At 37.9% G+C, this 72089-nt stretch overlaps 2 protein-coding genes across 12 annotated transcripts; both read right to left on the bottom strand.

The window, feature by feature from the left end:
- Positions 1 to 2526: 2526 nt before the first annotated feature.
- Positions 2527 to 29637, bottom strand: LOC110618716 (ubiquitin C-terminal hydrolase 12). 10 transcript variants are annotated; one of them, XM_043958571.1, is made up of 32 exons: positions 29326 to 29637; positions 29051 to 29117; positions 28396 to 28540; positions 28142 to 28299; positions 22666 to 22931; positions 22374 to 22592; positions 22184 to 22292; positions 21988 to 22103; positions 21527 to 21625; positions 17117 to 17226; positions 16076 to 16150; positions 15564 to 15642; positions 15345 to 15491; positions 15172 to 15252; positions 14845 to 14964; positions 13510 to 13632; positions 12623 to 12700; positions 12427 to 12515; positions 12248 to 12356; positions 12069 to 12137; positions 11835 to 11945; positions 6570 to 6625; positions 6304 to 6481; positions 6108 to 6209; positions 5950 to 6021; positions 5603 to 5668; positions 5354 to 5419; positions 4568 to 4651; positions 4217 to 4330; positions 3841 to 3915; positions 3661 to 3747; positions 2527 to 3070 (listed from the first exon to the last, which is right to left on the bottom strand). In XM_043958571.1, exons 1-32 carry the CDS (start codon positions 29608 to 29610, stop codon positions 3029 to 3031), a joined length of 3597 nt encoding a protein of 1198 aa, XP_043814506.1. In that variant the 5' UTR covers positions 29611 to 29637; the 3' UTR covers positions 2527 to 3028. The 10 variants fall into 10 exon arrangements, with proteins under 10 accessions (XP_043814506.1, XP_021617625.1, XP_021617624.1 ...); XM_021761933.2 differs by having other exon boundaries at positions 4217 to 4333; XM_021761932.2 differs by having other exon boundaries at positions 15345 to 15494.
- A 4365-nt stretch (positions 29638 to 34002) lies between these two features.
- LOC110619264 lies at positions 34003 to 43483 on the bottom strand. Of its 2 annotated transcripts, XM_021762578.2 has the most exons (10): positions 43162 to 43483; positions 42444 to 42490; positions 41918 to 42015; positions 41259 to 41822; positions 40305 to 40411; positions 40141 to 40217; positions 39371 to 39440; positions 37496 to 37586; positions 37353 to 37415; positions 34003 to 34711 (listed from the first exon to the last, which is right to left on the bottom strand). In XM_021762578.2, exons 3-10 carry the CDS (start codon positions 41993 to 41995, stop codon positions 34136 to 34138), a joined length of 1626 nt encoding a protein of 541 aa, XP_021618270.1. In that variant the 5' UTR covers positions 41996 to 42015; positions 42444 to 42490; positions 43162 to 43483; the 3' UTR covers positions 34003 to 34135. The 2 variants fall into 2 exon arrangements, with proteins under 2 accessions (XP_021618270.1, XP_021618271.1); XM_021762579.2 differs by lacking the exon at positions 42444 to 42490.
- Positions 43484 to 72089: the final 28606 nt, after the last annotated feature.

Genomic DNA, 72089 nt, shown 5'->3' on the forward strand with positions numbered 1-72089 from the left:
TTGAAAAATTGGATGATTTACCACATTAAAAGTTGTTGTACAATAGATCCACGAATGATATCTTTGCATGCTTTATTTCATAATTCCTTTTTACATACATCATTAATAGTGATTTATTTCAACTTTAAATTCTTCCTATCACACACCACTTTTTCAACATCTTAGAAAAAAAATATACATCTAAAGAACCTTTTGTCCTTAGCTTCTTTAACAAATTTAAAACTTTACTACTTGCTTCTTTTGATTTTAAGCCTCCAACTCCTCCACTTGCACGAACATGAACTTCATCTTCATCTTTGTCCACCTAGACATGCATGCAACATGAAAATAGTAACTTAGAAAATTCACTTTGTAATTCCAAATTCTATTTGTATGATAAAAATATAGTTTGACATGTTTAAGAGTTCTTTATCACTTTGACATGAAAATAACTAAATAGTAAAGACCTTAGGGCAAGTTGATCATAAAATGAGTTTAAGATGTATACTTAGAAACCTAGTGAATATCTTATTGGTTATGTGCCAAATAAACTTAAAAACTATACATGTTTAGGCACCTCACTTTGGTGCAAATTGAACCCTGACATAAAACCAATCTATAAACATGTCTAATAGGGCAACTTGGTTATCATCGCATTTAAAGGTCAAGTAGAAACTTTAGATACTTAGGCTTAATGGATGTGTATGAGTTAAGTTATTGTTTGCTAAAATACCTGTGTAAACAAATCTGAATTTGTATGAAAAGGATTTCCCTACTAAATATATTAAAAAAATATATAAGAAACATATAAAGGAGGATAATGTTAGTTCTCAATAGTAAATTCAAAACAAGGATGCCTAACACTTTTCTCCTCTCATACCCACAATCCCGGACCTAGATTATTGGGATTATAATATGTGAAAGATAGTGGACCTAAGCCAGGGGTAGGTCGCCTAAACATATCCTTTAATTTGTCTCTTCTTTTATTGTTGACTCATTTCCTTCTATCTTCATAAAGTAATAAAATATTTGGGTTCCATAATAGTGTTATGGAAAGACGAGACCTTAACCAGTCTGGAGACTTCGTGCGCCCACAACTATAAAAGTCCTATCTAGAAAACACCCAAACTAATAACTCATCATGTTTAGGAAGAATACCCGAATGAGAGGCAAATTTTTGGGATCCACCTATCCACTTTGGAAAGTAGTCCTTTTGAAAGAATTTATCGCCCCCACAATATATTTTGCCATCTCTCAGATGGTACCATTTGAGGCATTCAAAAAGGAGATTGAAGGAAAATATTTTCTTTTAAGAACTTGACCCAGTGAGGAATTTAAACTTTGAAGAATCCTCTAACACTGTTTTGCAGAAAGTGCCATATGAAAGCTCTTAAGATCTTTAAAGCCTTTATCACTTTTTTACTTTTGGATAACACATACCGGCCAAGCCCCCCAATGCATTTTATGTTTAGTTTTCATTTTTCATAGTTGAATTACGAGTCTAGCATAAGGTAGATGGGAGTTTAAAGTTAGCTATGTAATTTTAAAAGAATAATTATTTAATACCTGCAATCTTAAAAATAATAACTACTTAAAATCTATAATTAATAACATGGACTAAATAAGTAACGATCTAAAAAGACGAGGACTATTTAGTGTATTTTTAAAAGTAGTTAGACTAAGTAATTAATTTCGCCAAGCCATAGAAGCTTATAGTAAATCTCCAGCATGTAGAAAATATAACTAATTCACATATGCGAATGGAAACATCTTAAATATCCACTGATGTGCTGCTTGGTGTGTATCTCATGGGGTAATATTTATTTGTGATCCCTCAACTTTATCATGCTTTCAATTTGATTGTTCAACTTCAATTTCTTTCTTATAACTCTTTCAACTTTAATTTAAGTATTATTAAACTCCCTCCTACTCCTACTGCTATTTCAAGTTTCTAGGTTAATTCAATTAAAATATTAAGTAATTTTCACTTGTCATCCCTTTAACTTTAAGGGTATTTTCAAAATATCATTAAACTTTAATTTCTGTCTTAAAACTCATTGAATTTCTATTTTTACATTAAAAAATTCAAACAAAGCTAAAATTCAGAGACCGGATGACAATCACTCATCTCGTGTATCCATGACATTGAAGTCTGCATCATGTCCTGTTAAATGGGAAGCGCAGCCCTTTTTCCCATAAAAAGCAACGTTGATGCTGCGATTCACCAGGGAGGTATGGCTATTGGTTTGGGATGGGCTGTGAAAGCATGTAAGACCATAATGTTTTTGTGAAAATGTTAAAATATAAAGAAAATGAATTAAGCTTCTCAAAAAATATCGATCTGATTTACTATAAATTCTAAATCACCCAAGGAATGGGTCTTGGAAAAATTAATCAGCTTTAACAGCTCCCATATCTCCGGTGTTTGACAATATCCATCACTTCAACTGCCTCTAGGAGCTTACTTAGGGCAGCGAAAGCAGAAATAATCAGCGGCTATGCTGACAAATCCCAAAAACGTCGCATAAAGAGAGAAGAGAACAAACGAAAAGAAACATCAAATTGGCTTTTGTATTTGCACAAACCCAGGAAGCCACAGAAAGAAGTAACCAAGTAAGACATTATACAGACAACCTCTAGCCATTCTCTACTACAACTCAACCAAAATCTGGAAATGGTAATGATTAATTTTTTGTTTAAAAAAAACTACAGTAAAAATAATAATTAAAAAAAAAAGAAAAGGAAAAACTCAAGTACACACACCTATACCCTCCCTTCTATACATTCCCCACAACAAAATCTTATGTACTAAATTACAATCGAATTTTTGGATCGAATGCCATATCTATTTCACCTGAGACAGACAAGATAAGTCAAAACTATAGAGGTCTTTTGCCCAAGTCCTCTCTGACCAACAGAAAAAAAAAAATACACATCTAACACAACTAATAATTTGCTCTTGAATGCAAGCTTCTCTCATTTTGCAACAGTGCAAATGCCATTGAGATACTGGATAAAGTTGGACTAGTTTCAACTCATCAATTCTTTCCTAATTGTAGATTTTCACTGGCTTCTCAAATGCGTGGCGATTCTGCAGAATTAAGAAAATGTCAGGAAACAGCTTCCTAATTGAACAATAAAATCTTTTCCCTTCGTCATTACTCTAAATCAGTGTCTTCTACCTATAATCTTGCTCATATGGTATTCTTAGGCTGCATTTGGAATAAAGGTTAAAGAACTGGGGATGACAGTTGCAGATGATGGTTAAGGCTGTAACAATTAAGGGGGTAAAAATTGTTAATGGAATAACAGTTAAATGTACATGTTATAAGTTGAAAAAAAAAATTATCTATTTATTTATTTTTATTTAATTATGATTAATATTTAATTGATTATTTATTTTTATTTTTAATAAGGATTTGTTATTTTATTATTTTAATATTAAAATAAATATGATAAATTTCTAATACAAATGAAAAATTAAAAATAAATAACCTAGTTTAATTTGCCTCCCACTCTTTCCTAAGTTTCAACTCTTTCCCTCTTTGTTCCATTTTTATTTACTGTTACCCGCTTAAAAGACCAGACCAACCCAACAAGGTTAAAGGGGATTAACTTTTTAACCCCCTTCCATCTCAATCCAAACGCACCCTTATTTGCAAGTCCAAGAAAACTAAATACCTGATTAGCTGCATATGACCTTTTAGGAGCATTGTCAGAATGCTCCAGTCCAAGATACTGCTCCCAAGCACCATAGACATCCCTTCTCTGAAACAAAAAGAAAATCAAGAGTCAGTTGGAGAAAAGCTCATTTCCGTAGTAGAACAGCTGCTTTCAAACGTATGTAAGTGAGAAAGAGACCTGAAATCGACTGGATACAATATCAGTGTCTTGAAGGTATTCGGGACGACCCAGTGACAAAAATGCAAACTTCCACTGTATCAGAAAAGATACACATAAATAAATTGGTACAAGTAAAGAGGTATGCATTTCGCATTCAACACACGTGCAGACACGGTACTTATATATATATGATCCAAATGAATGACGGTCACAAGCTGGCAAGCTGACCAAGGCCGACTAGCAAAGTAGTAGATAAACAAAGGACTTAACTAGAACTATCAAACGCAACTAGCCTTTCCACAATATGCAGCTTTTTTCTTTTCCTCCATCAATTAAGCTTACCCAAAAATATCATGATTTGTCTTATATATACACACAGTAAATAAATAAATACCTTAGCAAACTCCTCATCAGGAACCTGCAATTTCTTCTGTATCCTCACTTTAACTTCAGCTAATGTCTCACCCTCATGAATGACCAGGAAAAAGGGCTCACCAAAATTCTGAACCTGCTATTAAATTTTACAAGAAATTAACAGCAAGTAGTTGAAAAGTTTAAGGATTAATAGTTCATGTCAATGGCCCAACATCTAAACACCAAGTAAACATGAGAAACAGGCACAAGGGAATTATTGAAATGCTAAACAAACTCAACTAAGCCTGAATCCAGAACTGATTAGAGTTGGCTACGTAGATCCATTTCTTTCATATAAAATCAGAAGGAAAACTGAATTGAATCACAATACCTGATTTTGAGCTGGGTCTTTCATAAAATGGTAAACATGAATCAGGCGATCATTAGGAGAAAGGTTTTTCTCCTCCTCTGGAATCTGAGGCAACAAGAAATAGGACAGAAGTCACACAAGCAGGATTAAATAAACAGGACATAACATGGAGAAACTTAGCTAATAAGAATTTATTCACATATTAATCTCAATAATGGGTAACTAGGTATCCATGTCTTGCACATCTCTCTTCCTACTTCCTGGCAACTGGAAGGTTTCCTTCAACGAAATTTAATGAAAAAACTACTGTATTTCTATACAAATTTATGAGATAAAAGCAGCAACGCTAGCTATTTTCAGATGCTTGATAGAATCTTTAAACAGGACGAACAAGTGATGGACCAAAAAGAACATGTTTCTGTGATCACTTGAAGCTCAAACAATAGGTACGCTGGAAGTTTAATATGGAAACATTTTCCTTTTAAAATTTATGGACCAATCCAGAGATAATTTAATATGATGTGAGAATCAGAGCAGACAGTTTTGCACACTAATGTGTATTAAAAAGAAAAGCTAGATATGGGCTTGGGTAATTTAATCATAAACCTCTCTGTTCAACATTTATTCAGACATATTTTATAATGGATTCAGTCCACTAAAATATACAACTAAGCCTTAAAATACATTTCAAATTGCAGAATTGAAATTCAGCTCCAGACTGCATGGTGCAAACATATATATATATATATATATATATATATAGATAGATAGATAGATAGAGAGAGAGAGAGAGAGAGAGAGATTCACCTCCTCTGCACGTAATGTCCAGTACTGATCATTAATATTCTCAATTTTTTCATTGTGTGGAAAAATCTGAAAAATAAACTGCAGCTTAGATACAATATACAGAAGCACAAAACAAGAGATTGCAAGTTTTTTTTTTTTTTTTTTATCTCCACTGTGAATCTAAATGGGCTCAGCTAATGACTAGTTAGAAATCTTGCAAGAGGATATTATTTACAAATAGAAGATTATTATTGGAGAAATACTTGATACCTTGTAAATCTTGTGATAGAAAACTTCAAGCAATCTAAGCTCTGCACTGGGATGAGATAACTCAACCTGTTCCAAATTAAGACAAAATTGGCAACAAGACAAAAGATAATAAAAAAGCAATTAGGCATTTCATACAAAGTACATTCTAACAATGATTTCTATACTGAAGTTCCCAAATTAAAAATAAGACTCCCTTAATAGGAAGCATGTCATTGGCTATTCACACCAATCAAGGCAACTTACACTTCAATTGCCAAATATATTCAGACTTCAGAGAGTTTTTTTTTTTTAAGAAATAAAAGAATAAAAGAAAAAAATGAAGCCAGCTGCAAAGTTACAACAGCTACCTTTGTCTTAAGGTCATTAATAACATCACCAACAGTGCTCTGTTTTGGCAATCTAATGGTATGAATTACCACCTGAAAATGTCAGTGGTGCAATGTATCAAAAGACTTGAAACACACACAATATGCTATTTAATAAATTTGTTTTAAAGATCAACAACCTCATCCTTGGTTGAATGATGGAAAGCAACTTTCAATGTTTTCAAGCCTTGCAGTTCTGGCAGAGGGATATCCAGTACTTCATAGTACAGAATATCAGACGTCTAGCAAGCAACAAAAGAACCAGTTTATTCCAGTGAGTAGCCAGAAATCAAGAAACAAAGATGATCTAAATCTATAATTTGGTGACTGGTTTACCTGATTGTAGTGGACTAGCATGTCAGACAAATGATCCACTCCTCGGTACTTGATAGGCTGGGGTTTCGGTTGCTGGGAATAACAGTTATGCGATGTAAGCCTAATTTTGGATGGATCATCCAAGCCAAGATGGCGAGCTACTCTTTCCACAACATCATCATAATTGTGAAGCTTTGACCTGAATTTTATTGGACAAAGCAGTTTAAAAAAGAAGTACAATCAACCAACTGTGAGCCAAAGAGTGTGTCCTTGTAAGTTTAACTTACAGCTCAAGACAAAATTCATCTTCCTTTGGCTTCTCCAGCGATCGAAAGCGAACAACCTGCAAAGCATCAGGAAAGTAAAGCAAATGCTAAATACACAAACCATCTAGCAGAATGTCAAATATGAGATGTAATGGAATATCTCTACACAATAACACCATAATACCATTATTCTTAATAATACCATCATTCTGTCTCCAATTAAAAAGATAACTTAAAAAAAATTACATGCCCATTCTAGTCCAATTTATTTCTGATTTTAAGACATTGACCGGCCACATCTACTGAGTAGGACTAGATGCTCAAACCAAAAAAGAACCAATACAACCACTTAACTTATGAAAAGGAGGTTTTTTTTCCCTTTTTCAGGTAGCAGGCTATAGGCAGGACCTTTATTCCCCAGGACAGACTCTCATACTCATTGTAACCCATCAATAGCTCTTGATTCTGCAGAGGAAGAGGTTGAGGAGGAGGAGGAGGGGAAAATGAAAAGAAAAGAAGGGGGATCTCAATAGAAGAGTGGGCAATGCCATTTGAATTTCCAGAAATAATGGGAAGGAATGTCTGTATATAAGATGTTGTTTTTCTTCTTTCTCACCTTTATTTTTTTTCCTTAATTTTTCAATTTGAGCTCTAATGTCCATCTAGTGTTTCTATCTTCTTGGCTTTTCTTTTATTTTTAGTTTTAATTCCAATTATGAGCCCTAATGTCCCGAGTTCAAACAGGGCTTTTATATTTTTAGCCCTCAAAACTATGCAAGGATTGAGGGGGGAGGGAGGAGAATGGAGGTGAAACCTTTAATTATTATGCTTTGTAAATATCTTTCTAAAGAAGGCGAACCGTAGGAAAGAATAAGTCTTTCACCTGTGGTTTTAAATAATGAAGGGGGGGGGGGGGGTACTGTGTGCAACCCCCATTTTAAATAAATGAGGAAAAAAAGTTGTAATGGGTAAGAGGCACTACCAACCATTACGTAAACAGGTAATGATCATTAAGTTCTATTTTATTTGTGGTGCAGTGGCAAAGAGCTTATTTTGTTTCTAGTTTCTACACATACCCATTTGTTTCTCTCAATTTTTCTTCTTCATAATACATTTCTTGCTAAGAACATCAAATAGTGATCGTTATTTGAAGTGAAAGAGAGCAATTATCTACACTTCTAATATCCATATTTTTCCAGGCCATCAAATCAAGAGAATCCACAGCTGAGTTTCAATGTCTAAGAATCATGGTTTTAAATAACTTAGGTAAAGGCCATCATTTACAGGTTTTGGAGAAGGTCATGGCCCTTAAGGCCATTATTCAACGGCAATAAAATTTTGTTAGAGTAATGGCTGTTAGGCCGTAACGGTTACTTTCTTTTCTCTGCAGGAATTTGTTAGATAATGTCGTTTTCTTGCTAGGGACAGCCATCTTTACGTGATGTTTGAATAATTGAAGGCTTGAAAACCCTCTTTTCAGCCTTGTCACTTAATTTACCCAAGCCAAATTTCCAAAACTGAAAAAAAAAAAACATTAGATTTCTCTCAATTCTCAAGCTCTCTTCTCAACTTTCTCCAAAATTTCTGCAAGTTTGACTACTAAGGATTGCAAATTCCTGTGTTCACTTTTTCAAGAATCAAGAACTCTATATTTTAGAGTGGTTTCAAAAGCTACTGTGCAAAAAAGTTAGTTTTTATTAGTTTTTTCAACAAATGTTAGATAACTTTTGAATCATTGTAGTTAATGCAAAAATAAAAACAATTAGAAGTTAGAATGTTAGGCAATTTTTATTACAAACTTAGAACTTAAGTTTTTATTATTTTTCAATAAATTTTAGATTTTTTTTTGAATCCCTTTAGTTTTTATTAGTTTTTATTTTGTAGTGAATGTATAAATAAAAATGATTAGAAGTTAAAATGTTAAATAACTTTTATTAGAAGATCAAAGTAGATCTACTCAAGAACCTGCTAGACGCTTATTCTGATGGTAATTGAGGTTAATTATTATGCATGAAATGTACTTATTATTAAGTTGTATAACTTAGTTTTGATTGCACCTTTAAATACTTGCTAATTTCATGAACTTCGCAAATTTTTCAAAAAAATTTGCGTAATGACATGCCATTACCATTACATTATGACCATTACAGGCTTGTCCCCGACCGCAATTTAAAACCATGCTAAGAATGAGGTACTAGTGTCTTTATTTTAATGTGTTTATGCTTATTAGTACATGCTATTTTTAAATATATCTTTATATAAACATTAATTCCATAAATTTAGCAAATAATAGGTTGTTAACATTACATTACAGCACAGGCCAATTTCTATAACTTGCGAATGAAGCCATGACAGCAATTAAAACCATGATTTCCCCTTATCTCCCTTCGAAGAGGTGAAATTTATCTCACATACAAAGCTAAATAAGTTATTCACCCTCCCTCTCCTCCCCATCTTCACCTTGTCACATTCACCATATTGATAAAGTCATGTCAAAGGCTATGGCAAATCGGTTAAAAACTGGTGTTGCCAGATGTAAAGTCATATGTCTAGAGTGCTTTTGTGCCCAATCAATTAAATCACAAACAACAAATTGGTTGCGTTTGAAGTCATGCATGGTTTGTAAAGAAAAAAACAAAGTAAAACAGGTTTGGATGATATGAGTAACACATACCATATGGAATGGTGCTATGTTGAGACAATCCTGTTGCGAATGAGTTTTGCTGATGATTAGGTTGGAATGATTATGCAATACTTTACTTATGTTCAATATGTATTTCTCATGGAGGCAACAATTATGTGCCTATTATCTTCAATTGTGGCTTACAACAAGGAGTCCCGTTGTCACCATATTGTTCATTCTTTAAGCTGAGGACTTGACCTCTTCAATCCGAAAGTACTAACTGCAGGGGTTAATGCACGGGGTAAGGTGGCTAGAGGAGCCCCGTCAATGTCTGATTTGTTGTTTGCTGATGATGGATAATTTTTCTTTTGAGCTACCTCTGCTAAGGACAGTGTCTTAAGGATTGCTTTGATTTTTATGGTGCAGCTTCTGAGCAACTTGTTAATTATGAGAAATCAATTATTTCTTTCAATCCAAATACCTCTATTGTGCTTCATCAAGGCTATTAGCACTATTTTTCGAGTTAGAGTTGCCTCTCATTTGACCTCCTATATGGGCTTATCATCTTTGGTTGGTAGGTATACGAAGAAAGTGTTTTAGTTTGTATATGATAAGGTGTGGTAAGGTCTGCAAGGATGGACACACAGAATTTTGTCAAAAGTTGGTAAAGAGGTTTTGCTTAAGTCATCTGCACAGGCAGTTCCCAATTATGTGATGAGCATTTTCCTTCGGCTAGAGGATCTGTGTTTCTCACTAGAAAAATTAGTGGACAGTGTTTGGTGGGTTTCGGGAGGTGGACAATCGAACATTAGGTGGTTACGTTGGGACCCTTTGTGTAATCATAAGGAGAATGGTGAGTTGAACTTCATGCATCTCCATGATTTTAATATTGCTATATTAGCCAAGCAAGGTTGGAGATTGTGTATTAGTTCTCAATTGTTGGTTGCTAAGGTGTACAAGGCTTTTCCCTCTTCTCTCTTCCTTGAAGTGTCCCTTGGGGCTAGTTCCAATTACACCTCGCAGAGCATTTGGGAAGCAAGGCCTCTTTTGCTAGGAGGGTGTCACGTAGGATTTCTATGGGATGTTAAGCTAGAGAATGGTCTCATCCACAGCTGCCTGATTCAGCTTCCTTACGTGACTACTCCACCACCTGTTGGTGTTAAGGACATGTTGGTTAAAGACCTTCTAGCAGCTAGATCCTCAAGTTTGGATGTTGAAAAGGTTGAAAGTGGACTTGGGATAAGAGCAGATTGTTTCCGATCAAGAATGGACATAAAACGAGTATTAGTGCTACTTCCCTCCCGCCTATGCGGGTGACTTTGTCATCTAATTTGTGGGCCAAATTGTGGAAAGTTAATGCCCCTCCAAAAGTTCTAAATTTGGTTTGATGTATTGTGGTTAGTATCCTACCCACTTAGGAATTACTATTGTCTCGAAGGATTGATGTTCCATCTCATTGTCCATTTTGCCATACATACCAAGAATCAGATTTGCATATTCTCTTTACTTGCACTCTTGCAAGGGAATGTTGCATATTCTCTATTAATGATTGGTTTTGTCATTCCATTTATGCTCTTTCTTTTGAAATGTCCAGTGTTTTTACAGTAATTTGGGCAATATGGAAAGTCACAATCTAGTTGTATGGCAAAAGGATAAAAGTCCAACAGTAGTGCAGGTGGTACAGATGGCTAACACTAAACTTCACGCTTGTCTCCCTGCATGGAGAATGTCATACTTCCTCCTGTTGGTCCAAGTGCAGCATTTCCTAGTAAGTGGAATCCGCCTGCTGCTCATTTGCTAAAATGCAACATCGATGTGTCAAGGTTAATCATGTTGGACAGGTTGGTTTTGGATGGGCTCCACATGATGGGTTAGAACGTTTTATTGGGGTAGTACAGCTCTTAGGACAATGGATAATGGATGTGGATGTTGAGGCTCTCGACTTTAAAGTGGCTAAGGCAACATAATTTCAATTGTCATTATTAAGATGGATTCTCAAAACTTGTTTTATGCTATGTATGGAATTATCATTCGGGTCCTTATTTTTGTGTGATTGTGAGTGTAAAGCTCTTTTAAATAAGCTTGTTGGGTCTTATTGTGCGTCTGTGAAAAAGGTCAGCGAATCAGGTGCTCATTTGTTGGCTAGAGTAGCTGTTTCTGAGTCTAATCTGTGGATTGGGGGGTGGGGGTCTTCTCCTTTCTGTCTTTATAATGTACTTCTCGACGATGTTAATGTTTAACAGTAGTTTGGGTGTTTTTTATTTCAAAAAAACTAAGTTGTGCTTTTTGTCTAACCTTTGGGACTTTTTTATAAATTATTTGAAATTTTTCTCTAATATTTAATTATATTAATTTATGTTAAATAACTTAGTATCATTAACTATTCTGTAAAACAATCAATTATAGCATCATCCCACTATGTTATTTAAACTTAGTCCGAAAAAGCTTCAAAAGCCAGCAAATGAATTCATTTTTTATTTGTTGATATGAACAGAGAAAGCTATTAATATGCCTCCATTGAAGTTCAAAACATTGTAAATTTATAGTGGATGAAAGTTTCTAAAAATTACGGAACTATTATAGAATGATAAAATTTTGGATAGCAGCAAGCAAGGAAATAATATGGGAAACTACAATAATTATCAGAGTACTCCATCATCTACCTGGCGGTTATGCACATATTCAAGAAATGAAGGTACATCAGGGTAGCGGCATTGTTCACCACTTCCAACTTGAGGAGATTTCTGAAAGCAAATTATATCTCCATCTTCAAGCTGCATAAAGAACCCACGAGGATGAACCAAAGATGAAAGAAAAAAAAAAGAAAAGAAATTAATTGCAATCCAGCAATTTGCAAGGAAAAAACAAATCTACACTTATAGGTTGACCTTAAATACCTGACTAGCACGAAAAGTGAGCTTCTTGTCAATGTGTTCACACATGACATTAGGTTCAAATTTTATTTCCTGGATATACATGAGGATGGTAAGATATTTGTGGGACATATAATCAATGTTGTAACTAGTTAATTCATCTATAACGTAGCTGCAATTCAAACTAAATCTAGCAGAAAGACCTCATAAAGTTCAATCTCTTGATCAGAACTAAAGCCAGCCATTTTGTTTAGCTTTGTCAATATCTCCAATGGCTTGCCACTGCCCTTCACAAACAGCCTCCCAACATACCTGTCATTGCAGAATGTCAGCTAACTAACAGCATTCCCATAAAGCAAGAGAACCTGGAAATTGAGATTACCGGAGCTCCTCTTTCAAAGGGTCATAAAGTTTAAAGAAAAGAAGAATATCCTCTTTGGTCTTCTCTGGTGGAGGGATTGGCCGCAAATCCTGGATTATCATAGTCATAAGACATAATGAATGAGCCAAAAAAAATTCATCGATGTCTTCCAGGAAGCCATTGGAAACATAACCATGTTATGTGAAAAGAACACTACCTGTCCAAATTCTACTTCCAAGAACAACTTCAGCTCAGCATTGTTTGCTTTATTGGAAACCTCTCTTAGTTGTCCAACCTGCAATGCATTTTTACTGTTACAAACAAGAAAATGGGCAAACAAGCACAGAGCCAAAGAGAATCGCAAGTACATGTGTTGAGCATAAGCATATAATCACAACAGCAATCTAATGAGTCTACATTTAGACGTGTACTGTGCAAATCCAATAAAATCATAATAATTAAAAGAACCCTGCTGAGAAACAAGTAGGAAAGCATTGCAGCTTCTAAGGAAGTAGCATGACTAAGTGACTATTGACGCATTCTTCCGAAACTTCCAAACTTCAACACTATGCAACTAATCTGGGCATGGTACTCTTCAATTTTAGGAATTTCAATAAAATTAAGGGACCAAGCAGGCATGCACTGCAGCCCATGCATGGAGACCTGCTCAGAATACTATATTCTAAAGTTATCAAAAAGAAGATCTGCATTACCATAACCCATTCATCAACCTAATATTTCCATTACTTCAACGGGATGTGAACGTAACTTCAAATTTTCTATTTGCTACTCTATTCTTATAGGTCATAAAAAATAAAATCTAGTCAATCAGATATTTATAGGTTTTTCACCTAACTCTTCAAAATTGGATTTTGTTTAAAGAAGTTAAAACTGACAAAAATAGTTCAACACTACATTTTACTTAATGCATCCATGTTTGATAGATACCTTAACATGGGTGAAGCACTGTTACACTTCAAATCAGTTGGGAAAGATATAATACAAATTTGAAAAATAGGTAAGCCCAGCATGTAGACATGGATTGATGCTCATACCAACTCCAACTAACATAGTACAATAGTAAGTTCACAAATATGTACTAACAGATTGTGCTTCCTCCTGAGCAGTCAATGGTCGATTTGGGCGATATGTATGGTTTTGGCGCTTCGCCCACAACCAAAATCGTTGAAATTGCACTGGTACACCAAACTCTTTAGCAACTTCTTCCTGCAAAAGAACTTGAACATTAGGTTGAATTACAAAAGGGTTCTTCATAATGCCATTATTAACAAGTTAATGAATGTATTTTTAGAGATATGTTAAAATGTCCCTAAATTGTGTTTCCATTAAACATTTTCATCCCTCCATCCATTTAATCGCTAACACTTGAGGAAAATACAAAAATACCCTAGTAGAAGAGTGATGTTTTAATCTATTTTCCAAAAAGTAGATGGATGAAAGTGTTCATAATAGAAAAATTCAGGGACTAAATATCCATTCATTTGCAATTTGAAAAATGGAAGGTCAACTACTTTACTTATGTATTAGATAGAATGATTAAAGAGTTTAATCAAAACTTGGAGACATTTAATGAGTTTTTACAAAATATAGCGATCAACTTGTTAATAGTAGCAACACCCAAAGACTTCTTGTCACACATTTTTATTTGACATTTTATGCTTATTGTTTCATGAATTTAACAATTCAAAAAAATTGCAAAGAAAATATTTTATGGCTGTTATAATTAGAAGCTTGATTTGTTGCAGTTAACTGCAATGCAACTCCATGGCCGCTGCTAATGTAAAATGTATTACAAAAAGGTAACTCAAAACCTTAAATGAAAAACATAACTAATCATAATAATCTCATATATCTAATAATTTAAAGCATTAACAAGAGGCAAAAATACAGGTTATCACAAAAACTATATATTAAAAGAACTATGTTTTTTCATGTGATAGGACTGAAACACTAAAAAAATAAATAAATCAAACAGAAGAAGTGCAGTAGTTTAGAAATTTCTATCAAATGACTTCCATAAAAATTGAATTCATATAGCTATAATATATTGCAAAGAATGTTAAATTTCACTAAATATATTTATAAAATCACATAATTATTGGAATGCCTGGGCATGCATATGAGAGGCATATATATATTGAAATTTAGGAGTGAAACAAGGCAAAGAATAAGAAATAAATAAAGTTGGTCATATGAATGACAAAGGAACCACTTTACAGGATCTCATTCCACTTAGCTAAGGTACATAAATAGAAGCTGCTAGTCAATGTAAATTTAGTGAAGCATGTATAGATCTCCCCAATCAGGATTAACTTTTGGATATATTAGTTAGTCTCAAATTAGAAAATGGAATGCATAACTGTTAGTTTAGGATGAAAGCCAACATTGAAGGAAAGGAAAGAGAAAGAAAACAGATACCTTGAAAAGGTTAAAGGGCATTTGTTTCTGGATACGGAAACTTCGAACTTTATCATGATCCACGAGATCAAAATATATATCCTTCCCAATCTGTTGAAGTAAATCCTCACTTCGGGCAACCTAAAGGCACAATAAATAAATCATTGACTGATGTTCCATGAGAAACATTTTATCATTATAACAACCAACAACTGTATGTCAGTTCATTTGAAAGTGTATATATATAGATGGCAAACGGTCTGAATGCAACTGTTTTTCTCTTCCTCCACACACAGCGTCATGGGTGGGCCAAGAGAGGTACAAGAATAAAATTTTGAAAGCTATTACCTTTATAATAGTATACAAGTGGGCCTCAGCTTTTTCCTTCCTCTTTTGTTCTTTTTCTTCCTGTTCTTTCTTCAACCTTACCTGAAATGAGATATTAGATATACACAGCAAAATGTTGCCAAATAATAGAATTGGAAAAAACAAAATGATAAAATTCATCATCAACATCTCACCCGGAGGTGTTCCGCAATGTCCTTCTCATCCACATTACATATTATCTTTTCCTTGTCACTTTCACGTATATATACAAGCATATAGGCATTTGAATATTTTGTAAACTTAAAGGGAGAGTTGTTGAAGCCAGGATTTGTCTGTGGTAACTGCTACACAAAACATAAAGTGAAACGCTTGAAATCAAATGAAAACAAACAACCAATGCTTAAAACTGTTACCTCTTCCTCACCACCATACTGCTCCTCTAGTGCCCTTTTCATATCCTCCTTTGTTACACGCTCATCATCAAATTTAAACCTAAATGATGCAAAGCCAAATGAGAAGCAAAATATGAGAAAAAGACAACCACACTGTATCATGCATTATAAATGCAAGAAAAAACAAGCTACATGAGAACAGGTTCTAAAGAGCATGCCCCAAACTGCCAGTTCAACAACTCTAGTAAGCAGCAACATGAATGAGTACTTGAGTCCATCCAAAAAAAGGAATATAGTAAAAAGGAACAGTATTATAATAGCCATCAAGCTACATCTAACAAACAAATCAAGAATACAGTAACAAAATATTAGAATACCCTTTTTTGGAAAACATATTAGAATAGCTTATAAATAATCAATTCAACAATAAAACTGGTCAGAGAGCAAGTAAATGCTTCAAATCGTAATTTAAAAAATTAAAATAAAATGCATCACCTAAAACTAGCAGAACTCAGGGGGAACACAATGCATACCATTGATCTGAGAGAGTCGGCCGAATATACGCATAATAGTGCCCACCATGCACACCCCCACTATGAACTAAAACACTGAAAACAAGAAACAGCACATAATGCATATCAGCAACAAAATAAACATGTTCATCAGTTACAATAGGCAACCAACAGTATATTTTAGCTGACAAGTTCAACTGTATCAGTGAATGACAGGTATGACTAAACAGCACAGACAAGAAAAACCATTACATAAATAAGACTGTAACTGAAGAAATGATATGAATACCAATGAATCAAAGAAAATTATACCATCAGTAAAAAAGAGAACCAACACACTATAAACTAACAACAACAAAACAAAAAATAAATAAATTAACATGTCAATGGCACTACAGGGTTAAAGGGGTTTCAGATACCTTAAGAGTATGACTACATTTCACCCAACCATAAACAACTCCATACGGAAGCAATCACTATACTATGCATATGGGAAAAAGAGGAGGAACAAAAGGGGGGAAAGGGGCATATGAATAGAGCTGAATGAAGACAGTTACTGCACAATGTTGGACTGGACAGTAGTTTATTAGAAATTTAAGAATATTTGCACTTGATGATAAAATCAAGGCACCCACACATCTGAGGCTGATTTTGAATCAACCGCAAGATAATTGATCTGTTGTTTAAAGCTGTCAAGCTTCCCATGCTACATTCATGGTTGTCCATTGTTGATCCTCATTCCTCATGCATATGACTGGCCCTTTCAAGCTGTCACTGCACTTCTATCATTAGTTACATCATGACCAATTTTTTTCTTTCAAATAGTTGGTCCGATGATGTTTATAAAAAAAAAAAAAAGTTGGTCCACCTAACTCACTGGTTCTCCTATTCCCAAAAAGAGGAAACGAAGCACCACATTAGTTTCTCACATGCATTGGTTGTCCTCAAAGCACAATCAACTTTGCTATTCAGGTTCCAATTAATGCTCATTCATAGATGAGCTCAGGAAGTACAAGATCTTCAAAAAATTGTTCTTGGATTCTTCTTAATACAAATTTTTACCTGTGAAGTGTGTATAAGTTGCGGACACTTCTGTCAGCCTCCGGAGATAAATATTTACCATCCTCTCTATCAAGATCAAGTTGCAAAGGGAACTCATAGCGATCATTTATCTGCAATCCATCAATGAGTTAGATGAAGAATGTAGCTAAATATAACATAAGCAGAAACAAGTAAAACAATAAATTACAAAAATATTTCAACAAAAAGACAGAACCTTCCTAGGAAAGGAAAATGTTATAAGCAAGCCAATAATAAGGCAATCAGTTAGGTTTTTAGAATCAGAAATTGTACACTGGAATCAGATTTAATGGGTCTGAACATACCAAATTGGCCACTGATTTTGCAAAATTCTTTTAAAATATTAGGAACATGACTAAAAATCAACAATAATGCAAGGATTGAACTAAATATCACTATAATCCTGAATATATAGTAAATTGTCATTAAAAAATATAAAGAGATAATTTATGAAAATAAAATATTATTATCTTTATACAAATGGATTATAATATAATAATAAATTATTAAGAACTAATATAAAGTAACAGATTGATTAAATAAATAAATAAATAAAAATATGTATTTGTCAAAGGCCAATTGACCTTAAAAAGTCAAATGCTTACGCATTCTGACAATTTTATTTATATTTTTTAATTTTGGAAAATTAGTCCAAAGTTAAAAGGTTTGCAGAAATCTTATTCAAAATCCATACCTAGTTGGACACATAGGTGACACTTTTATTACAAGAACATAAGACCCACTACACACAAAGGCAACTATAGTTAGTCTTTAAATCCAAGGATACTTAAGTAAATTTTGTTCCCATCAAAGAAACCCTAAATTGAATCAACCTAATCCAAATTTCCCCATTTATTTGATATTCTGCATTTCATTCTCCTAGGATTAGGTTCCTTAGCCTTCATTGCTGGCAGATCAATGTCTTGTTCTCGTGGAAATGAACTTTCAGCTTGGCTTATCAAAAGGGAAGAAGAAAGAGGAAATTGCTTGTCAACTTGAAGGAAAAGCAAATATTAGGAGGATGACTAGCTTCTTGGCTTGTGAAGATGTGAAGAGAATCAAAAGAATATGAAGGAAAAGGTGAGTAAATATGAAATTCTACTACCTGCTGCTTCACAGCAAAAAGTTGATGCCAATTTAAGATACAACCAAATTATAATGCGAAGGCTACAGAAAAAGGGACCTTCTATTAATAGAAATGCTACTCTGTTTTCCTGCTCCCGGTAGTGTTATTTGTCCTGGTACTCATGGTTGATTATGCAGCAACGGCCATAGAGGAAGAGTGCAACTTGCAAGATTAAAATAATGACCTATAATAAGAATATATTTTCTTGCGATGATGACATTAGTTTAATTTATGCAGTTGGCAGATCAATGTCTTGATCTTGGGGAAATTATGATTAGGTTAATTCTATTTATGGCCTCTTTTATGGGAAGGGAATGGATACAATTTCTATAAACCTTTCAATTTTGGACTCATTTGCCAAAATTAAAATGTTTGGATAAGATCACCAAAACAGAAACATTTGACTTTTCTAGGTCAATTGGCCTTTTTCAAATAAATTGTGTTAAAAACTTTTAAATGAATATTTTTTTTTCCATCTATAAAGAATGCAAACTATAATTTGAACAAAACTGAAGCAAAAGCCAAAATGTATTAGGTTTAAAAATTGAAAAAGAAAACCCAGCATGTGATAAATAAGGTCTTCAGAAGTCAAATATATTTTAAAAAAATATCATTTGTTCCCCTCTTCCCCTTCTTGATCTTGCACCTTTGTCTTCTTCATTGGTTCATGTTCTGATGATTTAAAATGAACGAGAAGAAGAAGATATGAAAATTCAAACATGGTTGCTTGCTCCTGTCCAAGTGCACACAAACCCCTATCCCCCCTCCCCCCTTTTCTTTTTTTCCTGTCTCCTTTCCTCCTTTGGCTGGCCATTTCAGCCTGTACACCTTTCTCAGAACAGGCTGCAACAGTCATTTCAGCTGATACGGGCATTCTGCAGTGAGATCTAAATATACAAGGGATGTATTGAAAGATATCATATTGTTCCATCAAAATTTTTCCATTATTTATTGGTTGAACCAATAATAACTGTCAATATTTAAAACCCTAAATGTCATTGCATCGCATTAGAAAGGCGTGAAAAGAAAAGAACATGGGAAGGGGTGGCCAAAGTAAATGAGTGCCACCTTCTATGAGGAAATCGGTGCTCTCTCTCTTTACAAAGCAAGGGCAAGAAGAAACAAGAAACAATATGAATTTTCTTTACCGAGCAAGGGCAACATGAAATATCAACAATATGTATTTTCTTCATTTTATCATAGTTGGTGAATCAAATGAAATTTATTTTCTCCAGAAGGATCCGTTGTCACATCAATAATTAATTTAAAACACGTTCAACCATATCCTTTACCCGTCATATTTTACACTCTAAAATGCAAATCACAAAGTGCCAACACCTACACCTATTGCTACTACCACAACAACATGATGTTACAGCACATCAACCCCATCACAACCACAACAAATTACCAGATCCACTGCCATGGTTTTAAATTCAGCCAATGTTAAGGCAAGAGGTGACACTAAGGCAACAGGACACTCTATGGCCTTAGGCAAGAGACAAGAGGCGAGGCAAGGTGAGGTGAGGTGATGACCTTTTAAAAGTGAGGCACCATACCCTATATATATACACACACACACACACACACGTGTGTATGTAAATAGGAAGTCAATTATATATATATTTACGTAGATGTTGTATTACTCCCTTCTTAATTAGTTAGCATAATTACAAGGATACATATTCCTTATTAATAAGCATAATTATAGGTATATACTTATTCCGAATTAGTTAGCATAATTCTAGGGATATATATCCCTAATTAGTTAGCATAATTATAGGTAGTACCTAAAATTTATTCTCCAATCAGCTGCTTCAAAAGGAAATATGGATTAATATTTGGTGCTTCAAAAGCCACAAAAGAAAAGGTCCTGCATGTTATTTTCAAGAGGTGGTGCCTTGCCTCACCTCATGACTCAAGCCAGGCGAGCAGTGAGGCAAGGCCCCACCTCTTGCAACCCCCCCCCACCCCCCCCCCCCCCCCCCCGCGGCTCTTCAAAAGGTATGTTACAAATTATATGTAGTGGGCTGTTGCTTTTTTTTTTCCTGTAGAAGAAGAAATAAGTGAAAGAGCTTGACCTTGATCCTTAATTCTTTCTGCTTTCTATGTGATTGTATAAGAAATTTGAAGTGTGTTGATGAAATTTAATGGCAAAAAGCTTCCAGCAGTTCAGAAAAATTAAGAGAAGATGAGTGTTGTTCTACTGGGCAGGAATATCAAAATAGAAAAGAGGCAAATAATTGAGGTCCTGACACTTTTACGTAATGGTGTAAGTCACGTAAACAGCCATTACCATTATGTAATGGCCAAGCCAGCCCCATTTCCGTCCACACATATGACACAGTTGTGATTGAAATCCATGGTCACTGGCAGTTCAGCATTGTCATAAGCATGTGACAACAATTGACAACACCTACTCCAGGTCACTGCTACTGTGACAAACATAAAATACAACATAATCAATATTGTCTTGGTACTCTCATCAACACCACCATTACCACCCATCAATGCTAGTGCCCCTATCCCTACCACCACACCACCATCATTAGTACTACCGAACCTGAAGTCCCACTATCATCATAATACCATCCAAGACATCACCTTGACAATGCAGTTGTGATCACAAGTTGCCACCTGTGATGCCCATTACCATCATCAACCACATCCTTCACCCCATCCCCAACACCTACCATCATCACCTCAATATGGGCTACGCTACTGTATTTAAAACCACAATAATAATAGTTAACCTAATTGTTTCTGACAAAAACAAAACCTCTTAAATGTAAAATACTAGAAATGGAGGTAAAAATAAACACTATCGAATTTTCCATGGGCAAATAATTTTGGAAAAGCATATGTAAACTGGATATGGAGAACAGATAGATTTTATATTTTCTCTTGAATTCTGAATAGCATTGACTACTGCCACTCTACTTGACATCTCCAGGATTTGACCATTTGACCCACTATCGCCAACCAACTTCAAAACTAACAATCTTTCCACTAACAAATTTTGTCTTCTACTTTTCTTGCAAAAATTTTTAGGAACCAGGTATTGTTAACCACAATTAAACAGCATCCTACAGTCCCAAGAGGACATCCTATTGGAAACAAGTTGGAAATCTCCACTGCCAGGTCTCAAATCTTAATCCCACTAGGTTGGGGTGGAAGGTTTATACAAAGGGGAGGCCAACCCCATTACATTCAACAGGTCAAATACAAAGAAAGCTCAAAAGAAAATCACGTGGTCAACAACTAACCTTTACCATGGTGTCCCGCATAAAATCATACTCAAACCGCTTCAACTGAAGTTGAAGAACAGGAGGAAAGTCAATAAATAGCACACCCTTCCTAGCATCCTGAAGAAGTCCAATATATCAAGCATATTAGAAAACGTTTTCCAGAAGTACAAAATAAAGCATTTTCCGGAAAAAAAAATCTATTTAAATTGAAGAAAGCAGAATCAAAACTAGAATGAGAAGCAATAACCAATGTACTTCATTAATGGCTAATGATTTTAAATTAAACAAGTAAATGAAAGATAAAAGACAGTAATGAAATTCCTCAGAATGAGTCAAGCATCCCCCCCAAAAAAAAAATCAATATGTTCAAATCCTTGAGTGTCTAAAAACAAAGGTTCATAATTTGAGTGCTCCTGGAAACAAGTACACGTTCACAAAAACTTAAAGATTAAAGTACCCATGTGCAAAAATCATCTCACCTGTAACCCATGTTGCTCAGCATGATATTTATTATCACCCTCGAGACGTTCCACCTCCACATATTTGTCAAAAGAAGCATAAACATCCCGACAGCCTTTGACATCAAGCTGAAGATCTACAATTATACATAAAATCCCATGAGGGAAAAAGATGAATCTTGATAATCTAGTTACTCAGTTCAACCCAAATGTGTACCATAAAATGATTCCTTTCTTGTCGACTTATAGTCCACATTGATGCATTCAATATAATTCATATGGTGCCCTTCAAATAACTGTTGTATTGTGCCCTCCACAACTGTTCCCTGAGCCAGTAAAACAAAGGTACATATTTACTGATCCATTATACACTAGCAATAAACAGTAAAACCATGAAAGCTTTATACCTTCATTTTATCTTCAAGCTTCTCACAAAGAACCCTATTAAGTTCCTGCACATCATGCTGCATGAAAGAATCATATGTGTCCCAGCCAAAAGACTTGGTCAACTCTTTTGTTGCTACACTAGTGTCACTGTATTGAAGCTTATAAAACAAACTCTGCAAAGCCAGAGGAATGCTTCCAGATGGCATATCATTCTCAGTTGTTGGCATATGATATACAGCCTGCAAATAACATTCCAAATATAGCTTGCAAATAATTTCATTAATTCAAACCATGAAGACCAAACACACAAACCTTTCTGAAATAAGGAATATGGTACAATGTCTGAAGAAGAGAGTTCATATAACAGGTAGCTCCTTGGTTCTTAAGTCCAACATAACCCGTCTCCTTCTTGGAATCATGAGACCAATAATCAATGACTCTTCGGACAGCAACATCAGCTTCAACTACGCAGGTGTCATTAACAAGATAGCCTCTTCCAGGGTCATACAACTCCCCAAGAGGCATGAATGAAGTGAAGCCCCAATCACTCTCCCGTGCATTGAATTGGTGCTGTGTGTCTGCAGAAAGCAACATAATCAGTACCAACAACTCAAGGAATTTTACCACCATCTGTGCAATATGGATAAATTTTATTCATTTGGAATAAGTATAAATGATGATTAATAGTCTTTTCTATATTGTAAATTAGATGTTATAAAGTAATAAATGATGAATTCTTGAATTCTTTTCTAAGAATATTTTAAAAATAATTACTGGACAAATAATGTACAACTTGTGCCACCTTCAAAATACACAATAACCCTAGATATTCAATCTTTTCCTAATTTTACTCAAAAATCAGCATGTCAGCATAATCAAAGACACCTCATCCATCTTATTATATATTTTACTGCTGCCACCCTTTCCCATTGTTTTATCTGATGTAGAACAGCCAATAGATATCCCATTGTTATTTCAGATCAGATGCTCTTTCAAAACCTTTAGAACATACTTTATGTTGGATCCCACATCAGTTTGGGAAAAGGAGAATGTGCCCTTGTATAGGCTATAGCCAATCCTTTCCCTTGAGCTAGCTTTTGGAGTGAGTTAGACCTAACCTAAATTTAATATAGTATCAAAGCCTCCACCGATATTGAGCCTCCCATAAATGTGTCATGTTCCAGTGTGGTCCTAAGCGCGAAGAGGGTGCGATAAATCTCACATCGGTGTGACAAAGGAGTAATGTGCCCTTATATGGGCTATAGGCAATCCTCTCCCATGAACTATCTTTTGGAGTGAGTTAAACCTGACCCAAATTTAACACTTTAAAACAAAATACACACATATTATGTATGTATGTTTATATAAATATACGAGCTAGCCACACTTGAGCCCTTATTTTCTAAAGCAAACTATATCCTTGTTCCTCTTAGCCTACTTGCACCCTTATTATCAAAAACAATCTATCTCCTTGTCCCTCTACTTCAATCCCCATGCATATCCCATGTATTCAATGTGACTTCTTATAGTAGATTGTCGACCCAGCCTTCCCACCACACTTATTACCAGTGTGAAGCACACAAAGGTGCAAAGGGATCCCGCAGTCTATGCGGCATGCACTTACTTTTGTGAGTTAAGGCACAAAATGAAACAAAAACTACACTATAAAAAGTTAAAAGTGGCATCATACGTTAATAATAAGTCTAGTAATCTATAGTCAATACTCCCTTCAGACGGAAATAAGAGTAGGTGACCAAGCAGCATACTGCTTTTCAGGTAACCATGGTTGAAACCACAATTTCAAAAAGCAAAATTGATTGATCCAAGATCTTGATCATCTCAAAAATTGGTAGGTGAACAGCAATTTCTAGCACAGTTGTTAAATTGAGATTCAAATTGAAAATTGATGTTTTCTTTCTGTGAATATTGAATTAAGAATCAAATGAATCATAAGATATGAGAAAAAAAAATTAATTAAAAATGAAATGTTCCAATAGAAAGATTAAAAATTTTATCACAATAAAATAATTTATACATATAAAACTATCAGTTATGTTCATAACAAAATAGTATATTCTTATTATGTTATAGTCTTACATTATAAATTATAATCTCTTAAATTATAGACAATAGTTATCATTGTGAATTTGCTGAAACTCCAATTTAAATTTGATCAAATAATTAAATTAAAACGCCAATATATACATTATCATAATTTGACAACAATAAATTAGACAAGTAAAATTAGAGAAAAAAAAAAGGAAGAAGAAAAAGAAGATGAGATAAAGTAAAAAAGAATGGCTAGTGGAAGAGAAACAATTAAGAAAAAGTTTTACGCGCACTTTCCATAGTAAATAAAGTGCATTATTAATTTTGAAGCAATATAGCTTAACATCCCTTTAGGAGAAAATCAACTAAATCAATCAATTCATATTGAATCACCGGATTCATTATGAATTCTTCCCATTCAATCATGATTCAGGTATATTTGTGACAAATCCCATAGATTTGAATCTATAGGATGGAGAATTGGATCAAATCGAATTATAAGATTCTAACAACAAAAGATTAAACTCACTAAGATATATGATCAAATCAAGAATCATAAGAGTCTAGTTAAAATAGTCCATTTAAACCCTTGAACTTGATCCATGCAGGCTAAAAATTACCCAAATATGAATGACATTTTTAGCAACTCAAGACCATGGGAAAAAGTAGAGAGATTCTAGCCCTCTACATACACCAGTAACATAGGTAAAGCATACTTCTCCAGTCCAAAATGCAGACAAGAAAGTTAAGTGAATAAACCAAATGCAGAACTAAGTTAAGTTGGCCATTTTTTGCAAGTAACTCACTTAATATCCCCACGGTCCATTTCATCAAAACCACAAATAGTCGCTTTGGGTAATAGAAGCAACAACCCTAGGATTTTCACTCTAATCAGAGATCAAGGGAATCCAAATCACCATTATCATTCTCCACAATACCAGCACCATCGAAGATTGAACAAATGCACAACTAGATGGCCTACAGTTGAGCTAGCATCACCTTTTCAAAATTCCATGAGATTTCAAGATTTCAAAAAAAGAGATTCGAAACCAAGACAACTAATCTACACTACCACTAATCTAAAATATGATTCATCATGGATTGGCGCCCACAATTTCTCCTTTGTTTCAGTAATACAAACAAGCCTCTCAAAGGGAGAGATAGATAAAGAGACCTTCATGCTCTAAACACATGCACACAGAATTTGTTTTCTAAAGCATTGGCAGAATATGGTATATGAGCAAGACATCATACAGTATGTCAGCCAGTGTAATGAAAGGCGCGCCTTAGGCTCAAGGCGCACCAAGCACCAGGCCTAGCGCCTGGTGTGGCGCCAAGCAGGCAACCCTAAGATTTTCACTCTAACTAGAGATAAGGGAATCCAAATCACCATTATCATTCTCCACCATACCAGCACCATCAAAGATTGAACAAATGCACAGCTAGATGGCCTACAGTTGAGCTAGCATCAACTTTTCAAAATTCCATGAGATTTCAAGATTCAAAAAAAGAGATTCGAAACCAAGACAACTAATCTACACTACCACTAATCTAATATATGATTCATCATGGATTGGCGCCCACAATTTCTCCTTTGTTTCAGTAATACAAACAAGCCTCTCAAAGGAAGAGATAGATAAAGAGACCTTCATATTCTAAACACATGCACACAGAATTTGTTTTCTAAAGCATTGGCAGAATATGGTATATGAGCATGACATCATACAATATGTCAGCCAGTGTTATGAAAGGCACGCCTCAGGCTCAAGGCGGACCAAGCGCCAGGCCTAGCGCCTAGTGTGGCGCCAGGCGGGCGCTGTGCCTGAGGCGCCCTCTGGCTCGCCAAGCGCCCTTCGAGGCGCCCTCTATAAAAGGGCTTCAAAATTTGCCCTAGACTTTAACAACAACTTCAGCAGCCAGCAACAGCATCAGGAGAGAGAAGGAAAAAAGAGGGGGAAAGAAGAAGAGGAAGAGAAAAAAGAAGAAGGATAGGAAGAAAAAATCAATGTTGAAGACTTCAACATACCTAGATTTCATCTCTTCAGTTCATTCTCAACATATAATTCCCTTTTTTTAGTTTATCATTCTCCTTCCTTACTTTATTCTTTCTCTTTTTCTGCCTTCTCTTTCTCTTTACTCTCTCTCTCCCCATGGTTGTCATGTTGCTGGCATGCTGCTCTGCCATTGCCAACCAGCCTGCTATTGTGCTGTATTATTGATTTTTTTTAACTTTATGTTAATTATCCGTTTATATTATTATCATGTTAATTAATCAAGTAAATTGAGATTTGTGAATATAGTTAGCAAACAATAATTTAGAGTTTATTGTGAATGTGAATTGTGGATTGTGATAATGTGATTTGTGAATTGTGATTGTGAAAGTAGCAAACAAGTAAAGATTATATTGCATTTGATGTCTGGTATTTGATTTTATTGCATTTAGTTTTATGTTACTTGAATTTTAATTGATCTTTTACTTTTTTATTTTTTGCACCTCAAGTTGCTCGGGCGAGGCTCCAAAGTCCAAACCCCCTTTGCGCCTTGGTGCGCCTTGAGCCTTTCACAACTATGATGTCAGCATCCATTAACTAATAAATACCTACACGTACAGAAATATACATTTTTCCTTTGTTTTCAAATTTATAGTATTCTACAGTAAATTCACAATGTAATCACCTAGGTATTCCCATTTTGTGAGCAGTTAGAAAGCATATAAAAATGCCCTCACAAATTGCAACTTGCAACAAACTTCTTTGAGGATGTTTAGCTTATCTTGTAAAAAATTAACTGAGTTGAGCTAACTTAAGTTTATAAGCATTTAAAATTGAAAGCAATTACGTGTTTGATTTAAATGCTTATAACTGGGTGATAGGTAGCTAGCTTGTTTGATAAAAAGTAAGCTTATAATCCCATTTATTGTTAAAATTACAATATTACATAGACATGCGATGAGATTTAAAATTAAATGAGGGTAACATGGTAAAATACTATATCAATGTAGCTTATAAGCACCAAAATGATAAGTTGTTCCTCCAACTTATTTCTTTTAACTTATAAGTCACAAAATACTATAAACAAATAGGTAAGCTTTATCTTTAGAGCTCATATGCTAGCTTATAAGTTAAGACAAATACCATCTTTATAACATAGGATGCAAATTATAATATTCAATGTGAAACCACTAAGATCAAGAAATCCAAGAAATACCATATAGAATTTACAAGGAAAGAAAGATTCTCTTTTTTTTCTAATCTAGCATAGTTATCCTAAAAGAAATATCCAATGCAAATCAGGAAGTATCAATGGAGTATCGTGGAGATCTAGATCACTCACAAATCCATTAATTGGTATCCAGCAAGTATGCTAATAACCCACAAAATCAAAAAGAATGGAAAGAAAAAAAGAAAAACAAACAAGCAATGAACTCCAATGTAAAAATTATTTTAAAAAATATATAAATAAAACAAAGCTCGAGCTGATACTGAAATGGTTCAGAACCACCTAAAATAATACTTATGACAAGCTTTGCTCAATTTAATGGATTGGACAATAAGAAGTTTAAAAAAAAAAAGAGAAGGAAATATAAAAGAGATATAGCAACTATGATTATTTACATGCACAAATCCAGCAAACTTTAGAACAAACATTAAGGCATATTTTCAACATGCAGACACTATTATGTAGAGGTAGAAGGATAAGAAAAGGATAGATCCTTCCAAGCCATCAGTAGAGACAATACCTTTACGAATTGAGTATTTTTGATGAATTTGATTGACAACAGACAAACTGAACTGAGCATATCTACTCCACCCATAAGGCAAAGTTGCAGAATCTGCAACATCTAGATACATGGACAAGTGATCCACATTGTTTCCCTTTGGGAAAATCAGAATCCGCCTGCCAATGCAAACTAAATGGTCAAAAACACTTAACGATATTGAATAACAAAAAACCTGTCCCGATAATCAGCAACAATGTTGAGAGATAAAATACCACTTGTAGCCTCCGACAACGAAAATATCAGAATAGAGCTTCTTGGTATTGAGCCTTGAAAAATTATCAATTGTCCACGTGAACCTTGCTGATGGTGGATCATCCACTGACTGCGCATCAGCACTTGCAGTTTCTGCTGTTGCTACTAAAAATCATAAACCAAATAACCAGAAACCAAATATGTCAAAATGCAAATGTTAATGTTCAAAACAAAAAAAGCATGACAAGAAGAAATCAGTTCAATTCAATTTTGTATAGAAAAGGAAATCAGAATATTTCAATTCCATTTTGAATAGCATAGGAAATCAAAAAATTGCAATTAACCAAAAAGCCCTAATTTCAGTACCACAAATTAAGCCAGTATCTACTATAATTCTAAACTCCTAAAAAAGATTGACCCCAATGGAACATTCATTCCTAGAGAAAACCCAGACTATACTCAACTGAACCTAGCAGGCAAACTAACTGCAAAATTCAAATTAAGATAAAACGCGTCAAATTTTATTACTTCTACATAGAATTAGAACATATGGAGCACTACCCATTTGAACTAAGGCTTCATATTCTAAAGGGGAAAAAACCTTGAAACCGAAAACTTCGTGATTTCCAATTTCTTCCAGTCAATCAGTATTACTTGGAACAGGAACAAATGTACCTTCCATAGGCTGAGGACCATCAGCTAAGTCGTTGTGTGGCACCAGCATCTCATCGTCCTCGTGCTGCTAAAAAAATTTTCAAAAATGAGGTAAAAAAACACAGTCAATGCAAGAGCTTGGATCTGCTGATCGAAACCCTAAGAGCTAAGCACAGGCGGGCAGAAATGGAGAATTTTTTTGGTTAAATTAAACAACCATGCATCGAAATAGTAAAAGCAAATACTTCGAAATGAAAATTGAATTCAATACAAATAAACGCGAGAGAGAGAGCTACAGCGAGTGTGATCAGATAAAGGAGCAAGGACTTATGGTGATTACATCTAATGGTGGAGGAGTCATCAGAGTCATTGATGGTAAAAGAGGCCGACCGATCGAGGAATTTGGGAAAGCTGCAAAGTAGAAATTTGAGGAGAGGAAGGAAGAGAAGGAGCTCTGCAACGTAAGCTGATGGGTGTAGAAAAAGGAGGGGGTTTCCCTTCCACAGAAGGGCAATTTCGGTATTTAAGAAACTGTTTGGAAGAGTAAAGGAACCAGACTCTGTGGAAAACAAACAATTCATGGCATGTCGTTTTTGCGTTTGCTTTGGTTTTTCTTTTTTCTTTTTTTTCTTTTGCCCTTATTTTTCTTGTTTCCTTTATAATAATTTTTAAAAAAAAATTTCTGTTCAATTAAATACATTTTGCTCTTAATTTTCATTAATTAGACCCAAAAATTATTCATTAAATTTTAAAATTATTAATTATTATTGAGATCTATTTAAATAAAAGTAACAACGTGATAACACATAATCATTAAATTATCAGACTTGTATATTTCTATATTTTAATTGAAGAATCGAAATAAATCAAACTAATTTGATTCAATCAATTTAGTTTTTTTTTTAATATAAACAATTTAGTTCAATTTTACATTTTAAATAATTTTATTTTTCGATTTGATTATATTTAAAAAAAAAACAGGAAAAAGCCAAATTGCCTAATTTATAAAACTATATTATTTTCTTTATATATGTATATTTATTATCTTTATCTTTTTATAGATGCTTAAACCAATTTCGTTTTTCATTTATCTCCACCATCCTTAACTCTATCAAACCAAATAGCAAAGATAAGTCCATGGCTCTCTCCTTTCTTCTTTTCTTCTTTCTTTTTTTTCTTTCTACATAAGTGGCGGAGCCAGGAGTTTCCCTTTGGTAGGGCACCACCACCGGCTGCAACTGCACTGCTGCGGCACCACCGGTTACCCGCTGTGGCACCTTCATCCCCCTTCAAAGTATTTTTTGGTCGCCGGTACGGCACGTGCCCCCCCTTGTCGTACCCTCCCTCCGCCCCTGATAAGCACAGTCTTTCTTTCCATTAAGACTCGCTTTCATGCCATGCCAAGTCCACTTGCCTCCCATGTTGCTATGAGCTTTAGATACATTTACCTATTCTTTTCCTTTCCTAGATTTGTCATATTACTCTTCCTCTTTATTAAGCAAGTAAAAGATAAATATCCCACAGAGGTGGATCACTCTTCATATGGTATTCATATCTAATGCATGATTTTTCTTGAGTTTATGAATGGCATTTTTTTATCATGATTTCCTAAGATTTGGATTTAAGAGTAGGGTGGCTTGTTGCTATTTGAATTCTAGGGTTTATTTGATTGTTTTTATTATGTTTTTTTTTTTATTTTAGAATACCACAATAAATAACTTAAAGGCATTTATTTCAACAATTTTGGAAGCATTAGGATCAATTAGATGTAAGCAAGAAATTTCTCTAATTTGGGCTTTCACCTTTTGAATAATAAGAGTGTGCTCCTATGTTCAGGGCCTTAAATTTTTTAACGAGTCATGTAGAAGTTGAAGAATTCTACTATGATTAAAATAGAGAGATTGTAGTTAAATATATTTGTAATTTGATTTGTTTAATCTTTATTGTCATGAGACTTTTTGAAGGTAAGTTTTATTCGGTATAGGATTTGGTAGAGAGTTTATAAATTTAGAGAACTCATCCCACTATAGGAAATGAATTGATTAAGCATCTAAATCATGGATATATTTTGTAGAAGTCTCTCTATTTTTAGCTCTTCGACCTCTAGTGCAAGGAAAGAGATAGTCAATAATGAAGAATTAATAATAGAAGATTTTGAAAAATATATTGATAATCGGAAAATCCTTAAAGTCCAGAATTCAAATTTACAAAGAAAGTAAAGTAAAGATTTTTAGCAAAACTAATTATACCATTAAAATAGAAGAAAGAGACATCCATATCACAACCTTTTAAGATTATGGAACTTTTAACACAGTCCTCCTTGAGCAGACACAAAGCAAAAAATTATAAATATATTTACATAAATTTAGTCCAAGTAGGAGTAAAGCCATTAACTAAAGAAGGTCTAAACACTTATATCTTAGCAATTCTTAAGGATGTAAGGTTTTATGATTTCCGAAATTCATTGCTTAGTTTTGTTGAGTCTAGTTTGTGTAATGGTCCGATCTCTTTTGAATGTTATCCAAATATAATTATTTCCTTAAGTGATAAAAATATCCTCGAAAGTTTTATTTTTATAAATTAAAACTTATAACAAAAAATGCCCTAGTTGGATCAACATTACATACATCAAGCTTGGTTTACAACACATTAACATTAAAACGGTTCATAAAGATATGTATCAAAAGGGATTAGCCAAACACAACTAAATCTTATTTCTATATATCTAAAAAAATAAACATACATATTTTTTTAAATTATATATATATATATTTTAAAAAAAGGAGAGAGTCTTAGATATTCCAATAATAAGATGAAATAAATTGAAGAAGTCTATAAATTTAGAGTATATTAGAGAAAAAAATAGAAGAGAAATGTTAAAAATTTATGGTGAATAATACTTTTCACAGCAAATGAGGAAGAAGAAGAGAAGAGTAGAGTGTGGGAAGAAGAAACATTGGCCTTAAGAAGAAGAGAAGAATGTGGGAAGAGGGAACTTTGAGCCTTTTAAAGCCAAAGTTGAACTTTAACTAGGTTAGAGTATGTGCATGCAGAGAGCTCTCTGTACATGCAACAAAGCGTTTGGCACTGTAAATGCTAGACGATTTCTCATAATTGATTTCTGCATGTAAGCGCCTGCATGCAATAAAGTGTCACTATAGGTGTCAGACACTATCTCGTGATTGACTCGTCAATCGACGGGTCAATTACATCTTCAGGCACTGATGGACCCTTCAAAGGTGCGGAGATTCTTTGCACTCGTGGGTAATGTAACTTGTCTTGACACATTTAGTATTAGACGGAGCCATCGTATCCCGCGACACATCAGCGATGAAAACTGACAAACTTGTCCGGCATTAATAATGTTAAACAAGTTTTTCTTTGCTGAGAAAAAAAGCGAATGAATTTATTGACCATTTGAATAGAAAAAAATTGTTGCTATAGTATAATTTGAGATATATTTTTGCATGATTTATAAAAAAAATCACATAACAATCATTATTAATTAACGGATGTTGAGGTTAGTTCACCGGGCAATAACAAATCTATTACTTCCTATCTCTATGATATTTGAATACACATCGAACTGCATATTATTTTCTCTACTCTACATAGGTTTTGTTTTTCCCTTTAGAACATAACCGTCAAAATACCCCGTTTATAACATATTCAACTTAAAAAGACAATTCTTTCATATTTTTCTAAATTTATAATGAGAAAAAAAACTTTTGAAAAAAAAAATTCTCACTTTCATTTTTATCTTTTTTTTATTTTTTGGTTTAAGAGTATTCAATAGTCTATTTGAATAAAATTTGAATTGAAATCATTCTCATCCATCATAAATAGTTATTTTTTAATCAAATTCAACCCAATCCATATATTTTTTCATTGGTTAACCATTCAAACCATTTACTAATTTTACATCCATCAACTATTAAAATTAATTTACTAGTTATGGTATACTAATTATGAATATAATAAAAAATCGTTAAGGTCTCAACTGTAAATATGCTAATATAATAAAAAAAATGAAAAATATAAATTGAAAAAGTATTATAAAAAATTAAATAAAAATAATTAAATGAAAATAAAATAATTAAATTTATATATTACATTTTAATTAATAATGAAGAAAAAATATTTAATTAATTTTATAAATTATACACTTTTAGATCTTATAAAATAAAACAACTTAATTTCAAAATAAAAATTATAACTTTAATTTTAATTTTTCAAAAATTAAAAAAAATAAATAAAAAAATTAAAATAGTTTCTGCATATTATTTTAATTATTTTCAAAATTCTGACTAATTTAATTTTATAGAAATTAAAAAATAAAATATATTTTACGTATTATTTTAATTCTTTTTTTTAAATGTAGTTACTTTAAATTTTCTATAAATTAAAAATTAAAATAATTAATACATATTAATTTATTTTTGCATAAATGTAATTAATTTTAATTTTATAGAAATTAAAAAATTATTGCATCTGAAATAATTGCAGAAAAATAAAATAATATATTTTCAAAATATACTGCAGATATAGTTAATTTTTTATTTTTTAAAAATTAAAAAATAAAAATAAAATAATTAAATTAAGATATTACATCCTAATATTAATAGAAATAAAAAAAATTAATAAGTATTATAGTAAAACTAAAAAAAAAACTAAGAAGAGAAGTAAAATTAGAATTTAAAATATATAATTGAATATAAAATAATTATTTATTCGTTAACCAATAAAATTAACAAAAAAAAATTATATAAATTTAATAAAATATCCAAACCAATCCATAAACTCCTAATTCAGTTACATAAAGATTTTAATTATATTATGTTATATTGTTTCTTTTATGCTTTAAAGGTATAATTTAATGAATGCGGCAAAAGGGGAAAATAACTCTTTAAAGTTAAATAAATTGAAATTTGCCAAACATGTCACTTCCCCTAATTCCCTACTCAAAAAATAAATAAAGAAGAAAAAGTAGAGAACTTTTTATCAACCCAATTCACATAGTTGAAAAACTGCGTCCAAACTTGAGGTAAAATAACAAATACAGGAAGAAATAGTTTTTGCAAGCCTATAGGAACAAGACAAGCAATCCTAGTCAATGATTTCTCCCTCCTCTCCTTCAGTTCTGTCAATTTCCTGAACAAGGCTACATTTTCCCCCAGCATAACATTTCCCTTGCTCCACTTTTTCATCTTGTTTATCACCATCAACATCTTTCCCAGTACATGAGGAATTTTCTGCTACCAGCTGATTGTCCACCCTACCATCTTCCTTGACTACCACCAAAGGAAATCTCAAAGGCTTTTCCGGCCAATCCTCAAAGAAAGAGTTTATGGCCATCAACCTAAAAACCTGCAACAAGTGGTGCTTATCTCTCCTTATATCTGCACTCAAAAGCTTCTGTAGAAGTGTTGGCTTCTTTTGGTTTAAGGAAAATGTATTAGATGAATCCTTGTTTTCTAATGTTTTCTGCTTCACAAATCGGTCATTTTTGTTAAATCTTCCTCTTCTGTCATGCTTGTTTAAGGGTCTACCTTTCTTACTGGGAAACCTTCCATTATCTTGCCTTTCATTTACTTGTTTCTCTGAATCTGACAAGTAGTGTGATGGTATTTCTGCAACTTCAACTCCCAACTCAGCCTGCTTTGCTAAAATCTCCTTGAGTTGCTGCAGACAAGGTTTCCAACAGATATATTAAGTCAAAATATGACTTGGAGTTGAAAAAGAAACTAGTAGTCAGTAAATAAATAACTCCCATATTTAGCAGTTTTTCCAGTGGAAATATTAAATCACGCTTTCAATAAAAATATAGGGTACGTTATTGAAATTGCCATTAATCAATCAATAAATTTTCACTATATTTTATAAATCATTTAACTTTAATTACGGCAGCAATAGGCCATGATCACCAAATTCTGGCCAAACTTAAGGCCAGAAATTAATGCAATACTCATGCTAGACTTATGTTTATTTATTTTGAATTATTAGCGGACTCAGCCAAAACAATCGTGTTTTCTCCTCCCTCTCAGTTGAAAATAAAATGACATGAAGACACTTCTCTCTTTTCTTTCCCAAAATTCTCTATTCTCTTTGCACTTTCTTGCTCTGATTTCTCCCCATCTTCCTCTCTCCCTTCTATGTATTCCCATTATTACTAATAAAGAGATAAGTTTTAGCAATGCTTCAATGGGAGCTAGAAAGCAAAGAAAAATCTAATCATGAAACTAGAGAAAGACCCACAGGAAAAAGGGAGAGAGAGAGAGAGAGAGAGAGAGAGAGAGATTAAATCTTCATCAAACCAACACAAAAATGAAAACTAACTTATCAAAGAAACATTTCTAGGGCGACAATATTCACACAACACAAAATCAACATGAACTTTGTGGGTTTTGCTAAGCTTATCATATTCCTGGCAACCCAATTATGACACAAAAATAATAGTCATGTCACATATTGACTCACTAACCCATTAATGACATGTTTTTATAACAAGTTTAACCCAGCACTTCAAGGTGTTTTTATATAAAGGGTGCCAAAAAAAAGTCATGTCACATGTCTCTATGATAGAGCAACTTACAAGGAAACAATCGTTACTATAAATAAATCCCCAAAATCACTCATCTAGGTTTTCACTCGATGCTACATGTCCATAACAAGATATTAGGCTACTAATAGATTGTGCTTGAGATCATAAGAATACTTAGCATAGACGAGAAAAACATCAAGCTCAAAAGCAATGTTCGCATAAGACTCATGGAAATAGGTTAAGATGAACCCTCCATGGAACCAAATAATAAGAGAAATATGGAGGAACACTCACCTATTTGTCGGGTAGGATATTTGAGTGCATGTGTCATTTGATTTGTTAACAGTGATGTCTCTCTAGTGAAAATAGGATTATGGTCTATGGTGGTGAGATTTGGGCAAGGGGTTTGGAATTCCTTGTAGTTATTGTAGTGTCATCAAGGAAGAGGAAGATGTAATAGGAAAGCAAAGAGGAAAAATGCATGAAACCATGAGTAAAAAACACGATATTTTTGTTCATTTTTCTATGTGTACTTATATAAGATTAATAACTCATTTTTTGGAAAGAAATATCCACAATTATATTATGCTTCGCATTAGTTCTCCCCAAGGGTCCATCTTTCTTACTTCATTTAATGCCAACGTTATAATTATGACAATAAAATGGGTCTCCATCTCACAAAACATTAAACATGGACAAAACTAACATCAAAAGGTTGAGGTGCACATGGGAGGCAGCCGCTAGAGGCCTCACTCAAATAATGGCTAAATATCCCCCCTTTTTTTTTCCTTTTGAACAAAGCCTAGCCCTTCTCCCATTCCATTTCAAAAGGCAACTGCATCAAATACATGCCTTTTTTCCTCTTTCTATCTCTCCTGAAAGCAAGTATGTGTCTCCTTTCTCACTCTTTCTCTCCTTTTTTCTCCCTTCCTCTATCTCTCTTCGCTTCTTTTGCTATTGTACCAAGTGCAGTAAATTCCTTTTTTTTATTTTTATTTTTTTTGTTATTCTCTTTTCATGATGTGCCACAACATAGCCCATGTTTAGGCATCATTTAAAGTGTGTCAATCACAATTACATTTGGTAGAAGAAACATGATGAATGCAAGGTCATGGATGCATGGGCTGGATGAAAATAGTGAAACTACATAAGGTGAAGAAGGCCGAGCCCAAATGAAGAAGTTCAACCCAAATCATTGTGAAATGTTGGAGACTTGAAGGAAAGAAGACAACCTTTTTTCCTCAAAATTCGCAGGTCCATTTCAGCCAGGAATTATTCTCTTTTGAAAACTTATGTATGGGAGATTTTTCTTTTTTTCCATCTTTTATGAGTCTATATTGGTTACAACTCAAATTGGCAATCATTAACTAACAAGATTCTCTCATATGAAGAGAAGAGTTGACAAGCCACTAAGCTGGGCATATTTTGTTTCTTGGAATAATTGGATTTTGCTTGAATCTCTCTTCCTTATTTTTAGCCCAAAATTAAGGCAATAGTGTTTATGTTCTTTTAGAAGTCCTAAACTAAGTTGAACATGACCAAGATTTTCTTATCCTTTTAGGAGTGGCATGTGAAACTAATTACGACAACAAGCGGACTTCTATTCACATACCGAAACATATACATAAATCCAAATTGGTGAACCAAGTATAACCACTAGATATATTTAATTAAATGGCATACCATGTTGCAAAACCATAACAAATACCTAAGGGTATCGCATTCTAAGAAATATGTTTACAACTATTATCACAAAAATATATGGATGCATATGCAAAATACCTCTCGACGTTGTTTGGCCTCTGTATCGAAAACCCCATGGTTAGTTAGTCTTCCATTGCGCTTCTGCCGAAGGTAAAGTCAACCATCATGACAATTGTTTGAATAAAGATAATAGGGTAGGCAGGTACAATTGTAAATCAAACCTTCTCAATATTTGCATTTGACGGGTAATTCTTCCTTCGTTCTTCACGCCATTGTTTGATTTCTTGTTCAGTATAGATCAAAGCAAGAGACCTTCTCATGTTCAAGAAAAAAAGTTACAACATTAATTACAGCATTAAGAGAAACAATATATAAACAAAATGAAATTTATTATTTAGTCTCTATATAATATAGAAAACTCATTAATTAGTCTCACGATTTTAAAAAATATAATAAAATATTACTGATTTTTAAAAAATCTACTAATTAGTCCTTCGTTAATTTTTAGGGGTGAGCAGTATTCGGTTCAAACCGAAAAAACCAACCGAACCGAACCGATTTAAAAATTTGATTCGGTTTTTTATACATTTCGGTTCAGTTCGGTTTTTAATTTCAAAAATTTCAGTTATTTCGGTTCGGTTCGGTTTTGATCAGAAAAAAACCGAAAAAACCGAACCGAACCGATTAGCGATAATAATATATTTTTTTAATAATATAGAGAAATTAAATCATATTAAGATTAAAATATTTTAATTAAATTTTAAAATATTAAAAATAAAGTCTAAAAAATAAAAAATTATTAAAAATCGAAACCGATCAAACCGAACCGAATCGAACAGAATCAGACCGGTTCAGTTCGATTCGGTTTCTGACCAAAATCGATTCGGTTCGGTTTTCATAAACAATAAAATTTCGGTTTTCGGTTTATTCGGTTCAGTTTAAAACCGAACCGACCGAATGCTCACCCCTAGTTAATTTTAACCGTATAATCTTTTTAAAAAGTTTAAAATATCATCGATTCAGAGAAACTAATTAGTAGATTTTTTGTAAAATTGAGCGACTAACTAATGAGTTTTTCCAAAAATAGGACTAAATAGTTAAATATTTATTAGTAAACTTTTTAAAACATTAGAGGTGTTTTATTATATTTTTCAAAAACCAAGAGCCCTACCAATAAGTTTCTCCATAATATAGGGGCTAAATAGTAAATTTCCCATAAAAAAGACCATGGAGAACAGAGTTGCAAAAAATTCATAATGCACAAAAACAAATTAATATATGCTAAATCATGACAATAATCACATTAGTTTTAGGTATAAAGATCGATGATTAGTAGGAAAATGTGACAACCACAACTTTTTTCTTTTTCATGAGCAAATGGTATAGCTTTTCTCTTTTTTTTATTTTTTTATTTTACATTTCCTTTTTCCTTCTCTTACAAGGAATAAGAACTTCCATATGTCTATTTTGGAAGGGAAAACCAGCTTTGTTGAAGGTTTGAGGATAGGACTGAGCCCAATGTATATCCATCAAGATTGGCATTCGAGCTATATAATACCATGTAATCGTGGATTTTTGCCAAAATTACTTCAATGATACTTGTTAAAAAATATCAATTATCGAAATTGTAAACCAACATAAAGAAGCTTATGAAAGAGCAACAACCATTATATTTATATCCAAACTAATTTAAAAACTACATGCAAATTGGAAACAAATGGCTTTTTGGATTAATCCATTCCACAACATGAATTTTCACTATTGTTCACAAAAGAGGACATATTTCCTAGCCAATTAACTTTTCTTTTAATCAACAAAGGTGTTGTGGTTACTTCTTAGATAGAAAATTGAGTAGACAAGCTAAAACAAAAATAAAAGCATTTTCAAATTCAGGCCATCTCCAACCATGTAGGGGCGACCATTGAGTCACCCCTTTTTCCATGCAAACATACAAATAGCCTATTTCACAACACATAATGAATTATTTACATTTTATAAAGAAGCTTGAGTGACAATAAGAGATATGGGAAATGCAAGTTTTTTCCTTAATTAGTAACACCGTATATTTTAAAAGGCAGGGGTAAAGCAGAAAGTACCTTTTGTTTTCCCTCGTCTTCTCAATAGGATTAGTGCGACCATATTTAGTTGTCCTCTCATAGCCAAAACCTATTAAATTTGCAGGAAAAAGGTAAAAATTAAAATATGATAATCCCCAATCAAACATATCACAAGATATTTATATGTGCTTAGGCTTTTCAGCCTCTACCCCTTAAATCTAGAGAGATGTAGAAACATGCAAAAAGCCATAAAGATAAAAGGTAAAGTGAGTGTACCACAGATAGGCATATTTGAACAATTAAAAAACAAACTTGTGACAGTTTTCAAGGTTTCAGAGTTCCTTGATTCTTTGAGGTCTATTAACTTGTAATTCTACTGTAAAAGCCAAAGCATACATAGAAAAGAGAGAGATTCTCTAGCTCAATTTGTGAGAACCAATAGGCATCTACAATGTATTTAAAAAGATCCATTTTACAATTGAAAATAGGTTTTACAATTGAAATAGGTAATAACAGAATCCAAGATAAGAATCTGATTAGAAGATTTGACCAATTAGTAGATCCAACATGCACCTCAGATATAGCAAACATGTCAAATTTCATTATGATCACCATGCAATGGTCAACATCTATGAAATGTGAGGTCTCATTCAATGTTTATAAGGAATACAACTACAAATATAACAGGAAAGAAAAAAGAAAAGCATGTTGAAAGGACTTGTACTATAGATGTTGTAATGTCTTTACTTGGTACATCACATTCTTATTAAACATTAATTTTTTTTTACTAAAGAGTAAGCTCGCAAAACCTTTTCCCTTGTGTTCATTAGATAACACAAACTTTCTCTTTCCATTATTCATAAGATGGAATTGGGACTTCTGATATCTGCAAAATCGAATTTAACATGGTTATAAGGCACATGCCCCAATCTATTAGTAGAACAGAAGCCAAAAGCAAGATATAAGTACCTACCCCATTTTTGACGCCTCTTTCCTCGGATTCTTTTTGAAGTCTTTACTTGGAAAGTTTTTCCAATTGGAAGTTGAATGATTATTTGGGCCAACATTAACAGGAACACCCTGCAACAAGATTGAAATTTAAATGCACCAACAATTGCAAAAACAATTAGTAATGAGAAGCAGTGATAATAGTCTTAAGGAAATTTGGTTAGATTGTAATTCCTTGTTATTGTTGCCTTCTTGCTTTTTCAAATGTGAAACAAAATTCATATATCGACCAAGCAATTGTTCTTAGCATTACACTTGCTTTTAAGTAAAATGAAAATTAGTGGAAGTACATTTTAGGAAGCAAAAGATTCAATTAAATGGAGACTCAGTAATTAATTGGAAGATCTTGAATTCAAGAAAAGTTGTTTCCCCCAATACTAGCGTTAACCTGGGATGACAGCAGTAATGACAATTGAAATGAATCAAATTATCTTGTGCATAATAATGCTATTAGCACCACTACCAACACAGGATTGAAATGACAACTGAACTAACATCAAGAGCTACACCAACCCATCTCCAGTTAGTCACAGATGAAGAATTTGCTGCAGATTAAATGTAGTAAGCAAGATAAAGAATTTAGCAAACTAGTTAAAGAAAACAAATTGTGAATCCCAATTTAGTTGCAATAAAGCTCTAGTAGGTGGAAGATAGAACCAACTTCAATGATAGAGACGTAGAATGGAAGCAAACCATAGCATGCCCCTCATAAAAGAATCAAACTAGCATTATTGCATTGACATGAACTACCATATTTTTTCCATTTATGACATATCATATGGATTATAGACAAAAAAAAAGCTAAAAGTGACACCTCTTCAAGAAAGCCACTCAAGAAATAATATATATGTATATGTATATATATATATATATATATAGGGTGTTAACTAGTGCTCTAGTTGAAATTCAAAGTCGTTACCAGCCGACAGGATGAAGTAGAGGGTCTTGAGTTTTGAGTTTTTGGCATCGTGAGCAAGCTCCCTTGTAATTGCTGAGTTCTCTTATCCTCCACAAAATTTTGCTGATTCAGATTGCCTTGCTGCCCAACAAACAATGAATTTGCAAACAAGCTGGGATTTTGAGGACCATCTGCTTGAGAAGGATTTGGCATTTGCATGGGCACTATGGGGTTCAGATTTTGCATTATATTTTGCAGACTGGGGAAGACCATATTATGATGGTGCTGCTGAGGCAAATTAAAGGCAAATGGTTGGCCTTGAGGTTGACCTGGGATCAGTTGATTCACAAACATTGGGATGGCATTCATATTGGTTTGTGGAGCAAAACCCATTTGAGGTATACCCAGTTGATTAACAAAGCCAGGTTGCTGGATGATCAAAGGTGGCATATTTGGCATAATGGTACTGGAATTGTTGAAAGGAATTGGAATTTGAGGATTGACAATACCCAATTGAGGTTGAACTGGCATAGAATTTTGCAACATGTTGCATAAATTCACAAGAGAAGGATTCGTTGGGAAACCCTAACAAGTGAGAAAAGTTTCATTAAAAAATGAACAAAATTAGCTCAATAATCAGATAAAATGTAACCTTCAGGAAGGGAGAGATGCATTTGTACCTGAACTGGAGCAATGCTATTGTTGGATTGGATTTGGTTGGAATTTTGCGAAGGAAATGAATTATAATGAGACTGCATTGTTTGAGCATCAAGATAACCTACAATCACAAAGTTGGTTTATAGAAACGATAGAGTAAAATGTAGGGACTTAGATTTAACAAACACCTTAGTTTTATTTCCATGTCCCCATCCTTCACTTTTCTTTTCTTCTGTCAGTAAGTTGGATTTTCTTTACTTTCAATTATAGAGAAATCTTTTCTTTTCTTTTCTTTTAATTAACATAAAAATCAATCACTCAAAAGAAATAATTCATTTTAATTATTACAAAAAGCCTTCACATTCGAGTAGCCCATCATGACTGAGTTGTAAGTCTTCAAAAGAATAGATAAATTAACCTATCACCCAGTGAAATTCAGACCTACTCATTTCCTTCCTCAGTTGAACAAGTAACTGATTTGAAGCATTCCACTCAATAAACAATAATACAAATTTATCAAAGATGGGAAATTTTAAAATAAGAACATACTTCTTCTTTTTCTTCTTTTCCCACCTTTTCAAGTGAGGAATAGCCTTCTGAAAAGATAAATAAGAGAAGCATCACTCCTCTGGATTATAAGTTATGACATACCAATTCCAAAATAAACCATTATGGGATTTCATCAGTAGGTATAAACATCAAGCAATATCAATATATCATCAGCACTTTCTAGAAGTAAAAGAACAATCAAAACGTTATCAAGAATCAATCAGTTGCACACTTGTTAAAGACTCCAGTTGGAATACATTAAAAATTATGGATATACAATCATCTAAATCATGGCATTGAGTAGCAATTAGCACAATCCTACTTTTGCTGTTTGGGTTCAAAAGCACTAGGAATGCTAGCAGGTAGGGTACCCGAGAAACTATGGGTACCCATACCCATTAATAAATACACTACTCAAACTCATCCCAAACCCATTTAGATATTAGATTTCACATTCTGTATCCATCCCACACCCGTTTAGCTGCATATTGCACGAATCCGATTTACTCTAAAATTCAAAAATGCAACAAATACACACAAAGTTCACAAACACAAATTTATATATACAGACAAGTATACAAAACCTCAGATATTAGAAATTTTAGCTAATTGCATTCTCTTAGCCTGCTTAGGATATTCACACTATACACAAATTTTAAAAAACACAGATCCGAAATAAGGCAAATCAAAACAGCTGAGGGCGATGATAGTGGAATACGAGCAGCAGAGGTGATGGCTAGAGGTGCGGCAACGGATGATGTGGACAGTGGCGTGCCTGAGGGCGATGTTGCAACGTGAAAGAATGGACGAACTGCGGGGGGCGAGGGCTGGACCAGACGCAGCGGCGGAGACGAGCTGCTGCTTCTGATATTCTCCTCACAACAGACTGGCGCGGGGGAGGGGGGGTTGTTGTGTTGGGGCGCGGCTGTGTGTTCTGTGCTCTGCCTCCGAGTTTTGAGAGGGAAACGTGGCTAGGGGTTTGGGTTTAGTTTGGGAAAAACTATCGTGTAGGCTTGTTTGGATTGATATTTTCCTATGATTTCATTAATGTATAGTTTCTCATAGTTTTATAATGTACTGAATTGTACAATGTGGGACGGTAATCAGTGGATTTTCGCGGATGAAAGACTCCAATACGGATTTGAATTGTTTTAAAGAGTAATTTATAATTAATTTTCTGAATTTTTATATTTTTAAAATTTAGTATATTTTTATTATTTTTTTAAATAGATTTTAAATTTTTGCATAATTAATATATTAATTTTTATATTTTTAAAATTATATAGTTAATTTTTTTTATAATAAGTCTATAATCGTCTATTATAATTTAAATATTTTTATTTTTTATTTTTTATTTAAAAAATACTTAAATATCTTTTATTTATAATATTTCATTTAACTAATTTTAACACTTTATATTCTTTAATTTCTATTCATTAAAACACTTCAAAACTTATAATTTTAAAATTTTTATAAAATATTTATAATTTTATCTTAAGTGATACTAAATAACATTTAAATATGTTGTAAATTTTTATAAACAGTATTTTAAGAGAAAGTTTGACTATCTACCAGCTCTAAACTAATATCTATAATGGAGTAATTTTAAATGGATAAAAATATAAATTTAAAGATTTAATTTTAAAAATATAAAGACTAATCCGTCAATTATTTTATAATTTAAAAATTAAAATATAATTTACACAATATAAAATTTTCACCTATATACTGTAGATGATGGTATTGTAAATATTTAAAATATTTATTCTCTATTTGACCAGTTGATTAACGGAACTATAGGTGGAAGAATCTTAAATTTAAACGAATTAATTATATAGAAATTTAAACATTAAAATGTGTTTGGATTTATCACTACACTAAATACTTTTATTTATTATTTATACATTAATATATATATATATATATATATATATATATATATATATATATATATATATATATATATATATATATATATATATTGTGTTTGGGTGCTTCACCACTACACTAGATACTCCTATTTACTATTTATAAGTTAATATATTATACACATCTTTTCCATTTATTAATTATATATTTAAATATAAAATATTATTTAAGTAATGATAAATATAAAGCATAGACTCCCTTCTGATCAAGACATGTGTCTGCAATTCAATCAATCTTTAATCGAACAGGTCCCATTATGATATAGATCAGGCAGACTGGGCATGACCTCAAGGAACTAGAGTTGAATGTCGACCTCCTGCAGACTAGTCATTTCTTTGGCTCATCTCCAAGGCTATAAATGCGTGTGTAATGAACTAGTCGGCTTTAGATTTATTAGCCAACTGCCCATCATTAATTACCGCTGACACATCTGCAGAAGACATCCTTGTCCAGTTCGATGAGACGTGTTGCAGAGACAATCAGAGAGATCAGAAGTATATATATACCCTTAGCAAGTCTAAAAAGGGAGATATATACAGATAGACCACAAAAAAACCCACCATTTTGCATCTCTAAAAAACCTTAACCTCTTCAAACATAATACCTAGCACAATCATTCTCATTTACTACTAATATTTACTCCTCTTTGAACCAATCTCAGTTCATTGATTTTCTCATTAAATCGAACCGTTTGTCTAAGTGTTCAAATCTTGTGCCCCACGGATCTCAAGCTCATCAAGTGGCACCGTCTGTGGGAACGAAGGAGATTATTCTGTTACCGAAATTTTCAAACAAAACCCATTGAGATCCACATGGCCAACCAAGAAAGCAATACACTAACCTCCATTGGAAATGAAAATAAAACCCTACAAACCTCCGGTCCTTAAGGATTTTCAATAATCTTATTTCCACATTCCTCCACCCTAATGATATTCGCCATTCCTTCCATCAAAAACCTCACATTAATGAACACCACCACACAAGCTCCACAATCCAATCAAGATTTACAGACCATGTCACTGCAACTACAACAAACCATAATGTGGATGAACCAAATTATGCAACAATGAGGCCTCATACAGCCTACGTTAACCAACCTAACACCACTTATAATTCCCAGCCAGGCCTAAACACATACGTTTATCCCTGAAATAGAAAACCGTGAGCCAATAACTGCCACCTATGGAACCAAAAGGAGAAAAATGATGAAGCATCTAGGGAACCACCAACTAAGTTTAGAAGTCCTGTGGTAAGAAATTTAATAGAAGAAGATGTTGGTGTAAGCAAGAGTGTCGCGCTGGGTGAATATGAAACAAAAACCGAAGGAGAAGGAACTAGCTCCAAATCCCCAGTTGGTGCCAAGAAGTCTGAAGCAGGGGAAGGAGGAGTGGAAAAGAAGCTAGAAAAACTAAAAGAAGAACTGCTAGCTAAGCTAAAAAGCCAAGCAGGAGTCCCAACCAATTTGAGGATGTCCCCACCCTTTGTGACCCAAATCCAAGAAGAAATAACCCTTAAAAAGTTTCCAACGTCAGCCATGACTGCATACGATGGTACTGGGAATCCCAAAGACCACATGATCAACTATAAGACTTTTATGAAGTTACAACCTCACTCTAATGCGTTGCTGTATAAGGTATTTCCCATCAGCCTAACCAGAGTAGCCTTGACATGGTTCAATAACCTGGAGGCAGAGAGTATCAAAACCTTTGGCAACCTGGAGAACTCATTCATGGGAAGATTCATAGCCAGCGTCTCTACTCAACGGAAGACCAATTACCTAGAAATGGTCAAGCAGAGAAGGGATGAGAACCTATGAGAATATGTAGCTCATTTCAACATTGAGGCCCTGTAAATTCCTAACCTTGACAAATCCAGGGTCGTGGAGGCAACGCAAAAAGGGGACCACCTTGATAGAATTGTTTAGATCTTTAAGTAGGAAACCACCCAATACGTTGAACTTAATGCAAAGAGTAGAAAAATACATCCAGCAAGATGATGCCTTAATGACAAGCAGATTCGTGAAGAAGTCCTGAGAAAGAGACATAACTCGCAGACGTTTTGAGGACCGAAAAAGGGAGTATGGAGACAAAAGACCTGATTGAGGGCTTAGAGCTTTGAACAAGTATACTAACCATCAAGAAACCGACCATCGACCTAGACCCCTTCAACACAAAGAAATTACCCCTATAAATGTGTCCATGGCAGAAGTCCTAGTAGCAGTGCAAGATAAAAAATTGCTGCAATGGCCTCAACCTCTCTGAACTAACCCTAAAGACCATGACCCGAACAAGTATTGCCAATTCCATCGTACCCACGGCCATGACACCAATAATTGTTACCAACTAAGAAACAAAATAGAAAAACTAATAAAAAAAGGCCATCTGAAGAATTTTATCAAAAAGGAAGGTGGTCCCAGTAATAGGCTAGAGGAGAGAAAAGAGCTGACCAGAGAAAGAATCATGTGACCAGTGAATGATGGGTCAAGTATGACCATTGTAATACCCGGCTAGACTCCGGTATCGGAATTCCTACCGTCCGGTGGAATCTCGGATGTCGGAGACCTCTAAAAGGGTAAAACCATGTTTTCATAAAATGTTTTAATGTGTTTTAAGGTTTTAAGTAAAAAGGAAATGAGTTTTTGCATGAAAAGAACCTTGGAGGAAAACTCAGGTTCGGCCGCCGAAACTCAAGTTCGGCCGCCGAACATACAGGCATTTCGGGTGTGCTTTAGGCTCCCGAAGGCATAAGTGAGGAAGTCCAGGTTCAGCCGCCGAACCTCAAGTTCGGCCGCCGAACATGGCATGCATCCGGAGGCACGTTCGGCCCCCGAACGTGGCCTGGCCAGCCACTATAAAAGGGTCCCTTAGCCGAAAACGGGCGAGCTTTTTCCCCATTTTCGGCCAAGGTGAGCTCTCCGCCGTCCCTCACCAATCTTTGATGTTTTTCCTCTAGATCTTTCAAGATTTTCATTTGTTTTAACTTTGTTTTGAAGATTTGAGCTTTTGAGCAAAGTTTTGGAGCTTGGAGGTTCAAGAACCCAATCTCTCCCAACTCCGAGTTTAAGTCGTCTCTCTCTCGATCTTCAAGAGGTAAGAGCCGATCTTAAGCTCATTGCATGTTTTAAGTAAGTTTTAAGTAGATCTATGGGTTAGAATGCATGTTTAGGTTATGGTTATGTTTATGGGTATAAATGTATGTTCATGAACAATGTGGATGCTTGATGTGTTGTAGATGGGGTTTATGATGGTTTGAGGCCCCTAGGAACATGTATGCTTGTATATGAGTGTTGTAGAATAGGTTTGATGCATGTTTGGAAGGTTGGGAGGCGAAATGTGCAAAAGGAGCCAAGTTTCTGCCCTTTGGCAGAAACCAGGTTCGGCAGCCGAAGGACTTTCGGCCGCCGAACATGGCTGGGGAGGCAAGCCTTTCGGCTGCCGAAACCTGCCCCCGAAAGGAGACTTTCGTCTCTGTCTGCCAGTTTCGGCCGCCGAAAGTGCCGCCGAACATGCATGAGTTTCGTCTCTGTCTAGGAGTTTCGGCCGCCGAAGGTGCCGCCGAACCTGCCTGACTTTCGGCTCTGGAGGGACTTTCGGCCGCCGAACCTGCCGCCGAAAGTGTCCTGTCCAGGCCTCCTTTGCATGTTTTTCTATGGTTGTTTCATGATGTTTTAGGGGGTTTTTGGGGAGTAGTTTATAGTTATGTTCAGGTGTGTTTGGTCCCTCATTTGAGTCCACCTGTGTAGGTTCGGACCCGAGGAACCGAGGACCCCAGCAGTGAGTTCAGCTGCTTCGGTGTTGTCAGACTCAGCCAGAGGTGAGTGGAACTAAACTTAATCTTTTAAATTGAGAAATTATATGTTTTATCATGTTTCATGCATCATGATTATGCAATAGGATGATTGCATTAGTTTTCACAAATATGCCGCATTGCATCGATTGTTGTTGATGTGGGTGAATATTGGATGACCCAATTAGTCCATGACAGGAAGATCAGGACCCCATTCTACGGCCTGACACAGAGTAAGGAAAGACCAGGACCCCATTCTACGACCTGGCACGGTTATGGGACTCGAAGACCAGGAGCCCAGAGGAGGCCCTGGGGCAATGGTAAGTAATGTATGTTATGACAGGAAGACCAGGACCCCATGCTACAGCCTGGCACAGAGTTAGCTTGGACTAATTGGTGACAAGTTCACCCAACCCTTATGTGAATTGTCTGCGTTATGATGCATTTCATAGAGCATAGTGTTAATATATTTTATAGTTCTGCTCACTGGGCTTTTAGCTCACCCCTCACCCTTTACCCCCAGGCTTGCAGGTACAGTATAGAGCAGGAGTCCGGATAGAGTAAAGAAGTCATGGTTATGTAATAGCTAGCAATGGACATGATCAAATTGTAATGTAATGTCTTAATCAGTATAGATATGCAATGAGATGATGTTTATGGATGTTAGAGGTGTGCTTGACCATAGATTGTTGTTATCCCTTTTATTACATGATCTTAGAGACTTTTATGATGTTTATGTAAACCGACTCAACACATGTTATGTCACCTATTGGGGGCACTGATGAGATCCCACAGAGGGATCAATGTTATGTTAATGTATATGCACAGGTTGAGTTTGGTTGATGTATATGGAAAGGAAAGTTTTAATTTTTTTTTGTATGTTGTTGATCATGTATGGGATTAAACAAGTTCACAGGATGTATGTTAGGCTTGCTACGGGTCCCGGAGGCCTTAAGCCGACCTGGATCCTAGCGCCGGTAGCGGTCCGATTTTCGGGTCGTTACAGAATGGTATCAGAGCCCTAGGTTCATATGGTCGGACCTAAAGTGTCGGGCTCATAGATGTTATAGAAGGTCAAGCACAATAGGAAAGATCATGTCCACTAGGATAGGATGTGGAGTCCTGTCTTGTATGATGATGTGAAATGCCATGATAATATGCATGTGCATTAATGATATGCTATGATATGTGATGTATGTGATGCGGGTTCATGTGTGCCCACATGAACCATATGATGCTAATGTTTGCTTGTGATGTGTACTGTTTTTCAGAAAACAGGATGAGAGGAACTCGTCGATCTGCACGATTGACTGGAGTGCCACCTGAGGATGAGGGCATGAGCGCCCGTCCTTCTACATTGCCTAGGGCAATGTCTAGTAGGTCTAACCGAGAAAGAGCAATAAGAGACCCTAGAAGGTCTCTGGATCTGGGTAGGAGCAGATCAGTGAGGAGAACAGTTCAGGGAGGAATGTCAGAGGACATGGGGGACGATATGGATGTAGAGCAGAGGAGGGATGGCAGTCTGGGAGTTAACATGTCAGAAGAGGGAATGGGAGAGTCCCAAGGAGGCACTCAGGCCTCGGGATTTGTTCAGCCACCCCACTACCCACACTTCTTACAACATTCCGGGTATTCGATGGGAGGTACATCGGATTACCCTAGCTTCACCCCTTATCCCACACAGATGCCATACCCACCATACTACCCACCATATTCACAATACCCAATGTATCCACCCCCACCTTACTATCCAAATCCAGCAAACCCTACCTCAGAAAATATTGCACCACCTCCACCACCTACAGAACCAGCAGCCCCAATTACTCAACCTTCGAGACCTAGCTCAGCCAGTAGGAGCAAGGTCAAGATGACTGAATACATGAAGCTGGGTGCTCCCCAGTTTGAGTCAGGTGATGACCCGTTTGTGTATCTTGAGAGGGTCAAGACTATTGCAGAGGAGTTAGGGGCGGATGACAGTAGAGCCATTCAGATGGCTGGGTTCACATTAAAATGCAAGAAAGCCCGAGAGTGGTTTAAGAGTTATGTGAGCCCGAGGGTGGAAAGCTTGTCTTGGGAAGAGTTTGCAAACGAGTTTGCAGGATGGGCTTTTCCCGATAGTTCAAGGGAGCTGAAAATGATAGAGTTTGAACAGTTGAGGCAGATAGAGGATATGAGTGTAGAGGAGTACACCGACAGATTCTTGGAGCTGTTGCCTTTTGCTGGGCAGAGTCTGGATACAGATTCGAAGAAGTCAAGGAGGTATGTCATGAAACTTCATTCCAGGTATTCCTCCTTGATTCAGTCCGTGGACAGGGAGAGCTTCCATGCCATAGTAGATATGGCCAAGAAAATGGAAGCCAGTGTCATCATTCAGGGGACAGTTAAGCAGACAGTGGCACAGCCTTCTGGTTCTAAAACTCCGGGTGGGGGAAGGTTAGATCCCTCTACCCTGAGTGCAGCAGCCTCAGGCAGTAAGAGATGGGGTAAACCCAAGGGTAAGAAGAACAAGTTCTGGAGCAAAGTCAAGTCCAGTCTGGGATTTGGGAGTGGCTCAAGCTCTGGTGCTGATAATGCAGTTTGTGCGAGGTGTGGTAGGCCACACAAGGGAGTATGTCGGTTTGGGACGAACGCCTGCTTCAGATGTGGTCAGGAGAGGCATATGGCTCGAGAATGTCCAAGAGCAGTCCCGATGGCTCAGTCCCAGCAGACAGCCTCGGGCAGTGTAGCGCAGCCAGCAGCTCCAGCCATGACTCAAGCCAGTGGCAGAGGTAGAGGGAGAGGGGCAGCCTCTTCTTCAGCGGGTTTCAGAGGTGAAGGTCCATCAGCTCCAGCACGGATCTTCACAATGACACAGCAGGAGGCAGATGCATCTAACACCGTGGTGGCAGGTAACTTAATCATTGGTTGTTCAGATGTGTATTCCTTGATGGATCCTGGTGCATCTCATTCTTTTATTGCTCCGAGAGCCGTGGGGAGGTTGGGTCTGATGACTTCTGGGTTAGAATGTCCTCTCTGGGTCAGTGGACCCAAGTGTGATCCATCAGTGGCAGAGTCAGTCTGCCAGTGTAGTCCTGTGTTTGTTGAGGGAAGATGCTTGTCCGCCGACCTAGTGGTTCTAGATTTGACAGATTTTGACGTCATTCTAGGGATGGACTGGTTATCTACCCATGGTGCTACCTTGGACTGCAGGGACAAGGTAGTCAGGTTCAGAGGTCAGGATGGGTCTGAGGTTGTCTTCAGAGGAGACAGGAGGGGTGCACCTAGAGGTCTAATATCAGCTCTTCAGGCTCGAAGGTTGCTCAGGAGGGGATGTCAGGGGTATTTGGCTCATGTGAGAGAGCTTAGCAGTCAGGTCAGAGAGCCCGCCTCGGTGCCAGTGGTTAGAGAGTTCTTAGATGTGTTCCCAGATGAGCTGCCAGGTTTACCACCTACTAGGGAGATAGAGTTCGAGATAGAACTGATGCCTGGAACCCGATCGATCTCTATCCCTCCCTACAGGATGGCGCCAGCAGAATTGAAAGAGTTGAAGGAGCAGTTACAGGAGCTGGTAGAAAAGGGCTTCATCCGACCGAGTACCTCACCCTAGGGTGCTCCAGTTTTGTTTGTGAGGAAGAAGGATGGATCCCTTAGGCTTTGTATCGACTACAGGCAGTTGAACAAAGTCACTACCAAGAATAAGTACCCGTTGCCTAGGATCGACGATCTATTTGACCAGCTAGTCGGAGCAGGTTGTTTCTCCAAAATAGATCTGAGATCGGGGTACCATCAGCTAAGGATAAGGGAGGAGGATGTGCCAAAGACAGCTTTCAGGACCAGATATGGGCATTTTGAGTTCCTTGTGATGCCGTTCGGGTTAACCAATGCCCCTGTAGCATTCATGGACCTCATGAACAGAGTGTTTAGCCAATACCTGGATCACTTTGTTATCGTCTTCATAGATGATATCCTAGTGTATTCCAGGAATGCAGAGGAGCATGCCCATCATCTGCGGTTGGTTTTGCAGACCTTGAGGGATCATGGCTTGTATGCCAAGTTCTCCAAGTGTGAGTTCTGGTTGAGGAGCATTTCATTCTTGGGGCATGTTGTAACAGCCCGGAAACCGAACTGCTACCAGCACTAGGATCCAGATCGACTTAAGGTCGCCGGGACCCGTAGTAAGCCTGCTATACTGTCTGTGTACCTGTGACATCCCATACATGATCATACATTTTCTGTCAAACCATTACAAACTTTTCTTTCCTCTAGGGCTTAACCTGTGCATGCACTATTTCTGATCTATCAACTCATAATGTTAAGCCTGGTTTTCTCATATTTATGATCAATAAAAGAAACATACATAAACTGATCATGTGTCTACAACAAGGGATTACAACTCTTATAAGTCAAGCACAAAGCTACACACTATACATTATTTCTTGTCCACACTAGCTATTACATAACTCTGCTTCTTGCAAACCCTGCTGGACTCCCTCTGGACTCTGAACCTGCAAACCTGGGGGATAGGGGAGATGGATGAGCTATACAAGCCCAATGAGCAGAACTATATAAACCATAAGTTGAAAACATGATCTCATGGAATGCACTACAACACATCATCTCAGGGATAGACATGACCACCAACAATCCCACTGAAAGGATGCATGGCCTAGCCAGGTCTTACAACCTCAATCTGCCTGGCCCGGCCAGGTCTTACAACTCTGCCTGCCTGGCCCAGCCAGGTCTTACTATCTCTGCTGCCTGATCTAGTCAGGTCTTACCTACAGATGGGTGCCTGGCCCGGCCAGGTCTTATAACAGAGTTTGGCCTATTGGAGTCGCCTTGGTCTATCCACAGCCTCATACACATCGTATTATGCAATGCATCAACTTCGTGAAACTAATGCAAACACCCTACTATACTCTTATGATGCATGACATATGCTCAAAATAGTTTAGTTCTGAAAAGAGAAGTTCCACTCACCTCTGGCTGACTCGGCAGGTTCTGAAACAGTGCTCACTGCTGCTCTCTAGGGTTCCTCTGGTCCGTACCTACACAGGTGGACTCAACTGAGGGACCAAACTAACTCAAGAACGCCGCTCAGAAACTCCCCAAAAACCCTCTAAAAGATCCCCAAACAATCACATAAAACATGCAAAAGAAAGCTGGACAGGGCACTTTCGGCGGCAGGTTCGGCGGCCGAAACCCCTCTCCAGAGACGAAACTCATGCATGTTCGGCGGCACCTTCGGCAGCCGAAAGTCTCGTCCAGAGACGAAACTCAACCTTCAGAGGCACTTTCGGCGGCCGAACCTTGCCTCCAGAGACGAAAGTCCTAAGTTTCGGGGGCAAGCTTTGGCAGCCGAAACTGCCTCCACAAGGGGTTCGGCGGCCGAACCTGGTTTTGCCCGCTGGGCAGAACCCTGCTCTGTTTCATGCAAACCTTTCCCCCAAACTTATCCAACATGCATATCAACTACTCCCAACTAGCACATACCATAAAACATGCATAAAAGGGCCTAAAACTCACTTATCACCCCAAGAAACATACAAACAACACTTAAACATGCTTAAACACAAAATCATGCAAAACCTCAACCAAAACCCTATTCATGTATACTATCCATACAACTCCCATAAAACCTTCAAAAATCAGTAAAAGAGGTTCTGGATCTTGCCTTACCTCTTCCAAACAAGAGATCAAGTGATCCTAACGTGGAGATATGGAGAAAACCTCTTCCAAAGCTCCAAACTTCCAAACTTGCTATTTTTGCTCAAAACCTTCAAAACACACCAAAACTCTTAAAACCCTTGAAAGATTTGGTGAAAAACATGAAAAACATGAAAGTCAACTTGGGAGAGGCTGGAACTCACCTCTGGCTGCAAGTGGAGGAGAAATATCCTCCTTCCACCGACCTTTGGCCCTTTTATAGGTGGTTGGCCAGACCACCTTCGGCAGCCGAACGTGAATCCGAAACCATGCAATGTTCGGCGGCCGAAAGTGACCTTCGGCGGCCGAACCTTTGCATTTCTCCCTTATTGCTTTTCTTGCTTTTCTTTCAAAACTCATTTCCTTTAACACTTGAAAACATTCAAAACTCTTAAAACACACATGAAAACATATGTCTTACCCTTCTCGAGGGTTCCGACACCCGAGATTCCACCAGACGATAGGAATTCTGAGGCCGGACTCGAGCCGGGTATTACATTCTCCCCCCCTTAAGAACATTCGTCCCCGAATGTTCCTCAAACAACGACACACAAAAACACATATACACATAACAAAGGGGAAAACCTAACCTTAAAACAGATATGGATATTGCTGGAGCATCGACTCCCGTGTCTCCCAGGTGCACTCTTCTAGGTTATGGTGGTTCCATAGGATTTTCACCATTGGTATCTCCTTATTTCTCAGCTTTCGAATCTGGGTGTCAATGATCCGCACTGGCTGCTCGACATAGGTGAGATCGCTTAAGATTTCCACCTCAGGCTCTCTAAGAACCTTCTCTGGATCTGACACAAACTTTCTCAACATCGAAACATGAAATACCGGGTGAATTCGTTCCATCGATGCAGGTAAATCCAGCTTATACGACACAGGCCCGATCTTCTGCAAGATCTCAAAGGGACCTATGTACCGTGGAGCCAATTTACCCTTCTTTCCAAAGTGAACCACTCCTTTCATTGGAGACACTTTCAGCAATACCATATCCCCCTCCTGGAATTCTATCTGCTTCCTACGGATGTCTGCATAGCTTTTCTGCCTGCTTACAGCTGTTCTGATCCTCTCTCTGATTACAGGCACTAACTTGCTGGTAATTTCAACTAACTCTGGCCCTGCAAGAGCCTTCTCTCCTACCTCGTCCCAGCAAACAGGTGTTCTGCACTTCCTCCCATACAGAGCTTCATAAGGAGCCATCCCTATGCTAGCATGATGGTTGTTGTTGTAGGCAAACTCCACCAGAGGTAGATGCTGCCTCCAAGAACCGCCAAAGTCTAACACACACATTCTCAACATATCTTCTATGGTTTGGATGGTCCTCTCTGACTGACCGTCTGTCTGTGGATGGAAAGCAGTGCTGAAATCCAATCTTGTACCCATAGCAGCTTGAAGACTCCGCCAAAACCTGGAGGTGAACTGCGGTCCTCTATCTGATACTATCGACACTGGAACTCCATGCAGCTTGACTATCTCTTCTACATAGACCTGCGCTAACTTGTCCACAGAATAGTTGCTCCTGACTGGAATGAAGTGAGCAGATTTCGTCAGTCTGTCCACAATCACCCATATGGAGTCTAGCCTGTTGGACGTCGCCGGTAACCCCACTACAAAATCCATAGCTATGTTCTCCCATTTCCACTCTAGAATCGGTAGTGGGTTAAGCATTCCAGCCGGCTTCTGGTGTTCTAGCTTCACCCTTTGACATGTCTCGCAGGCTGACACAAACTGTGCCACTTCCCTCTTCATCGCTGGCCACCAATACACCCTTCTCAGGTCTTGATACATCTTGGTGGCTCTAGGGTGAACGCTATATCTCGCACTATGAGCTTCCCTCATAATGTCTTCCTTCAAACTGCTATCATCTGGTACACATAATCTCTTACCGTGACGAAGAATCCCCTCATTGTCAAATCTGAACTCTGCACTGTTGCCAGACTGAACAGTCCTAGTAATCTTTACTAACTCAGGATCTTTGTGCTGTTTCAGAGCCACTTGCTCTAGAAACACTGGTGTAACTCTCATCTGTGCAATCAAAGCACCTGTACCAGATAACTGCAACTGTAGCCCTTCATCCATGAGTCTGTAAAAGTCCTTCACCACCGGTCTTCTCTCTACTGCAATGTGGGATAAACTGCCAAGTGACTTCCGGCTTAAGGCATCAGCTACAATATTAGCCTTACCCGGATGATACAGGATCTTACAATCGTAATCACTGAGCAATTCTACCCACCGTCTCTGCCTCAAGTTTAACTCTCTCTAACTTCAGATGTGCTGCAGGCTCTTATGATCCGTATAGATCTCACACTTTACCCCATAGAGGTAATGCCTCCACATCTTAAGTGCAAAGATAACAGCTGCCATCTCAAGATCGTGTGTCGGGTAGTTCAGCTCGTGCCTCTTCAGCTGTCTAGAAGCATAAGCTATCACTCTATCATTCTGCATTAACACACAACCTAATCCCACTCGGGATGCATCACAGAACACTGTGAAATCATCATCACTGTTCGGCAGAGCTAACACCGGTGCTGAAGTCAACCGTCTCTTCAACTCTTCAAAACTCTCATCACAATCCTCTGCCCACACGAACTTCTGATTCTTCCTAGTCAGTCTGGTCATAGGAGCAGTTATCTTCGAAAAGTCCTGAACGAACCTCCGATAGTAGCCTGCCAAACCCAAAAAACTCTTGATCTCTATCACTGTCATGGGTGTAGGCCAATTGGCTACTGCCTCTACCTTCTTGGGATCTACTGTTATTCCTTCCTCTAATACTACATGTCCCAAAAAGGCAATGCTCCTTAGCCAGAACTCGCACTTGGAGAACTTGGCATACAAACCATGCTCTCTCAAAGTTTGCAAAACTACCCTCAGATGCTGGGCATGCTCCTCCGCATTCCTGGAGTACACCAAGATATCATCTATAAAGACGATCACAAAACGATCCAAGTACTCCCTGAAAACCCTGTTCATGAGATCCATGAATGCTGCAGGGGCATTAGTCAACCCGAACGGCATCACTAGGAACTCATAATGCCCATATCTGGTTCGGAAAGCAGTCTTGGATACATCTCCTTCTCTGATCTTCAACTGGTGGTATCCGGATCTCAGATCTATCTTAGAAAAACAACCTGCTCTTGCCAGTTGGTCGAATAGATCATCGATCCTGGGTAAAGGATACTTGTTTTTGATAGTGACTTTGTTCAACTGTCTGTAGTCGATACAAAGTCTTAGTGGTCCATCCTTCTTTCTGACAAATAATACTGGAGCACCCCAAGGGGAGGTACTCGGGCGGATGAAACCTTTTGCTACCAAATCCTGTAACTGTTCTTTCAACTCTCTTAACTCTGTTGGCGCCATCCTGTAGGGAGGAATAGAGATCGGTCTGGCACCGGGCATCAACTCTATTTCGAACTCTATTTCTCTATCAGGTGGTAGTCCTGGAAGCTCTTCAGGAAACACATCTGGGAATTCTCTAACAACTGGTACTGAGGATGGTTCCCTAACCCGACTGTCTAGCTCTCTCACATAAGCTAGGAACCCCTGACACCCCTTCCTCAACATCCGACGAGCCTGGAGGGCTGATATCAAACCCCTAGGTGTCCCTCTATTGTCTCCTCTGAAGACACACTCTGACCCATCCTGGTCTCTGAGACTCACTACCTTGTCCCTGCAGTGCAAGGTAGCACTATAGGTAGATAACCAATCCATCCCTAGAATGACATCAAAATCTGTCAACTCTAGAACCACAAGGTCAGCTGGAAGGCATCTATCCTCGATAATCCCTGGACTGAACTGACAGACTGACTCTGCCAATGATGGGTCACATCTAGGTCCACTGACCCAGAGAGGACACTCTAACTCGGATACAATCAACCCCAATCTCTCTGCGGCTCTAGAAGAAATGAAAGAGTGAGAAGCACCGGGGTCCATCAAAGCATACACCTCTGAACACCCAATGATGAGAGTACCTGACACCACTGTGTTCGACGTGTCTGCCTCCTGTTGCGTCATGGTGAAAATCCGTGCTGGAGCTGACGGACCTGCACCTCAGGAACCCATCCCTGATGAAGAGGCTGCCCCTCTTCCTCTACCTCTGCCACTGCTTGGTGGATGGGCTGAAGCTGCTGACTGGATGACACTACCTGAGGTCATCTGCTGGGATGGTGTAACCAAAGTCGCCTAAGGACATTCCCGTGCATAATGTCCCTCCTGCCCACATCTATAGCAGGCTGTAGATCCCAACAAACAAGCTCCTCTGTGCGGTCTCCCACACCTATTGCAAACGGGAAGATCTGTGCCAGAGCTGGAGCCGCTACTCATGCCCAGACCCGTCTTAATCCTGTTCCAGAACTTGCCTCTCTTTCCTCTGAATTTATCCCATCTCTTTTTGCTCGCACTTGCCGTACTCTGTGAGGAGGAACCTGGTTTAGCACCATGAGACTGTGCCTTTAATTGCTTGACTACACCCTGACTTATGGCACTGGCCTCCATCTTTCTAGCAGCATCCACAATGGAGTGGAAACTCTCCTTTTCCGCGTGGAGAATCAAGGAGAAATACCTAGGATGAAGCCTCGTGGCATATCTCTTTGCCTTCTTCTGATCTGTATCGTACGCCTGACCCACGTATGGTAACAATTCCAAGAACTTATCTGTATACTCATCAACGCTCATCTCCTCCGTCTGTCTCAACTGCTCAAACTCCACAACCTTTAGCTCCCTAGAACTGTCAGGGAAAGCCCACCCAGCAAATTCGTTGGCGAACTCTTCCCATGTCATACTGTCTATTCTGGGGTCCACATAGTTCTTGAACCATTCTCTGGCTTTCTTGCATTTTAATGTGAACCCTGCCATCTCAATGGCCCTGCTCTCATCTGCTCCCAACTCACTTGTTATCATTCTGACTGCACTGAGATACTCAAAGGGATCATCTCCCGTGTTGAATTTAGGAGCATCCAACTTTAAGTACTCCGTCATCTTCACCTTCGTTCCCCCTGAAGAATTGCGTTGTGCTTCAACAACAGGGGCTGCTGGTTCAGGTGGTGGTGGTGGAGGTACTATTTCTCTGGCTTCAGGCGATGCTGAACTTGGATAAAAAGGTGGGGGTGTATACATGTGATATGGTGGATAAAAGGAAGGATAGGGCATATAGGGCATGTAGGGTGGATATGGGGCAAAGCTGGAGTAATCCGACGTGCCTCCCATCGGATCCCCTGGGCCCTGTGGAAAGGGTGGATAGCCAAACCCCAAGGCCTGTACGCCTCCCTGGGACTCCCCCATACCTTCTTCTGACCTTCCTATACCCCTACTTCCATCTCTACTCTGAGCCTCCTCCATAGCAACTCTCTCTTCTTCTGACCTTCCCCCTCTGCCTATTCCTCTTCTGCTCTCGTCAGAAGACCTTCGAGGGTCTCTTGACGTTCCCTCCCTGCTTGACCTGTGAGTCCTTGCCCTTGGCAATGCAGGAGGACGAGCAGCTGTACCCTCACTTTCAGGTGGGACTCCAGTCAATCTCGCGGATCGACGAGTTCCTCGCATCTTAACTTTCTCTGGAAACAACACATAACAGAGCGCATAAGCAACACATAGAGGAAAACAACACATGCATCATGGCATTGCACATCATCAGCAGATAGACAGGACTAACATCCTATCCTAGTGGACATGGTTTCCTATTGTGCTTGACCCACTAAACCTCTATGAGCCCAACTCTAGCTATATAGGTCCGACCATGTGAACCTAGGGCTCTGATACCAATCTGTAACAGCCCGGAAACCAAACTGCTACCGGCACTAGGATCCAGATCGACTTAAGGTCGCCGGGACCCGTAGTAAGCCTGCTATACTATCTGTGTACCTGTGACATCCCATACATGATCATACATTTTTTGTCAAACCATTACAAACTTTTATTTTCTCCAGGGCTTAACCTGTGCATGCACTATTTCTGTCTATTAACTCATAATGTTAAGCCTGGTTTTCTCATATTTATGACCAATAAAAGAAACATACATAAACTGATCATGTGTCTACAACAAGGGATTACAACTCTTATAAGTCAAGCACAAAGCTACACACTATACATTATTTCTTGTCCACACTAGCTATTACATAACTCTGCTTCTTGCAAACCCTGCTGGACTCCATCTGGACTCTGAACCTGCAAACCTGGGGGATAGGGGAGAGGGATGAGCTATACAAGCCCAATGAGCAGAACTATATAAACCATAAGTTGAAAACATGATCTCATGGAATGCACTACAGCACATCATCTCAGGGATAGACATGACCACCAACAATCCCACTGAAAGGATGCATGGCCTAGCCAGGTCTTACAACCTCAATCTGCCTGGCCCGGCCAGGTCTTAAAACTCTGCCTGCCTGGCCCAGCCAGGTCTTACTATCTCTGCTGCCTGATCTAGTCAGGTCTTACCTACAGATGGGTGCCTGGCCCGGCCAGGTCTTATAACAGAGTTTGGCCTATTGGAGTCGCCTTGGTCTATCCACAGCCTCATACACATCGTATTATGCAATGCATCAACTTCGTGAAACTAATGCAAACACCCTACTATACTCTTATGATGCATGACATATGCTCAAAATAGTTTAGTTTTGAAAAGAGAAGTTCCACTCACCTCTGGCTGACTCGGCAGGTTCTGAAACAGTGCTCACTGCTGCTCTCTGGGGTTCCTCTGGTCCGTACCTACACAGGTGGACTCAACTGAGGGACCAAACTAACTCAAGAACGCCACTCAGAAACTCCCCAAAAACCCTCTAAAAGATCCCCAAACAATCACATAAAACATGCAAAAGAAAGCTGGACAGGGCACTTTCGGCGGCAGGTTCGGTGGCTGAAACCCCTCTCCAGAGACGAAACTCATGCATGTTCGGCGGCACCTTCGGCAGCCGAAAGTCTCGTCCAGAGACGAAACTCAACCTTCAGCGGCACTTTCGGCGGCCGAACCTTGCCTCCAGAGACGAAAGTCCTAAGTTTCGGGGGCAAGCTTTAGCAGCCGAAACTGCCTCCACAAGGGGTTCGGCGGCCGAACCTGGTTTTGCCCGCTGGGCAGAACCCTGCTCTGTTTCATGCAAACCTTTCCCCCAAACTTATCCAACATGCATATCAACTACTCCCAACTAGCACATACCATAAAACATGCATAAAAGGGCCTAAAACTCACTTATCACCCCAAGAAACATACAAACAACACTTAAACATGCTTAAACACAAAATCATGCAAAACCTCAACCAAAACCCTATTCATGCATACTATCCATACAACTCGCATAAAACCTTCAAAAATCAGTAAAAGAGGTTCTGGATCTTGCCTTACCTCTTCCAAATAAGAGATCAAGTGATCCTAACGTGGAGATATGGAGAAAACCTCTTCCAAAGCTCCAAACTTCCAAACTTGCTATTTTTGCTCAAAACCTTCAAAACACACCAAAACTCTTAAAACCCTTGAAAGATTTGGTGAAAAACATGAAAAACATGAAAGTCAACTTGGGAGAGGCTGGAACTCACCTCTGGCTGCAAGTGGAGGAGAAATATCCTCCTTCCACCGACCTTTGGCCCTTTTATAGGTGGTTGGCCAGACCACCTTCGGCAGCCGAACGTGAATCCGAAACCATGCAATGTTCGGCGGCCGAAAGTGACCTTCGGCGGCCGAACCTTTGCATTTCTCCCTTATTACTTTTCTTGCTTTTCTTTCAAAACTCATTTCCTTTAACACTTGAAAACATTCAAAACTCTTAAAACACACATGAAAACATATGTCTTACCCTTCTCGAGGGTTCCGACACCCGAGATTCCACCATACGACAGGAATTCCGAGGCCGGACTCGAGCCGGGTATTACATTCTCCCCCCCTTAAGAACATTTATCCCCGAATGTTCCTCAAACAACGACACACAAAACACATATACACATAGCAAAGGGGAAAACCTAACCTTAAAACAGATATGGATATTGCTGGAGCATCGACTCCCGTGTCTCCCAGGTGCACTCTTCTAGGTTATGGTGGTTCCACAGGATTTTCACCATTGGTATCTCCTTGTTTCTCAGCTTTCAAATCTGGGTGTCAATGATCCGCACTAGCTGCTCGACATAGGTGAGATCGCTTAAGATTTCCACCTTAGGCTCACTAAGAACCTTCTCTGGATTTGACATAAACTTTCTCAACATCGAAACATGAAATACCGGGTGAATTCGTTCCATCGATGTAGGTAAATCCAGCTTATACGACACAGGCCCGATCTTCTGCAAGATCTCAAAGGGACCTATGTACCGTGGAGCCAATTTGCCCTTCTTTCCAAAGCGAACCACTCCTTTCATTGGAGACACTTTCAGCAATACCATATCCCCCTCCTGGAATTCTATCTGCTTCCTACGGATGTCTGCATAGCTTTTCTGCCTGCTTACAGCTGTTCTGATCCTCTCTCTGATTACAGGCACTAACTTGCTGGTAATTGCAACTAACTCTGGCCCTGCAAGAGCCTTCTCTCCTACCTCGTCCCAGCAAACAGGTGTTCTGCACTTCCTCCCATACAGAGCTTCATAAGGAGCCATCCCTATGCTAGCATGATGGCTGTTGTTGTAGGCAAACTCCACCAGAGGTAGATGCTGCCTCCAAGAACCGCCAAAGTCTAACACACACATTCTCAGCATATCTTCTATGGTCTGGATGGTCCTCTCTGACTGACCGTCTGTCTGTGGATGGAAAGCAGTGCTGAAATCCAATCTTGTACCCATAGCAGCTTGCAGACTCCGCCAAAACCTGTAGGTGAACTGCGGTCCTCTATCTGATACTATCGACACTGGAACTCCATGCAGCTTGACTATCTCTTCTACATAGACCTGCACTAACTTGTCCACAGAATAGTTGCTCCTGACTGGAATGAAATGAGCAGATTTCGTCAGTCTGTCCACAATCACCCATATGGAGTCTAGCCTGTTGGACGTCGCCAGTAACCCCACTACAAAATCCATAGCTATGTTCTCCCATTTCCACTCTGGAATCGGTAGTGGGTTAAGCATTCCAGCCGGCTTCTGGTGTTCTAGCTTCACCCTTTGACATGTCTCGCAGGCTGACACAAACTGTGCCACTTCCCTCTTCATCGCTGGCCACCAATACACCCTTTTCAGGTCTTGATACATCTTGGTGGCTCCAGGGTGAACGCTATATCTCGCACTATGAGCTTCCCTCATAATGTCTTCCTTCAAACTGCTATCATCTGGTACACATAATCTCTTACCGTGACGAAGAATCCCCTCACTGTCAAATCTGAACTCTGCACTGTTGCCAGACTGAACAGTCCTAGCAATCTTCACTAACTCAGGATCTTCGTGCTGTTTCAGAGCCACTTGCTCTAGAAACACTGGTGTAACTCTCATCTGTGCAATCAAAGCACCTGTACCAGATAACTGCAACTGTAGCCCTTCATCCATGAGTATGTAAAAGCCCTTCATCAATGACTGACCAGTGCGAAGAGAGTTTTGAAGAGCTTAAGAAGAGGTTGACTTCAGCACCAGTGTTAGCTCTGCCATCTAGTGATGCAGACTTTACAGTCTTTTGTGATGCGTCCCGTGTGGGACTAGGTTGTGTACTAATGCAGAATGAGAGGGTGATTGCTTATGCTTCTAGACAGCTAAAGAAGCATGAGTTGAATTACCCCACACATGACCTTGAGATGGCAGCAGTAATCTTTGCACTCAAGATGTGGAGGCACTACCTCTATGGGGTAAAATGTGAGATCTTCACAGATCATAAAAGCCTGCAGTACATCCTGAGTCAAAGAGATTTGAACTTGAGACAGAGGAGATGGGTAGAGCTGCTGAGTGACTATGATTGCAAGATTCAGTATCATCCGGGTAAGGCGAATGTCGTGGCAGACGCCCTAAGCCGGAAGTCACTAGGCAGTCTATCCCACATCACGGCAGAGAGGAGACCAGTGGTGAAGGAGTTTTATAAGCTCTTTGATGAAGGTCTACAGTTGGAGTTGTCTGGTACAAGTGCTTTAATGGCCCAGATGAGAGTGACACCTGTGTTTCTGGAGCAAGTGGCTCAGAAACAGCATGAGGACCCAGAGTTAGTGAAGATTGCCAGGACTGTTCAGTCAGGCAAAGCCAGCGAGTTTAGATTCGACAACAAGGGGATCCTCCGCTATGGGAGTCGTTTATGTGTACCAGATGGCATAGAGCTAAAAGGAGACATTATGAGAGAGGCTCATAATGCAAGATACAGCATTCACCCCGGAGCCACCAAGATGTATCAAGATCTGAAAAAGGTTTATTGGTGGCCAGCTATGAAGAGAGAAGTGGCACAGTTTGTGGCAGCCTGCGAAGTGTGTCAGAGGGTGAAGCTGAAACATCAGAAGCCGGCTGGAATGCTTAACCCGCTACCTATTCCAGAGTGGAAATGGGAGAATATAGCTATGGACTTCGTAGTGGGGTTACCGGCGACGTCCAACAGATTGGACTCCATATGGGTGATTGTGGACAGACTCACCAAATCTGCTCACTTCATCCCTGTCAGGAGTGGTTATTCTGTGGACAAGTTGGCGCAGGTGTATGTTGATGAGATAGTCAGACTGCATGGGGTTCCTGTTTCTATAGTGTCAGATAGAGGACCCCAGTTTACCTCCAGGTTTTGGAGGAGTCTGCAGGATGCCATGGGTACCAGGTTGGATTTCAGTACTGCCTTCCATCCACAGACAGACGGACAGTCAGAGAGAACCATCCAGACCATAGAAGATATACTAAGAATGTGTGTGCTGGACTTTGGCGGTTCTTGGAGGCAGCATCTACCTTTGGTGGAGTTTGCCTACAATAACAGCCATCATGCTAGCATCGGGATGGCTCCATATGAAGCTTTATATGGAAGGAAGTGCAAGTCACCTATTTGCTGGGAAGAAGTTGGAGAAAAGGCCTTGGCAGGGCCTGAGCTAGTAGAAATCACCAGCAGGGTGGTACCCTTAATCAGAGAAAGAATCAAGACTGCTGTAAGCAGACAGAAGAGTTATGTAGACATCCGCAGAAGGCAAGTAGAGTTTCAGGAGGGGGAACTGGTATTGCTCAAGGTGTCTCCAATGAAAGGAGTGGTTCGGTTTGGGAAGAAAGGTAAGCTGGCTCCGCGGTACATCGGACCCTTTGAAGTCTTGCAAAAGATTGGGAATGTATCGTACAAGCTGGATTTACCTGCTTCAATGGAGAGAATTCATCCGGTTTTCCATGTTTCTATGTTGAGAAAGTTTGTGTCAGATCCGGGCAAGGTTTTTAGTGAGCCTGATGTGGAGATCCAAGAGGATCTCACCTATGTTGAGCAGCCGGTACGGATCCTAGACACCCAGATCAAAAAGCTAAGGAACAAGAAAATCCCGATGGTGAAGGTCCTTTGGAACCACCACATTTTGGAAAAGTGCACTTGGGAGACACGGGAGTCTATGCTCCAGCAATATCCTCATCTCTTTTAAGGTTAGTCTCTATGTGTTTTATGTGTATGATGTGATGATTCTATGCATGTGCTAGTTGAGGAACATTCGGGGATGAATGTTCTTAAGGGGGGAGAATGTAATACCCGGCTAGACTCCGGTATCGGAATTCCTACCGTCCGGTGGAATCTCGGATGTCGGAGACCTCTAGAAGGGTAAAACCATGTTTTCATAAAATGTTTTAATGTGTTTTAAGGTTTTAAGTAAAAAGGAAATGAGTTTTCGCATGAAAAGAACCTTGGAGGAAAACTCAAGTTCGGCCGCCGAAACTCAAGTTCGGCCGCCGAACATACAGGCATTTCGGGTGTGCCTTAGGCCCCCGAAGGCATAAGTGAGGAAGTCCAGGTTCGGCAGCCGAACCTCAAGTTCGGCCGCCGAGCATGGCATGCATGCGGAGGCACGTTCGGCCCCCGAACGTGGCTTGGCCAGCCACTATAAAAGGGTCCCTTAGCCGAAAACGGGCGAGCTTTTTCCCCATTTTCGGCTAAGGTGAGCTCTCCGCCGTCCCTCACCAATCTTTGATGTTTTTCCTCTAGATCTTTCAAGATTTTCATTTGTTTTAACTTTGTTTTGAAGATTTGAGCTTTTGAGCAAAGTTTTGGAGCTTGGAGGTTCAAGAACCCAATCTCTCCCAACTCCGAGTTTAAGTCGTCTCTCTCTCGATCTTCAAGAGGTAAGAGCCGATCTTAAGCTCATTGCATGTTTTAAGTAAGTTTTAAGTAGATCTATGGGTTAGAATGCATGTTTAGGTTATGGTTATGTTTATGGGTATAAATGTATGTTCATGAACAATGTGGATGCTTGATGTGTTGTAGATGGGGTTTATGATGGTTTGAGGCCCCTAGGAACATGTATGCTTGTATATGAGTGTTGTAGAATAGGTTTGATGCATGTTTGGAAGGTTGGGAGGCGAAATGTGCAAAAGGAGCCAAGTTTCTGCCCTTTGGCAGAAACCAGGTTCGGCAGCCGAAGGACTTTCGGCCGCCGAACATGGCTAGGGAGGCAAGCCTTTCGGCTGCCGAAGCCTGCCCCCGAAAGGAGACTTTCGTCTCTGTCTGCCAGTTTCGGCCGCCGAAAGTGCCGCCGAACATGCATGAGTTTCGTCTCTGTCTAGGAGTTTCGGCCGCCAAAGGTGCCGCCGAACCTGCCTGACTTTCGGCTCTGGAGGGACTTTCGGCCGCCGAACCTGCCGCCGAAAGTGCCCTGTCTAGGCCTCCTTTGCATGTTTTTCTATGGTTGTTTCATGATGTTTTAGGGGGCTTTTGGGGAGTAGTTTATAGTTATGTTCAGGTGTGTTTGGTCCCTCATTTGAGTCCACCTGTGTAGGTTCGGACCCGAGGAACCGAGGACCCCAGCAGTGAGTTCAGCTGCTTCAGTGTTGTCAGACTCAGCCAGAGGTGAGTGGAACTAAACTTAATCTTTTAAATTGAGAAATTAAATGTTTTATCATGTTTCATGCATCATGATTATGCAATAGGATGATTGCATTAGTTTTCACGAATATGCCGCATTGCATCGATTGTTGTTGATGTGGGTGAATATTGGATGACCCAATTAGTCCATGACAGGAAGACCAGGACCCCATTCTACGGCCTGGCACAGAGTAAGGAAAGACCAGGACCCCATTTTACGGCCTGGCACGGTTATGGGACTCGAAGACCAGGAGCCCAGAGGAGGCCCTGGGGCAATGGTAAGTAATGTATGTTATGACAGGAAGACCAAGACCTCATGCTACGGCCTGGCATAGAGTTAGCTTGGACTAATTGGTGACAAGTTCACCCAACCCTTATGTGAATTGTCTATGTTATGATGCATTTCATAGAGCATAGTGTTAATATATTTTATAGTTCTGCTCACTGGACTTTTAGCTCACCCCTCACCCTTTACCCCCAGGCTTGCAGGTACAGTATAGAGCAGGAGTCCGGATAGAGTAAAGAAGTCATGGTTATGTAATAGCTAGCAATGGACATGATCAAATTGTAATGTAATGTCTTAATCAGTATAGATATGCAATGAGATGATGTTTATGGATGTTAGAGGTGTGCTTGACCATAGATTGTTGTTATCCCTTTTATTACATGATCTTAGAGACTTTTATGATGTTTATGTAAACCGACTCAACACATGTTATGTCACCCATTGGGGGCACTGATGAGATCCCACAGAGGGATCAATGTTATGTTAATGTATATGCACAGGTTGAGTTTGGTTGATGTATATGGAAAGGAAAGTTTTAATTTTTTTTGTATGTTGTTGATCATGTATGGGATTAAACAAGTTCACAGGATGTATGTTAGGCTTGCTACGGGTCCCGGAGGCCTTAAGCCGACCTGGATCCTAGCGCCGGTAGCGGTCCGATTTTTGGGTCGTTACAACCATCAATATGATAGTTAGAGAGGAAGCAGCGCAGCCACTGAGGACGAACCAGAATAGGAGCCGAAATGGCAATCAAAAAGAAGTAGAAGTTATGCAAGTAGCTAGGCACACCCTGGGCGGGGTCTGCTTCTCGGCAGTTGATGGTGAAGGGGTAGAAACTTACCATGACGATGCCTTAATAGTAGAGGGTATAGTCCACAATGTCAAAGTGTAGAAAATTTTGATGGATGATGAGACCAAAATAAACCTCCTCCCCTACCGAGTATTCTAAGCCATGAAAATACTTGAAGAAAATTTAGTAAGAGACCAAACTCCTATAAAAGGGATAGGAGGAATGCTAGTATAAGTAGAGATTAAACTTATGTTAATTATCGGGACACCTCCCACAGCCCAAACTCATTATCACCAGTTTTTTATAGTCAAGCTACCACTAGTATAAAATGTCATCCTTAGCTGACTGTTCTTGTACGACTTTGAAGTGGCCACCAATATCCAGTATTTGTGCATTATATTCTAGACTAAAGGAGGGATAACTACGGTCAGGGGGTAGGCAAGATGAATCATGAGCTGTGTATTTGGCAACAATTGCCGGAGGAGAAGAAAAGAAGGTAAACCGGGAGGTCCTGAAGGTAAGGAATGAAGAGAAAAAACAAAGAACCCAACTAGCCGAAGAACTTGAAAGCTTCATACTAAATAAGGAGCATCCTGAAAAAACATTCAGCATGAATGCCGGCTGGAGGCTGAGCAGAAGGAAGCAATCAAAATCCTAGTTAGGGGACATGCAAACAGTTTCACCTGAAAACCAACAAACATGCCAGGCATCAACCCTTAAATCATGTCCCACAAGTTAAATGTGTACCCACGTGCAAAATCGATCAAGTAGGCAGAGAAATGATTACCTTTCTTTAAGAAATTAAGAAAATCACCTAACTTTGAGTGGACGAAAGAATGTCAGAAGGCCTTTAAAGAATTGAAAAAACTACCTGGGATCCCTAAGGATTTTTAGTCGACCAATATAAGAGGAAGATCTATACATATACCTAGCAGCTTCTGACCAGGTAGTCAATGCAGAGCTGGTCCGAGAAGAGGACGAAGTTTAGAAACCCATTTTCTACATAAGTAAGGTGCTGAAGGGAATAGAACTTAGATACCCAAATATCAAGAAAGTTGCTTTACCTTTGTTACTGGTAGTCCAGAAGTTCAAAGTCTACCTGGAGAACCACCAAGGGATTGTGGTAATCGACCAACTTCTAAGGCAAAGTTTACAAAGACTGAAAATGTCTAGGCGAATGCTAGCCTGGTCGGTGGAAATGGAACCCTACTGCCTATAGTACAAATCTTGGACTGCAATGAAAGCCCAAGCGTTGGCGAATTTTATCACGGAGTGCTCGTTCAATACTAGGAAGGAGACTAAGGACTCAAATCAAAAAAGTGGAAAGAGTAGAGAACAGATAGTGGAAGAAAACAAAGACAATCATGCATACCAGTGTAACCTGCATGTAGACGGAGCCATTAGGCCAACTCGATCAGAATGGGACCAGGGCAATCCTAAAGGGACCCAATGGGCTAGTTGTGTCGTATATGTTATGGTTTGACTTCTCAATCTCCAATAACATGGAAGAATATGAAGCCCTCATTAACAGCATATAGTGGCAGTGGGAACAGGGGTGAGTAACCTAAAGGTCCTCAACGATTCGCAATTGGTAGTCAACCAGGTCCGAGGAGTGCACAAAGCATGGGTCAAGACAATGAAGCAGTACTAAACTCAGATACTTGAACTCTAGCATGAATTTGAGTCAAAGGATAGCCCACTCCGAGTAGACCCCATCCCCCGGGTCCAAAATGAAAAAGCAGACCTGATGAGTCGACTGACCCACGAGGATCTAGGGCAACTATCTCAGGAGGTGTTGATAGAGACCATATTACAATTGAGGTTTGAAAGACCTGCACTCATCATGCAATTGCACACAGAGCCCTATTGGATGGACCCTTTCATAAAGTATCTTGACCAAGGAGAGTTCACGACCATAAAAATGAAGCAAAGAAAATTGCCTCCAAGGCAAGGAATTACTTATACAAAGATGGGATGTTGTTCAAAAGGGAGAAATTCATGCCCTGGCTCTTATGCGTGGGACTAAAGGAAGCCTCCTATGTCATTAAAGTGATTCACTAAGGTATCTATGGCACTCACGAAGGAATAGTCACTCTGGAGAATAAGATCTTTAGACAAGGATGCTATTGGCCTACTCTAAAGGCAAACGTAAAAAGGTTTGTAAAAAAGTGTGATATCTGTCAACAGTTTGGAAGGGCAATCAACGTACCAATAGTGCCTTAGACCAGTATCTCGACTCCCTGGCCTTTCTCCTAGTGGGATATCGACATCCTCAGACCTTTTCTCCAAATCACTGGTTAGAGGAAATACGTAATAGTGGTTGTAAAATAGTTTTCAAAATAGCCAGACGCTGAGGCGGTCAGAAGCATCACAACTTGACAAATGATTGATTTTGTTTGGGGTAACATCATATGCAGATTTGGGGTCCCTCGCATCCTCATATCGGATAATGGGACTCAATTTGACTTTAAAGAGTTTAAAGGGTTCACAGAAAATCTAGGAATCCATCACAGATTCGCATCTGTAGCACATCCTCAAACCAATGGGCAGACAAAGATCACCAACTGGACTATCCTGACTGGACATAAAAAGAGATTTAATGGGGCCAAAGCCGGATGGGTAGACGAGTTGTCGAGCATATATGGGTGTGCAGAACTTCACCTAGAGCTACCATTGGAGAAACACTATTTTCTTTGACATATGGAATTGAGGCCATGGTCTCCGTGGACATAAAGGTCCCCACACCCACAGAGTAAATATTGTGACGAGAATGGTAACAGGGAGAAACTGAGGGGCAACCTAGGCGCTTTAGAAGAATTATGAGATACTGCCAGCATTCGAACTGACGTATATCAACAGAGAGCAGTAAGGTACTACGACCGCAAAGTTAAGGAGAGAGTGTTGAAGGCAAGAGACCTGGTCCTAAGAAAGTTGGATGCTACTGAAAAAAGAAAAGGTCAAGGGAAGCTCGCATTGACCCAGGAAGGACCTTTTAAGGTCATACAAGTTATAAGGCTAGAAGTGTTCTATTTGAAAGATCTCAATGGAAAGAAAGAACCTCATGCCTGGAATGTACAATACCTTAAGAGGTATTATGTATAATTTGGTATCAATCTAACACCCTTGAATAAAATCTTTCAAATGTTTCTTTTTGAATGGCCATCAACTTAATTGCCTTAATAAATGTTAGAATAATTAAATGTTCACTCTAACAAAAGCCCAATTAGCAATGTGTTGATTTTTTTAACTACGTAAATTAGCATTGTCAAGCATATATATGATTTATATTTGATTAGAAAAATTAACCTTTCATGAAAAAATATTATTCAACGACCTAAAATTTCATAAAGAACATTGTCAATACACACATATTATGTAAGCAATTGCATTGCATAAAAGAGTGCCCAAACAAAGCCTAGGCCTAAATGTCGAGGCCAAATACTCAAACAAAGACTAGGACTAAGTACTGAGGCTAAGTGACCAAATGAAGACTAGGCCTAAGTGTCAAGGTCAAGTGCCTAACGAAGACTAGGCCTAAGTGTCAAGGCCAAGTGCCCAAACAAAGACGAGGCCAAGTGTCCACACATAGACTAGGCCTAAGTGTTGAGGCCAAGTACCCTAACAAGACTAAGCCTAAGTGCCGGGGCCAAGTGCCCTAACAAAGACTAAGCCTAAGTGCCGAGGCCAAGTGCTCAAACGAAGACTAGGCCCAATTTTTGAGGCCAAGTGCCCAAATGAAGAATAGACCTAAGTACCGAGGCCAAGTTTCCAAACAAAGACAAGGTCTAAGTGCCCAGACTAACATGCAACTTGTAAAGACTCAAGGCTAAAAAGGCCAGAAGATAATAAAGAGCCAAAGAGCTTGGAAGAAGATATTTTATTGTGTACCTTAAATAATTAATTGATGTTTTGTGCTTCTTTCATTACATAATTTCTTGAATTTCTCTAATAGGTATTCACTACTCCGATTAGTTCTTAAAGGTTTTACTTTTCTATCTAATTAATCTTCAATTAGGTTAAAAAATTTAATAAAGCAACTTAAAGCCTCAGAGTTTTAAGATATCAAATAGACATAACCATATCGAGTGTAATTATTAATAAAAGTTATGCAACAAGTACCCAATGTTTAGCCCTTATATTCATTGGATCACATATATCAAAATGAATTAATTATAATAGAATTCGGCTTTATTCCCTTTCCAAATAGTTTTCTAAATATTTTTTCAATTAAGCAATATTCACAAATTAACATTTCTATTTTAT

Source organism: Manihot esculenta, chromosome 7 (assembly GCF_001659605.2).
Source record: "Manihot esculenta cultivar AM560-2 chromosome 7, M.esculenta_v8, whole genome shotgun sequence".
NCBI lineage: Eukaryota > Viridiplantae > Streptophyta > Magnoliopsida > Malpighiales > Euphorbiaceae > Manihot > Manihot esculenta.

Excerpts from the sequence above, each read along its gene's own strand:
- LOC110619264 (XM_021762579.2), bottom strand. The coding sequence starts at position 41,995 with ATGCAGTCTCATTATAATTCATTTCCTTCGCAAAATTCCAACCAAATC. Across the intron at positions 39,441-40,140 it reads TAATGAACACAAGGGAAAAG|GTTTTGGCTATGAGAGGACA; the intron begins GTTTTGCGAGCT and ends CAAATTTAATAG. Across the intron at positions 37,587-39,370 it reads AAGACGAGGGAAAACAAAAG|GTCTCTTGCTTTGATCTATA; the intron begins GTACTTTCTGCT and ends GAACATGAGAAG.
- LOC110618716 (XM_021761931.2), bottom strand. The coding sequence starts at position 29,610 with ATGAATTGTTTGTTTTCCACAGAGTCTGGTTCCTTTACTCTTCCAAAC. Across the intron at positions 14,965-15,171 it reads ACTTGTATACTATTATAAAG|GTTGCCCGAAGTGAGGATTT; the intron begins GTAATAGCTTTC and ends TTGTGCCTTTAG. Across the intron at positions 13,633-14,844 it reads TGCCCTTTAACCTTTTCAAG|GAAGAAGTTGCTAAAGAGTT; the intron begins GTATCTGTTTTC and ends GTTCTTTTGCAG.